Source organism: Bidens hawaiensis, unplaced genomic scaffold (assembly GCF_021521415.1).
Source record: "Bidens hawaiensis isolate Kalapana, Puna unplaced genomic scaffold, B.hawaiensis_p1.1 tig00004020_1, whole genome shotgun sequence".
NCBI classification, from domain to species: Eukaryota; Viridiplantae; Streptophyta; class Magnoliopsida; order Asterales; family Asteraceae; genus Bidens; species Bidens hawaiensis.
The window spans coordinates 1,420,307-1,492,395 of NW_027491236.1; the positions used below are offsets into that span (position 1 = coordinate 1,420,307).

A 72,089-nucleotide genomic window follows, 5' to 3' on the forward strand; every position below is an offset into this window, starting at 1 on the left:
AGCTATTATTTATATAAGTCCTATTCAATATATTTATATAATAAGTACTAATTATAAAATTATGATAAGAATAAATAAATAAATAAATAATATATACTATGTTATTTATGATTATAAATGTGAGAAACTCACTATAAATTGAGAGTATTAAGATTTCTTTTTTTTAGAACTAGTTCTAACTCTACTCATAAGTTATTAGATCTCTTTTTACAACGAGACTTGAACACTCACAAGTAACAACTAAAAAGACAGCCAATAGTGTGAAAGAACGTTTGCGTAGGTTCTTAAGATATACTTTTGTAGAAAGCGGTTTTTGTAATATCGATGAGACTAAAACCTGAGGTTGCTAATCTTCATTATAGTAGTACTGAAAACACAAGAAAAGTAGTACAAAACCATTTATTTTAATAACAATTATAATATAATATTCAAAAGCCATTTTTTTTGAAAAAAATAGTCTAGGTTCCATTATTACGACAACATTGACGACCTTGACTTCCCTAAATACTTTTAACTATCGATCAATTCTTTTCTGCCAAAAGTAATTAAATATGTTGCTATTGTTATGATGATGTAAATATAAGAAAAGTTGGAAATTTTGAACTAACAAAATAAAAATATTTAAAACCCAATATTAGAAAAGTTTTGTAATACATATGTAAATAGGTATGATTTCAATTGAAAACCCTTGGTTTTGAAAACTTTAGAACCATTTGAGTGGAACCATACATATGTACATCATCTATTTTTTATTGGATTCACATATTTTCCTTTTTAAACATCTTTAATTACATATATCTCCAATCATAAAAATCAATTACATATTCCTCTCTTTAAAACATATATATTACATATTTATCCATTTTATAAAAAATAAACTTTTGATTTACTATTTTACCCTTTATATTATATATATATATATATAAAAACGAAAATACTAAAATTTTACGTGTCGTGATGTGGTCGCTCCTTCCTTTTATGGAAGCCACCAGATTGCTTGATTTTTAAATTGAGACCTCTCATTGATTTAACCCAAACTCATGGGTATGGGTCTTACCAAAACCAGATAGCTCTTAAACGGGTTATAACATCTCATTAAATTAAAAATTAATCTTACCAATTATTTGAAATAAAAATCCTATAAAATAGGGATATACTAAAAGTTAATATCAATTTAAAAAGAAAAAGATATTATTTATAATTAATAAACAATTTTATAGTAAAAAAACATAAGCGGGTCATAGGTCACCAAATTCATATAGCTTTTAAACGGGTTATAACATATTATTTATTTATGAAATCCTTTCATCATCAAACCCTAAGTATATTATTAACTTTCTTACAATAAAGAAAATTAAAATCCAAAAAATAAATATTAAAAAACAAAAAATGTAAAACAACCATTCTCTCAAACCATCAGATTGCTTTATTTGTAAATTAAGGTTTCTCATGCATTTGACCCGAATTCACAGGTAAAGGTCTCATCAAATCCAAATAGCTCTTAAACTGGTTATAACATCTCATTATATTAAAAAATAATCTGATAAAATATTTGATATGAAAATCCTATAGAATAGGGATATACTAAAAATTAATTTCCTATTTTATTTAAAAAAAAGATATTATTTATAATTAATAAATAATTTTATAATAAAGAAAATAAACGGGTAATGGGTATCACCAAACCCGATTATAACATATTATCTATTTATGAACCATTTTATCATAAAAAATCAAGTATATTAATTATTAACTTTCTTACAATAAATAAAATTAAAATCCAAATAGACATTTATAAATATTAAAAACGAATAATGTAAAGCAACCCCCGTAAAATCTAGTATATATATAAATTACAAATATATAAAATTAACCATCTTCTGCAAGTATTTTGTCTTCAAAGAGACGAAACAAAGAAACAAGTGTAAACGGAGTCCTCATCATTTCCGACTAGGAACCACCGCACCACCACCTCTTCATCCACTCCCTCTGCCACTCTCCTTAATACCCAATTTGTCACCGTAAACAACGACCCACCACACATAGACCACCACCATCAACATCTCGTTTTGCCGATCAACCCGTTTGACAACCTGATTCCTACCCGTCACATTCCGATAAAAGTAAATATGTTGTTTTTCACATAAACTGATTATAACCACATGATCACTAACTTACGACCAAAGACATTTACCTGTAGAATATCATGAAGAGTACCATCTGAACCATACTCACAAGCCCACGCTCTTAACCAGCCATTAACGCAAACTGTGTCATCAAGACAACTTAAGAGTCTTGAAAATGAGAAAGTGTCAGAAAGGGCAGGAGGCGAAATCACTAAGACAACTTAGAGTCTTCATATTTTATATTTTTTAAAACTATTTGCTCCTACCCCTGGCATTGATCAAACCAGACTGTAAAAACAAACCCAGACCGAAAAAGTGTGGACCGCTCTGACAGAACTTGTAAACTCTGATGAAATGTGTCGTCTGGAGATAAGTTGTTGACCATGTTTGACTGATAACCCTGATGAAATGTATCGTTGGACAGTTCAGGTTCCTTTTCCTGATGATAATCCTAAAGAAGCCAAGCTTGCCAGTGGTTAAGGAAAGCCAGGTTTGTCGGGTCGGTGAAGAGACAGGTGGCGGAAGGGTTTTGGGCTTGACTTTAAGTCATCATGTGGGCCCCCACTATAATCAACTTGCAGCACCTCCTCCCCACCAATATTGTACTCATTTTGAGAAGAAAACAATGTCGAATCCAACAGCATCTGCGTAGTGTTTTGCCAGCATATGAGAGTCCTGTTCTAGCTGAGCAGTTAACAATTTCATGGCTGCAGGGTCAATATCACAAAAGTTAAAGACGTTAGTAACAAGTAATCGTTCCTTTCCAAAATGTTAATTTTGTTTTGGTAATCATAAATATTGCATGATTATTTATAAAGACAATGAAACCGAAATAACCAAACCCAACCCAAAACCAGCAGTTTGGTTTTATGTTTTTTCAAAAACCGGTTTGGTTTCAGTTCTGCATGTACAGAAAAAAATGACTTTTGTTATTGATTTATGAATTGTAATTTTTTTAAAATGTTAACTTATAAAAAACTTAAGAAATGGTAAACACAAAATTTTAGGTAGGCCTGTAAATGAACCAAACTTTCAGTTAATCATTCGGGGGAAGTTCATTTACGTTTGTAATATATTCAATTAAATTTTCTAGGCCCGTTACAATTTAGTTTCAACAACTTTTTAGACCACCCCATTCATTGTTTTAGATCAGGTTCACGAACACGGACATGAACAAGAAAAATTGTACCAAGAGAGACCAAAAAGAATATGTTTTGATGAACAAGAGAAATTGTGAAATAAACAAAATGAGATCGTACCTACTAGCGTCAGGTAGTTTTGCAGTTGAAATGAAATTTTATACCAACTAATATACTTGCAGACCATGCTAATAAAAAATTTAAACTTGGTCCGTCTAACCCTTTGGTTATGGCTCCCACCTAGTATTGTAGTTTTGGTTGGAGCCTTGTTATCATGGTCTTCCAAGATTTAAGACCTTCATTTCTTTTCTCCCCCTTTCTCTCTATCTGGAGACCAATTGAAAACACTGAACAAAAAACATACATTTTTAACTCCCCATCTCCAATCACCCCTTAAATACATACGTCACATTATTCAAATTTCAAGATACATAATTCCTGCCAAACAACATGTTACAAGTCATTTCTTCTGCAGACTGTTGATTTTCTGAAAAATTAACGCTCTGCATCATCTGTTTTTTCTCTTTCTTATAATACTCAAACTCAACACGTCTCCCACTTTTTTCAAGACCACCCAACAACACATTATAAGTTCCAACAACCACCGCAATCCCAGCATCCTTCATTTCCTTAAGAACCTGTAATCCTTTAGAAGTGTTTCTCGAAGCAAAGTTGGCTGCCATCAAAGCAGTGTAGGTTGTCGTATTCTTCTCATTATCAGGCAAAAAGTCAAATACTTTTGCAGCTAAAACAGGCTTGTTAGCACACCCAAGCTTGTATATCAATAATGCACTTTGATGAACTCCAAGAAATATTCCATTGTTAACCATTTCGTCAACAATATCCACAATCTTTGGGAAATAATTCGTCCTGATAAACAAACCAACCAAAGAAACATACAAAGCTTTCTCATATTTGATCCCCATTTTCTTACCAAACTCATATGCCAAAACAGCTCCCTGAGGTCTCTCGTGAGCAGTGTACGCGTCAATAACTGACGAAACAATATCGGGAGTCAAAAAGACGTTTTTGTCAATCATATCTTTCAGTAAAAAGTCAACACCAATAAAGTGTTTTCTGGTCAAAAGATATAGCATGAGTCGCTCATCGGCGGATATCGTGTCGGAAACTGTATCCTTTACTAGTGGTTCAGGCTTCTTGTAACATATAGATAAATGACGATTTGACTCCTTAAGAAGAACATCACTTTCCCCTGCGTTTCTTAAAGTTTCAAGAGCTTTTGCATATACCGGTTGGCGAAGGACAAGCAAGTTTTCTTTCATATATTCAAGAATTATCATCATAGCCCGTGTTTCACCTGCTTCGCAACAGCTTTCAACTAAGATGTTACACGCAGCTTTATCAGGTTCTACTCCTGCTTCTTGCATCTTTACAAATATGTCTAGAACTTGATTAAATTTTCCTAAAATCATTCACCAAAAACTAAAATCATTGTAAGATAATGCGGCCTTAAACGGTGAAACGAACGTATGTAAAAACTAAAAACAACACTGACCAGAACGCGCAAGATGCTCCATTAAGACCGTGTAGGTGAAACAATTGGGCGGGCAACCAGCCCGAACCATCTCCTTATAAACCTTAGCAGCCTCTTTAACCCGACCATGGCTAAACAAAACCTTCATAAAAGCGGTGTACGAGACGACAGTGGGAACAAGACCTTTATGTTTCATCTGCTCCCATAACTCGACTGCCCCGTGAACTTCACCGTGGTTTGAGAGCCAATGCAGCATTGAAGTATAAGTGACGACATCAACCTTGGCCCCCTTTTGGTGCATTTGATTAAAGAGGAACTTCACGGAGGAAAGGCGGCCGGCCTCTCCGAAAATATCGAGCATTGTGGTGTAAGTGAATTGGTCATGCTTAAAGTTTGGGAGGCGGGAAGCCCAGTTGAAGAAAAGCCAGGCCTTTTGCATTGGGGGGTGGGTTTTGAGGACTTGGGTGACGGTGTAAGAGTCCCATTTGATGGTTAGGGTTTGTAGCTGCTGTTGGGCGGAGTCCCAGGGTGAGTAACGAAGGATGTTAGAGATGCTTCTGACTGTGTGCTTGGTGTATACTTTAGCACTGCCTTTGATTCTTGATTTGGGGGTTTTCTTGAAATGTTTGAATTGGGTTTGTGAAGAATGGAAACCATTAATAATAATAAAGCTGGAGGATTTTGAACACAAGAAGAAAAGGGGTTTGAGAAATCCAAATCCAAATCCAAATGGGGGATTCATGAATGAATGTGTTCAGATCAAGAAGAAACCAGTGCTATTGTTGCCCCTGTATTAAGCCTTGTGCTCATGTCCAATGACCACGATACTAGTCTTTGAACAAGAGGGTAACAAACAACTCAGATGGATAAGTTTAGAAGCAAACGTGAACAAGGAGGAACATAAATGAATATAGATAGAACAAGGGTGATCATGTTAGTTCGTTTAAAGCACAAACATGTTCGTATTCGTTCATTTAAAATCTAAACGAACAATTCATGAACGTAATTGAACAAGGGTTAACGAACATAAATGGACAAATGTAAACGAATAAAAAAAATTAAAAGGGTATAAATAAACAAAAACAAACAAATATAAAACATTAAGTAGATGATTATCTAATGTTTCATTCTAAAATGAACATAAACGAACATAATGATCGAACATAAACAAGCATAAATGCATCAAAATAGGTTCAAATAAATATATAAATTCTGAATGAATATAACAAACTTTTTATGATTAATTAAATTAAAATAATTAATTACAAAAATATAACTGTAAAATGATTAAAAACAAAAATCTTAATAAACCCGCATGCCATGCGGGCTAAAAGCTAGCAACTATATATATTAACTAGATTTTATCCCCCGTATTACGGTGGTTGTTTTGCATTAATCGTTTTTAATATTTATATATGTATATTTGGATTTTAATTTTATTTATTATAAGAAAGTTAATAATTAATATACTTGAGGTTTGATGATGAAATGCTTTCACAAATAAATTATATGTTATAATACGGTTTAAAAGCTATCTGGGTTTGGTGATACTCATTACCCGTTTATTTTCTTTATTATAAAATTATATCTTAACTTTAAATAATAGCTTTTTTTAAAATAAAATAGGATATTAATTTTTAGTATATTCCTATTTTATAGGATTTTCATATCAAATATTTGATGAGATTATTTTTTTAATATAATGAGATGTTATAACCCGTTTAAGAGCTATCTGGGTTTGGTAAGACCTTTACCCGTGAATTCGGGTCAAATGCGTGAGAAACCTTCATTTACAAATAAAGTAATCTGATGGCTTGAGAGAATGGTTGTTTTACATTTTTCGTTTTTTAATATTTATTTTTTGGATTTTAATTTTCTTTATTGTAAGAAAGTTAATAATATACTTAGGGTTTGATGATGAAAGGCTTTCATAAATAAATGATATGTTATAACTCGTTTAAAAGTTATCTGGATTTGATGACCCATGTCTCGCTTATGTTTTTTACTATAAATTTGTTTATTAATTATAAATAATATCTTTTTCTTTTTAAATTGGATATTAAATTTTAGTATATTCTTATTTTGTAGAATTTTCATATCAAATAATTGGTAAGATTAATTTTTAATTTAATGAGATGTTATAATCCGTTTAAGAGCTATCTAGTTTTGGTAAGACTCATATCCATGAATTTGGGTTAAATCAATGAGAGGCATCCATTTAAAAATCAAGAAATCTGGTGGCTTCTATAAAAGGGGGAAGCGACCACATCACGACACATAGGATTTTTAGGTTTTCGTTTATATATATTATAAATTAGAAATTTCAGATATTTTGAATAAATTTTTGACATCAAGTATAACTTTTAACAAAATTACTAAACTAAATACTTTTATCCAACATTCGGATATCTTTGGATATCATAATCCGAATTCAAATTTTTGAATATCTTAAATTTGGATTCGGATATTAAAACTCATTATCCGAAATTTTTATAGATCCGAAACTTTTCAAATAACAAAATTTGAACACCTCTGCCATAAAATTCAGACACAAGTCCAAACAAAACCCACTAAACCTAAAATATGCTGCCATGCCCCGTTGTTTGGTGCTGCATTTGGATGTAAAAATCAAGATTACTTTGCAACTCAAAAAAAAAACTTTTTAGTCATTAATTGTTTTATTTATCTATTTATAATAATATTATTTAAGGATATTTTATCACATGTGTCTCTTAAATTACGTGGCATAGATGAGTTTTTAGGGTTTTCTTAACTCATAAGAGTTTTCAAATTACACACTAGCTTTAGAGCCCGTATACCATACAAAACGGTCCAAATAATAAAGTTATAAATAAAGCAAATAAGTACATATTGTATATGAAAAAATGATTATATCTATGCTTATATCTATACTATGTGTACATATATTGATTTTATTTATATCAGAAAATGATTTTTTTTTTCAAAAAAAATGAACTTAATAAAAAATAATAATAATAGTAACGCAAGTGCAAAAACATACCTGAGAACGTCCATCTATTGGAAATTTGATTCTTAGTATCATATATATATATGGGAAAGTTAACGTACAATAATCGCTTAACGTACATGACATACGCGACAACGTTCAGCTAAAACGTTCAAAACCTTTAAAAGTTCAGGTAAAAACTTAAACATTCAGCTAAATATGTTCAGCTAATACGTTCAAACCTTTATAAGTTTAAGCAAAAACTTTAACGTTCAGCTAATACGTTCAAATCTTAAACGTTTAATGTCAAAAACCCATCATCCAGAACTCGAAATTGATCGATTGAAGCTTCAAATTGATGATTAATTGAATCGATTTCAAAGATTAACCGATCAATTGGCTTCAATTTCAATTTCAATTTCAATTCAACCAAACAAACCTGTGACGAGTTTTGCATTTTTCCGATGAGTTTGTTGTCGACGGCGATGATGGTGATGAAGAGCGTTGATGGCGCCGGCGAGCGGAGGTGAAGGAGGTGTGCTGATGTCGGTAAGGGGTGGTGGAGATGGATTGAGGGAGAGGGACGAACATATTAGTGTAATTGTGATTTTGGGAATCAACGGTTAGAAGTGTCGCATACTTAATATACGATAAAGGATTTTTGTATTTTATCCTTTATATATATATATATATATATATATATATTTGAAAGAATTTTGGTTGTGAACCAATTTAAAAAAAAACTTTTCATATAATAATAGTTCTGAGCTACACCTTGAAAATGATTTTTATAATTTTGAGAGGGCTTCTCAACTTTGCCATAATGACAACACATGAAAATAACACGTTAACCTGCTCAATTTTGTGAATGTTTTGCTTCACTTGAGCATAATTTTGTATGACATGTTCCACACATTACATTTTAGAAGCATTGATAGGCCTAGAGGTAGCATGTTGAAAGTGTTCACCGTCTTTTCTTAAATTTAACAGTTGTGGGAAAAATAGTCAATTAGCCAAATCTCGAATCTTTTCATTATTTCCAAAAATGTCATTGAAAATAAATTCAAAACACGTTTATAATTCTAACTTTATTTTGTTTGACATTTTCAAGTCAAAACTTTGAACCCGTAACAAATTTAATGATAAATCTACTTGCATTCTTAAACTTTTAAAATACCCTGGTATATATTATTACATTTTAACATATATATAGTTTAGTAAATTAACTGAAAAATAAATGGATAGATTTAAAGCATATATTTATAATTTATAAGAATATTTATTTTTATAAAAATGTATATATAATATAATAGAGTTTAAAGAAAAGTGAATAATTTAATCATGCTATAGATATAATATAAATGGAGTATAAAATAAAAGTAAATAATTATTGATCTATGTCATAGTTATTACTTGGAAGAGAAAAAAATCAGGAGTTTTAACCACAAACTAACAATTGTCTGCATTTATTTTAATTTAATAAAATAGATATGTATGTATGTATAAGTGTAAATTTCCAATGATCATTATTTATTATTGTTACTTGGGTACTTTGAAGGTGTAGGGCGATACCCGTTTCCATTAATACGGTTTTCGTCTATGTGGATTATACAAATTTACTTTGAAAGTAGAGGGTGATACTTGTTTCTAGTGATGTGGTTTTCGTCTATGTGGGTTATTCAAATTTGCTATTTCAATTTAAAAGTTTGAAATTTGTCTTTTTCGTCTCTAATGTTTCATTTCCGTTACAATTTTTGTTCTTTTGGTTTGTTAAAATATGCTATTTTAGTCCAAAATTTGTTAACGAGATGGATGGAAATTGCAATAAAAATGGAACCTAAGAAACGGAAAAGACAAATTTTAAAAATCTGGATTGAATTATCAAATTTGAACAAATCCGGGGGATGAAAACTGCACTAATATGATGTGAATCTCATATACAAAACAAAAGAAAAAGACGTATACAAAGCCAGAGTAATTTTAGACTTTTATTCACTCATATAGACTTTTACTCACTAATATATTCACTCATATAGGTTACAAACGAATATTTTTAGATTTATATTCACTCGTGCACGAAACAAAAGAATAACTTTAAAACTTTTACTCATTTCAATGAAAAATTTGCGTCTCTATGACTATCTTAATAATTATATAAATCTCAGTCGTTCTCTCTTTTAATTCCTTTTATGATTTAAATTTAAAGGTCTATTTATTTAAATTTTAATTATTTAAAGCTAATACTTAATTGCTTATACGTTAGTTCATTATAATCTAATCTTATTATATACTCTATAATTAATGCATTGTAACATTTTTCAATAAAAATATATATTGCTTAAAATTTATTCTATTTTTTCACAACCCACAAATGTTATCATGTTATAATTTGATTAGGGTGTAAATAAATCCTTGAAACCGATCAAACCTTTTAAATGAAGCCACTCGATCGGTTCACTCGGTTTGAAATTTGAACAATTTGAAAACCAGGTTAGAAGTTCGGCTAGCGATTTGAATTTTGAAACGCTTATGAAAACTGAACCATCCGTCACAGTTTTTCAAAACTATAGGTAGTAATTCAGCTCAAAGTTTATATTAAAACCACCCAAAAAAAATATATGTATATATATATAGTTGACTTAACCAGCTTGTGACTGAAAACCTCATGGAGAAATTAATCAGTGCTTGTTAAAGTTTCTTGTTGGTTGGTGGGCAAGTGGCATAATTATTAATTTGTTATCTTTTTATATTGGTTGGTTTATCAATAATAATAATAATAATAATAATAATAATAATAATAATAATAATAATAATAATAATAAGGGAATATGTTCTAAATTTCGTCACGATAGAAAAATCTTCTGACTTTCCAAGAAGTGCTCCAAAGCCCAATAATAATAACCAAAAGTCTCTGAATTTTAGGTCAGATTTCATACACAATTTTCATTCAAAACTTATTATATAATAATAATAATAATAATAATAATATTCACCATTGTCATTTTCACACACAAATCCGCAATCAACTGCATACATACTCTAAAGACAACTGTACACACATACCAACCAACCTATGTATCTATACTTTCACGCAGCTTGTACTTGATCAGTTGTTAAGGTTGTAGTGACAAAATGGTGAAGCTGGTTTTTTGTTTAGTGGTGGTGTTGTATGTGAGTTTATGTTATGCCGGGAAGAAAGTTGAGGTTTTAAAGTATTTGAGTCGCTTAAATAAACCTCCGATAAAATCGATCAAGGTGTGTAACATATTCTTTCATTTCTTAATGTCACTAACATATTTTATGAGTTGTTGAATTGTATATGTGTTTCATGGTTAGCAGAGTCCAGACGGTGATATAATAGATTGCGTTCATATCTCACGTCAACGGGCGTTTGATCATCCATTTCTTAAAAACCATACCATTAAGGTTTGATTATGAACTTATATTTTTTAAGTGTATGTTGATGAATTAATGATTAAAGGTAGATGAGTTTTGATTGAATACTGATTGATGAATTAATGATTATAGATGGAACCAAATTATCATCCAACTTGGATAAATAATAATGACATCAAAGTGTCATCCGTGATGAATGAAGATGGACCATCTTCATCATCAAAGCCATCAAAGCATGGAACAATAACTCAATTATGGAACTCAATCGGGCAATGCCCGAAAGAGACAATCCCCGTTAGAAGAACGAAGAAAGAAGATGTACTTAGAGCGAGTTCTGTCAAAAGATACGGAAAAAAAGGTTATTCTACTTTTGCTAAACCGAACTCCATTGACCCCGACCTTATTAATCAAAACGGGCATCAGGTATACCCGTTTATATTTTTGTGTAATATGAAATAATCAAATACTCAAGGGGAGTTTTTTTAGCATGCAATTGCGTATGCTCAAGGGGAGTTTTACGGAGCAAAAGCAACGATGAATGTTTGGAACCCGAAGATTCACCAGCCTAATGAATTTAGTTTGTCTCAAATTTGGATATTGAAAGGCTCTTTTGCTTCGGATCTCAATAGCATTGAAGCAGGTTGGCAGGCAAGTTAACAACCCATAAAGTTAGATTAGAGTAGTAAAATGATTAAACCGCGTTACATATCTAATAATTTAACATATGCAACCTTATTGAAACAGGTGAGTCCGGATTTGTATGGAGATAATAACACCAGACTCTTCATCTACTGGACTGTAAGTTTTAATGTATTCGACAAGGACTCACATAGGATTCTAGTGAGTTGCATCTTGTAAAATGTTTTATGACTTGGAATATTTTGTGCAGAGTGATGCATATCAAGCAACAGGGTGTTACAATCTTCTATGCTCCGGGTTTATTCAAACCAACAATGAGATTGCAATGGGAGCTAGCATATCTCCTATTTCACAGTTACATGGCTCTCAATTTGATATTACCATACTTATCTGGAAGGTATCTTCTTCAAATTATTTATTTTGTTGTATGCAGAGCAACGCCTTGTGTATATTATTAACGTGTATCACGCCCCGGCTTCTGAGACGTAATATTTTAGCTCAAATAATTTATAATACATCATCATGGTGCATAAAAGTTGAAGAAAATGCCAGATTTACATATAAGTTATTTTAAATATGCTCTAAGATATTGATTTTAAAAGAAAGATGCAATGAGAATATCTGTCATTTATTCCTCTTGTCAGGATTTTATGTTTTAATAACCATATTAATATTTATCTTTTTTAAGTAGATGATTCTAGAGAATTTGTACAAGACAAAGATCTCCTCTTTGTGCATCTACTGAGGCACAAGTTGCAACTACACCTGTAAATGAATTGAACGAATAGAACATGCTTGTTCGTGTTCACTTGTTTAACCTTAACCGAGCAGACGAACATATACTTAAACTGATGAAATTTCTTGCTCATGTTCGTTTGTTAAGAAATGTATGTGATCTTGTTTGTGTTCATTCGTTAATCGAGTACCCAAGGGTTAGTTTTAAAATCTGATTTGGTTGAGGCATAACGGGCCTATTAGTATTACAGTAAATGTGTAAACGGACACAAATAAAATGAATGTTCATTCGGAAGTGAACGAATATTCACAAACGTAAATGAATGATCAGACACGTTTTCATGTTCGTTTGTTTAATGAAAAATAAGTCAGCATAAGTAAGCTCTCCACCAAAAAAGTTCACTAATGTTTGGTTCGCTTACATGTATTTTACCAAATTTTGGTAGGACCCGGACGAAGGGAACTGGTGGATGCAATTTGGGAATGGAAAAGTGTTGGGATACTGGCCAGCTACACTCTTTTCGTACTTAACCGAGAGTGCATCAATGATACAATGGGGTGGAGAAGTGGTGAACACAGCCTCGGACGGGCAGCACACGACTACCCAAATGGGTAGCGGTCAGTTCCCTCAAGAAGGATTTGGTAAAGCAAGCTACTTCAAAAATATACAAATAGTCGACGAGTCTAACAGTCTAAGAGCTCCTAAAGACATTAACACCTTCTCGGAGCAGCCCAACTGTTATGATGTTCAGACGCGCAACAATGGTAATTGGGGCACCCACTTTTACTACAGTGGACCGGGTAGAAACCCGAACTGCCCATAAAAAGATTGGAAATGAAATGAAATGTTGGTAAGTTCATTCTTGATTTTGTGGTAGGAAATTTTTGTGCTTGTTATTCATGGGCAACTTCCATAAATATTAGTTGATATGATTTGATTTTCTGGATCACAAAACTATAGCAATAATGTTGATCAAATTTTGATAGAATTGACGTATATTAATGACTATAGAAACAAGTTACTACATTATACATATATGGATGGATACCACTCAAAGGTCATATATGTAATTGGGGGGGTATTTACACTATTTTGACGAAAATTCTAGGCCGAATTGCTAGCTACGTTTTCAGGAAACCACTATTCAAAGCGGTCAGATTGGATATGCAACCCGGACCCGGCAATACCACATTTAACAGTTCGGTATTAGTTTAACGTTTTGAACCGGTTTTTTTTTCTCAAAACATTAGTCCATAATAAGTTAATAAAAATGATAAAATTGCTTTATTTACATACACATAATTAAATATTCTAAGTATGAAGAAGTATATGAAAAACAAAATTAAATGGTTCAGTCGGTTCATGTAACCGGTCACGAGTTCCATGATGGATCAAACCATAAGCAGAGGCGGACCTATTACCAAAGGATGGGGGAAACTACCCTCCATAAAGAACATTTAGTGTTACTTGCGCTCGAAAATCTCGAGTGCCTATTTTGGTTAAATGCCCCAATCGCCTCCATAAAAAGAATCTTGAGTCCGCCACTAATCTAGTAATCCTTAAGTCAATAACCTCTCAAACCGAACTGTGGAATTGGATCATTTAGATGTCATACTAGTCAAACCGTCCGATTTGTCTCAGTTTAGATGGTTTAAACTATTTAAACGGTTTCTGTACATAGTACACCATATCTGCAATTGTGTTGAACATTGCCACAATATTACAATGGAGATTGTTTAGATGAGAAACTTTGAAGGGTTAAAGGTCTTTTTTAAACAAGGACTGTTAAATAAAAGATTCATACTTAGGTCTGTTTTTTACAATCTTCACAAAATATTTAAATCAGTTAGGTAAATTTTGTTATTTTCCTTTTTAACAAATTATCATTCATCTAATCAAGCACATATAAAAACAACATAAACAAACAGACATTGTTCCAACCCTCACTCATCATTCCAATCTAAACAACAAAACCTTCTAAAGAATCTTGATGTTCTTTACTTCATTTCTACAAAGAATTGACTGTAGAACACTTGTATCTATATGTAATTATACAAAGTTCACGCTTTTGTCTTCCTTCGATCATCCAATGCCTAAAGAAAACAGATGGTCGCGCATTAATAACTTACTTTTTTAGAAATTCAGTATAAATGTATAAAACCATTTTAGAAAGAGTCAAAAGTCGAAAAAGATATCAACTTGAAAGATACCTTGCTTTGGAACATTCTCATGGTCAACACGAATGTGTCACGCATCCTACACACACACACACAAAAAATAATAATAATAAGAATTACTACGATTTCTTATAGTAAGTTCAATCTTAAAGTTAAATGAAAAGATGCATACTTTGACTATTTAGGTCAAAATTGCTACTTTCAAATTCAAAATTTTTAGTCATCATTTCAAATTTATATTAAAGATTTGTTTTATGTAGTAGGTTGTCATGCGTATGTAAAAGAATGTGAAGAAAGTCAAAACACCAGGTTACCTAACATCGTTGAAAGTAAATGGATGTGAAGAACCATCAGGACGGGTCAACACGAATTGTGTAGTAAGCCCTGCAGGGATTTTGATCTGCAACAGCATTACAACAAAGTCAAACACCGAGTCAACGTATTATCTAAAATATTGTCATCGTCAAACATGGTAGTTAATGCATTTAACTAATATTCAAGAAAGAGTGATCCTCAAAACCATTATACTTGACCACCATTTGACCCTTCAGCCAAATTGAAGAAATTACCCATTTGACCCCTTCAGCCAAAATAAAGAATTTACCCATTTGACACGTTTCAGCCAAAATTAAAGAATTTACCCATTTGACCCGTTTCAGCCAAAATTAAAGAATTTACCCATTTGACCCACTTCAGCCAAAATTATAGAATTACCCATTTTACTCATTTAAGCCAAAGTCAAAAGAATTCGCCCATTTGACCCGTTTGACCCATTTCAGCCAAAGTCATGAAATTCACCCATGAAAACTATATTTTGCATACCAAAGATTCACTGGAATATTTCTCCTCGATAAAAATTTCTTGCGTGCGATGGATCTTTATCTGGTAGTTGAATCGTCTCAAAGAAAAAGTTGTTTGTTCCCATCTCTCAGAAGGATCCATCTGCAATAGCAGCCAAAAGTAAATAACTTGTTCTACAAGTAAAAATGCAGTAAAATATTAAGAAACACGTTTATATATATCGCACCAGCATGAAAACATTAAATGATGCTTGACCCTCTGACATAAATCTGTCAATTTCCTGTTGCATTTCTGAATCTGCAAAATACCATTTTCAATATGAGGTTGAAAGCACCAAACTTTTTAACAGTTGAACTATTATGAATTTGAAAACTGTTAAAAAAACAACTTACCACATGATATTTTGTTTTGTTCATTGGCAAAGAGTCGCACTATTTGCCCCTGAAAACAAAACAATTTTGTATTGTTTTTTGTGATAATAACAACAAAAGTTATTGTAAATAACGAATAGAAGATGCTTAAAGAGTACCTGTCGACCTTGGTCATCCATTGGTATGCACTCAACAGCGATAAGTTTGTCGACATCATCGGCTGTAACTACATATTCTGGATTTGTGGCTCCTGCCATACAGAAAATTCTGGATCAAGATTAGGGGTATAAACAGAAAAAGCAGCTCGTGAGCTGCTCAAGATCGGCTCGCTTAAAGCTCGAACAAGCCTGAGCCTAAAGGTAAGCTCATTTAACAAACAAGCTCAGGCCCGAGTTTCACTAGTGAAGCTCAAGTAGGCTGGCTCACGAGCCTAAACGAGCAATTATTTATATAGTTTAATGTAACATATTAAATATAAATTTACATAATAATAATAATGAGTATATAAAAATAACTATACAATATATGTTTAGTTGCATATAAAATTATAATTATAAATACATATAAATTTAATACCTATAAAATTAATAGTTACAATGAGCTCAGGCCAAGTTTCAGCCCTTTTAAACACAACTATTTCAATAGGGGAAGTGTAAACATAGCAAGACTGCGGGTTGAGTAACAGGTCAAAACCAGGTCGGTGAACTCGAAAACACATTTTTGTCCATTTCTTTTATAAGATAATTAATGTGTTGAATAAGATTACAAAAAACAATAAAGTACAACAATTATTTAAATTTTGGCACATTTAAGGTAATCAATTAGTAGTCGTAAAAGTTTTGGCAAAGATTAGTTTTCAAATACTCACCCTCGATGTACTCCCTAGTGCCATCTTGAAGGTGACGGACCCACTGATAGAGAAGCAAAAGGAATACATGATATATCAATCGTTACATAATGTGATAATGTAACTGAATAATAAATAATTAAATATTTCATCAAGAAGCTTCTGTACCTGAAACATGCATAGTGACGTCCCGCGCACGGGAAACCCACAACCTAAAAGTTTGCCTCCTGGTTTTGCGTCTCCAATTATTTGAAAGTTTTCTACTCCAGGGCCATCTTGTAATTGAAAATAATACATGTCAGCGTTTACAGCATGTTATAAGAGCTATATTGTTAAAATAATGAGCTAAGCTTCTAAAAAAAACATTTAGGGGGTTTTAAGCATTTGGGATGACATTTGAGAACTTTTGACTTATAAAATTTAACTCATTTGACATAAGCTAGAACCGAATTTTAAGTAAATAGACCGTACCGGCCATCTCTACTCATAATAATTACATCAAAAGAGAATTATGAGACTAATAAATAACTTCCAGTAATTATGTTTGCTACCTATAGCATAAGAATCTTCCCCATCATTGGACTGTGGCTGAAAATTATCATCATCGGTTCCGTCTTGAAACCCATTGTTCACCCTATTATAGTCATAAGCACTATCCGCGTTTTGACTGATAATAGAAAGTAACAAAAATTCAGTAAAGTATTTAAATAAAGAAAGACAGAAATTTAGGGTAAATTTGAGATTTATTATGCCAACCTAACGAGCCTTGATTCAAATTTGGTGCGATAATCATTGTCTGCTGATTGACTCATTTGACCATTGAGCATCAAGCTAGTCCTTTCTCTATTGTTGTCATCAGGTGCGAATTTAGAAACCTCGTAATTTTGTTCCAAATGCCTGCCACCTGTCGTATTGTTATAGGGTGAAGGCGAAAACCATTGCTGATCCTGAAATTTAATAAGAAAAATACAAAAATTAATAAAAATATTTGCAAAAATTAAAACATACAAACATTGTTAAGATAGTGATCATACTTGAGATGCTCTGATTTTCTGCTGCATTTGGTCGTGCAAATGCTGCGAATTAAAACAATGTAAACATTGTTAAGATGCGGATAAACATCACATATATAACTGATCATATGGTTAATAAAAGTTCTTAAGTCTTGGTTTAGTAGAAAAAGGAGATTAGCTTATCATCTTAATAGCAGACTTTTATATTTATATTAAATTACATTAATTGTATGGAAATTATGAAAAAGGAGAAAATATTGTTGGTGCCTGGGTCAATCTAACTCAACCAACCTGCATGTAGGCTGTAAATGCACTGTACGTTCAGCTAATCGTTCTCAGGAGTTTGTTTATGTCCGTTTATTTAATAAGCAAACAAACATGAACAGATTTTTTTTTTTTTGTTCATTTATTTAGAAGAACAAACATGAAGTCATGAATGCATCTTTTATTCGTTCATTATGTTCATGAATGTTTGTTTTAAGTTCATTAGTTTGCGTTTCTTTAAGTTGGTTTGTTTGCAATATTAATATATTCATTTAAATTATTTAGCCCATTACAATTTTCTCTTGTTTCAATAACTTTTTGGGCCTGGCACATTGTTGTTCACACTTTTAATTGGTTTTAGCTCAGTTATGTCAGTTCATCTATATTCAGTTATGTTCGTTCTTTTACATTTGTGATCTGTTTATTTATAATGTTAACGAATGAACATAAATAAACACAAAAAGCCTTTTTCATGTAATTGTTCATGTTTGATTGTTTGTTTGGTTAAGAGTTAAACGAATGAACACAACATGCTGCGCTTGCATTCGGTCGCTTCGTTCACAGGCCTGCCTCTATATGGCGTAGGGGTGTGTGTGTGTGTTGGTGCAACACATGTGAGGCTGTGGGCAAAGGAAAAAAGGTCATTTTAAACCTTTATGCTATCTGAAAGAGCTGCAGCATTTGTGGCAAGAGGCAGAACGCCATATTCAGCCAATAGTCCAACCAAGGATGACATGAAGATATACCTCTCGTCCTCAGCAACCTGTAACATTACAAATGTAAAATAAAAAAATGGCAATTAATACGAAACATAGAAAATGGAAAACATCACGCGACCTGTGACTTACCTTCAAATCATGGGCTAATTTTAGATTTTCATCAAGAACATCTTTTCTATGCGCCAGTTCATTGGAAGCCGACATGATAGCTTCATTTTGCCTCTCATCTAGAGCCTGTCACTCATTCAAAATATTCCATATTATAAAAAGTAATTTAAAAAAATACGAGCTAAAAGATAAGGTTGTTAGATATAAAAGAAATAGAACAAACCAGTCGTAGCTCGGAAAACTTCTTTTCCAATGTATATTTTTCATTCAACAATTGTCGCTCCTAATATCACCAAATGCAAAGTTACAAAATAATATTCTATGCGTGAGATCAAATAAGAGATAAACCATACCTTGACACTTGCCAAGGTAATTTGTTCTCTAAGATCCCGGATTTCCTCCTTTTGAGCTTTCACGCGTGCAAGACGTTCCTCTTCAGAAGAATAATCAGCAGTATCATTTACTGTGTGCGGATTATGCCTGTAAAAAGAATATTAATCTTTAAAAAGTCAATGAAAAGGATAAGAAAATACTTCACTTATGCTATTATTACCGGCTTGTAGAATCCGAAGCTCGTGTCTGAATACCACTGGCGTTGTTGTTATTCATCAGGATTCTATCAGAAGACCACATTTACTATTAGCAGAATTCGGCATTTTACCCAAATCTACTCTCGCAATCCATTGAGAGTGGACCGATTCAAACTGTAATCCATTGAGAGTGCAAATTAGCCACTTGCTTCATTCCAACTAAAATATAATATATGTAGCTAAAAGTCAACCTAATGAATGATTCCACCATAAAAAGTTTCAAGATTCAAGGCCTCGAAACCTCATTTTTTTGTAAAAGTCAACTCATAATCAGTATTCAATAGAGAGATAAAGGTCTTGTTAATTTGCATTTTATAAATTCTATGCTCAAATGTCAAAAACTATTGCTTTTCAACTGATTTATTACTAACTTAAAACCTAACACAATTCTACTCCTAAATCTATAAAAAGTTATCAAATTTGACACCAATAAGCACAAATCATTCAAGATAAATGTAACCCATTAAAATTGGTAGGTAAATAAACATACCCAGAAAACAAAAATCAAAATAACCAGTCAAATCTGCATAATTGAAGATTACAAAGTACGCAAATTGGGTTTAATTACCTGGGTATTTGTAGGAAAACTCTAACGCGAGAATGGAAATCAATCAGTTATTGAGCGATGGATATTGAAAATTGGGTGGAGATTGAATTGAATGTTTAGGGGTTGGAGTCAAGAGGGGTTTGAAGTTTGAACAAAGAAAGTGAAAAATGGGATGCAAGAAAGAAAGCATCAGGAAACAAAGAGAGACGTGTTTCGAATTTCTTTTTCAAATTATTATTTTTTTTTCTATTTTATTTGGATATTTTTTAAAGAATATCAAATTTATATTTATATTAATTATTTTATTTTAAAAAGACGATGTTATAATCATTTTCAATTTGGCGCAGTGGTAAAAAGTTTGTGTTTTTTAATGGAGACCCAGGTTCTCAAACTCCACTGACAATAATTAGGAGTGGGCGTGGCCGCATGGGTGGCTCAATTAAGAAACATTGAGATCTTTATGATCTCCGGTTCAATCCTAAGGGCGTCCGGGTTCTACCGCCAATGGCCTTCGGGCGGGTGGGTTTTTTCCGGAATTGGAGATAACTTTGAGGCGCTTAAGGGCTCCGTAAGACTGGGTGGGGGCAAGCTGACGGTGGCCTTTTGCCGTTGTTCACCCGTACGAAGTACATAGCCAATTATTTGTTTGTTTGTCGTTGAAAAAAAATTTGGTTGCTATTATATGTAGACCGACCACTTCTCAATTATGTACTCTATTAGTTGGTGATTTTAATGTTATCAAGTGATTATTGGTATTTACTTGAAGATCGAGTGAGAAATAAGAATACAGATCGATAATAATGCACATCTTATTCATGACTATTGATGTGAAACTTGCATTGAAACGATACTTCAGATGACTTGATTTTTGTTAATTGGAAGTTTAAATACTGAAATCGGAGCACCGTTTCGTCGTTTGGAGTACCGTTTCAATGAAAGTTTTACATCAATCAACCCGTATCCTCCTTCTGATCAAAAGGCTTAAAATATCAGTTTAAAATTCGTAATAGAAAAAAAAACTTAACAGAGTTAAGCTTATTTTGACGGTGGTCTAACGAAAACAAATAGTGTGAAATGTGAGACATGTGACAACAATCTTTTAAGATGAAATTACCATTGATCAACCTACAAATTTGACATTAAAAAAATCCAATTTTCCTATTATTTATAATTGAAATAGTACACTCAAATGGCATTTTGTTTATAATCTAACTAATATATTAAATCAACACAATTTTGTCCACATGTTCTTCACCTAGGTTGTTCACATAGGCTTCCACGTCATCAACCTTCCACAAATCTAATTTCCCCATATCCACAATAAAATTTTAATCAATGATATTAACTTTTATATTTTTGTAACTTATTAATGTAATTATGATATTTAATTATTCTAATTATTGTTAGAATTAAAAAAAAAACTTATTAAATTTATTAAGTTTAAATTGTTTATCGTTTCTTCTTTAAAAGGCACATGCTTCGTTCAAAAATCATAACGCTCTCCATCATTTGTAACTAGATTCTTCGCCTTATCTATAACCGGTTATTCATGATTTGTCGGTTTCATAATCCAAACAAAATCAAATACGTTCATCGTTTGCAATTATCTGGCAATATTTATATTTTAGTGTTTAATAGATTTTTGTGAAGACAACATCAAATTGATTCACTGTTATTGGATTTAGAGTTTAACTGTATGATTTTTTATACTAACGGTTAATAGATTTGATATTTAATCTATTCCTATTAATCGATTTATATTTTAATCTATTTGGGGTTTAAAGGTATGATTTTTTTAAAATTATCTACACATGTTTCTTCTTCTCCTGTGACATTCGTCAAATTTCGATTCGTATTTGTATTTGTAAACCCGACCCGATGGGTCGTTTCGATGTATTAAATGTTTTAATAAAGTGATTCTCGACATTTAATGTTCATTATTCGTTGTTCATTGTTATAAATTCCCGAGCCTTAACGTACGAGTAAACGCATAAATAATCCAAAACCGAACACTATTTAATTCGATTATTTAGTTTAGGGTTAAAAGTGTAAAATTTGAAAACTTATTTTAACTTAAAAGAATTTAAAATTTCATTTAAAAGGTTATGAAACTTGAGGGACCAGAAATGAAAATAATTCAAATTATATTATTAAAATACCCAACCCTAGCCCCCCCCCCCTCTCTTCCTCGTTTTTCCGGCCCGGTTTTCCGGCCACCGGAAAAACGGCTCCGGCCGCCTCCAACCTTCCTTTAAGACTTTTTTTTATATAAAATAAATTATATAAAACTCAATTATCTTTGTAAATACACCCTAACAACCTATTTAATTATCGTATAACAACCTATAAATCGCGATTAATACCCGTGATCCTCGCCAGAAAATCTGGATAACCAAATCAACGAATTAATGCATATACGCTCCACCCCGTAGTATAAATAGAACCCAAACCTTCGTCACAACTTGCTCATCCTCTCCAACCCCCCGTCTAATACACAGATTTTCTGTAATTGGGAGATTCTTTAATTTATTTTCCGGCAACCGGGTTTCGACCAAAACGATACATTATAAGGCAATTGTTATATGCTTTTTAGTGTTGATGAACCAACAAACAAAACCCCTAAACTTAATTGAGCAAACATGGAATAGAATCACCAATTGAAATTCTAGGGTTCTTCTTGAAGAAGATGAACCTGAAGTATATTATATATATATATATATATTCTTATGTTTTCAATGAATGTAAACTCAGCTCAACTGGTTAACGCGTATGGATAACAAATAAGAGACCCGGGTTCGAAACCCGGGTCACGCATGCCTTCCTTCTTTTTTTTATATAACATGTTATTATTTAACCAAAATTATTAGAAACTGTTATTATATTTAAACAAGGGAAACCAAGCATAAACAAATGTTCACCCTAGCTCAACTGGTTACACACTGCACATGTAAACCTCAAGACCCGGGTTCGAAACCCGGGTCAGCCATATTCCTTTTATTTAACTTTTCACCTAATTAATAAATCATTTTTAATCATTAAAAATCAAAATAAATTTATAAAAAAACCTTTTTAAATTAAATAAAAATTATGTAAATTAACTATAAAATATAACTCACCATCTCACCCTTAAAAACCAAGTTTCTCGTTTTCATAAGCCGCTATTAAAAATCATTTAATAATTGCAAAGTAAACTTTAATTCTCTAAAAATCGTTTTGTTAAAGCAACAATTATATTTTCGACTTATAAACAATAGTTCAAGCTTTTTGAACATATAAATTTTGCTTTCTCGCCATTAAAGTGCTTAAATTGTATTAATAACCAAGTCGTCGTTAAAACATAAATAATAATATAATAATCTAAGAGCCATAAGATTCGTAATAAAATTATAAAATAATGACTAAATTCTAAAAATTATTCGTGAATTAATCAACTTTAGAATCCCGTTAGAATAGCCGTTAAAGTCGTGTTTATTCTTATTTATAGTTCGTACGGATTGACCGCTTCGGTTTCCTTTGACGCCTTCAAGTTATTCTTATTCCTTTTTCACTACAACTACTAAGGTGAGTTTTTCACCACCCCTTTTTAATTTTTAATGTTTTGGGGTAGCATATGTATCCTTATGAAAAATTCAAGCATTGTTTCTTCTATTACAAAACTACAATTCGTATATGGACTTGTGTGTTACTTGTATTACTTGCACGAATATTACTTGCACGATTGGGAAGCCTCATTAAGTATGATCATACGCCCCCCTTTGCACTCTGGTCCATTTGTACCGAGTGGAAAAGGGCCTCATTATCCAAGTATGTTGGTTGTTACCAATTGGAAAGGACCTTACTTGCGCGATTATCCAAGTACGTTGGTTGTACCTGTAACACCCCGACCGATGGCGGATTATACATCGGGGCGCCACGTATTGTTTCATTACTCGTGACACTATTTGGGTGTCAATATTTAATAAATACATTTTCATTGCACACGCGCAGGACACAATTCGTAAAGTAACATAAATCATATCATAACTTAAAATATCCAAATAACATAATTTGTCTTGTTACATTTTAATCTAGGTCCAAAGAAAAAGAAAACATCCTACGTGTCCTTGAGATTCCCAAAAGCAGCTACAGCAAACCTGAACATGTGTTAAAATAAAACGTCAACACTTGCGTGTCGGTGAGAAATCAAGTTTAATAGATATAAATAGATAATAACAAACACTGCGCGCAACATGTGCTTAACTGGGGTTTAACATAGGGTGTAATCAGATTGTGATCAAGCCTAAATAAATCATAGCTCATAGTTCAATCCGTGCTCCCAATCGAGCACAAAAACGAATAATCATACGTGCATGTGTAAACAAAACAAGAAAACCGTAAACGATAGGTCTCCCGTGTTCATCTAATGGATCCATGAAAACTTCGGAATAGGCCGAACAAAGCGGTTAATGATTCACACATACAAATAAACAGCCAAGTACACGTCCATAACACATGGGGTTTTGCGCACATAAATTTCATAAACAAGTTTAAGACTCAAGTTGTATGAACACATGAACATCCCAAAAAGTTAAAAATAAAAGGGGATTAAGTACGAGATTACTCACTTGTAAACGGTGCGTTGAAAGATAATGCAAGAACCAACTTTTAAACAAGCACAAGTTAACCTATAAATAAGAGGTTATTGGTTTAACGATTTGTTTTTATGTCTTGAATATATGCAGTAAGTATAGATTTTTGTTAGTTAAACAAATTAAAACAAAATATATATATTTATATTTACTGAGATTCTGGGCAGAACAGAAGAGAAGACGGATGCAAGGAGAAGAGTTGGAGGCGCTGCTGAGGAACTACGGCAGAGAGCAAAAGGGAGAGAGATTAAGTGTAGTGTGTGTAGTGTTAATAGACAAGAAATTAGTTTAATTTATAGGAAAACCCAAGGGAACACAATCCCTTAAAAAGGGGAAAAGATCTTATCAAATCAAGCAAAAGATATTAAAAAGCACAAGAAAACAAAAGCAAAAGATATCAAAAGATATGCCGGCAGCTGCAGGGGATGGGGAAAAGCTGACAGGTTACAGATCAAAGTATGGGAGGTGTCAGATAAAGCACTGTTCAAGACATGCAAAAGAAGATTTCAAAAGATTATGTCAGTCACTTTTTCTGTCAACCAATAGGATTGGTGCGCATGCTGCGCCGAAAGTGGCTTTTCGGACAGATGTCGAAACTGACCTGCAGTGCTCAAACCAAAGATAAGATATTTCAAAAGCATACAGGCTGACCTAAACTGGAGAAAAGACTTAAGGTCTAGCGTGAGAAAACTCGAGCGCGCGCGAGGGCGAAGGCAGACAGAGAACAATCCTTAGCGCGCCGCGGGAAGAACTACAATTCCTAGCGCGCCGCGGGAAGAACTAAAATCCTTAGCGCGCCGCGGGAAGAACTACAATCCTTAGCGCGTCGCGGGAAGAACTACAATTCTTAGCGCGCCGCGGGAAGAACTACAATCCTTAGCGCGCCGCGGGAACAGTTCGCCTCGCGTATCGCAGGAACAGTTGGTCTTCGCGCAGGCTTCCTTGTAAGGAGTCTGGCGCGTGGAGCTGCGCAGACATCCTTAGGCGGGAAGAACCAAAGGACAAGCAAAGAGTTAAGAGAAAAAGGGGTTCAAGGCGTAAGGGTTAAGCAGAGGGGCGGGACGGCGACAAGAGAGAAAAAGGGCGAGATGGCGACAAGAGAGAAAAAGAGGCGGGACGGCGACAAGAGAGGAAAAGAGGCGGGACGGCGGAAAGGAATTATTATTATTAGTAAGTAATATATATATATATATAATTGATTTATTTAATGTTAAATTTACAAAGATTAATAATCAAATTTTAAATCATAAAAAAGAATAGGATTCGAAAACGGGTACCTGGGTCGGGTCGGATTGGGCAGATGTCACAGTCTCCCCTACTTTAAGAAATTTCGTCCCGAAATTTATCTCGAAGTAGGTTGCGCAGAGAAAAGGTGCGGGTACTTGATCTTCATCTGATCTTCCCTTTCCCAAGTGAACTCGGCTCCGCGCTTGGACTGCCAACGAACTTTGACAATAGGGATGCGACTGCGCTTGGTTTGCTTTACCTCGCGATCCATAATTGTCACACCCGGCCCTGAGCGGCGGAAACAGCCGGGCGCGCACGAGTGGGGATTGATAATTAAGCACGGGCCATTGCAAAACATTCAAAGATTTTTATTGCGCATGAGAAGTTTAGTACAAACACATTACATTGTTCAAAGATTACAAAAAGAAACATCCAAGTATAACACTGAAGATTTCCTCGCCATATCCCCTTGCGCGGCGGGTAACCGTGCGCATCGAGGGGATAAAACCAAAATCTTCCAAAAAGCTTGTTTTAGATGTTCAGCGTGTGGTGCTCTAAGTGTGACTCCATGCGCTACCTAGTTATCTCCTGAAAGACACGTAAAAACATTTGAATCAGTATAAACTGAGTGAGTTCACAAGTTTTAGTAACTTGATAAAATCATTCTGAAACATTTCTGGCAACATCATTAACATCTGCTTGGTAAAATCGTATTAACACAATTCTGACAATATTCTGATAAAAATCGTTCCGCGGGTTACGCGTGAACAAATTCTGGATACGGTGCTCGTCTATGTAAGTGGCGCAGCCACTACGAGCTAAAATAACGTAAAACCGTCCCGCGAGTTACGCGCAGACGTTTCTGGAAAACTATGCTCGTCTATGCAAAGAGGCATTGCCCCTACGAGCTAAGGATACTGTCCCGCGGGTTACGCGCGAACAATTCTGAGAAACTGTGCTCGTCCATGCAGAGAGGCATTGCCCCTACGAGCTAAGGATACCGTCCCGCGGGTTACGCGCAGACGTTGTGCCGGAAAACAAGGCGCTCGTCCATGCAAAGAGGCGCGACCCCTACGAGCGGGCTCAACCCCATAGTACTGCCCCATGCCAGGCACTCGTCCATGCAAAGAGGTGCGACCCCTACGAGTGGGCGGATCAAACCAGCAGTCCCTACCCTTAGAGTTCCAATGGTAAAGTGATCACTTACTCGAGTTCTAGCGCACATACATTGAAAACCTTAGATAACCGTTTGCATTGCTCATCATGCAACATAACTTAAAACACATAATCGCTTGCATAGCTTGTAAGTATACCATGATAAAACATTATTTAAGTACGTGTCCCTCGCCCCGAAAGCAATTTAAAAAACAGTGAAAACAGTGAAAATAGGGGCTGTGAGACTCACCTGAGGTTCTTGTTAAGGGATTAATCGAGATTCGGGTTTCTTGGTGTTGGCCTTGGAATCGAAGGTCTAGAATACGATTAAATAACAAGTATATATATTAAGATCAAGAAATAGGAGAATATAAGGGTTGGATAGTAGGTCTCAAGGTTATATTCTCGGCTTACCTAGTAACAGGATCGGAGCTGGAAACAACGGATGCTTGGGAAAGGATTAGTGCAAGTTTGTAGTTCTTTGAAGTGTGTTTTGGGTGATAATTTAGGCTACAAATTTATAGGCAAACTCAAGGGAACACAATCCCTTGCTTTAGGGGATAAAAATCTTTTCATATCTAAATGTAATGATGATAAAGTATGGAAGTTATTATTATTTACTTAAGAGTGGAGTGGTGGATAAAAGATTTTGATTTGATTTGGACAGAACATGCAGGTCTGGGGTTGGTGAGAATAGGGTGGCTGACAGTTGACTTTTCATGTTACAGTGTGCTTTTTCAGGTACTTTTGTCAGTGTACAGTAAAAAGTGGAAAATCTCTGAAACACGCTACTGTTTCCTTTCGGGCGGGAGTAATCTCCTTAACTGGAGAATAGACCAAGTGTTCTGCGCGTATAACTTGGTGCGCATAGCTTTCTGCGTATAGGTGCGTAACCTTCTCGCAGTTAGGGACTTTTGAGTTTCATTTGTAGATTCTCCAGGTGGTCTTGGTATTTCAACATAGTGATCAGTCATGTTGAAGTCAATTCCATCTTGGAGCTTCAGACAAACTAGCTCTCAACGTTCCCGCCATGCGGGTAGGTTAGTTCCCTTCCGCACGCGTATAAACGATGTAGGATGCACCCGCCTTAGCATCATGCGGGATGGTCAACCCATAGACAACATAACTTTGAAGTTACATGAAAACATAAAGCCAAAATATTCACGCATGGCGCATATAACATATGCTCACGCTGGTTCTTAACATGGTGCGCTCGCGCAGGTTGCACATAACAACTGCACGCGCTGACTAACATGGCGCGCTCGCGCAGGGCGCACATAACAAATGCACGCGCTTATCATTTACAATCAACCTAATTATTAGGTTGATTACTTAGCTTATGGGTTTGGGAAATTACCGGTTGTCACATTCTCCCCTCGTTAAACGAATTTCGTCCCGAAATTTAGGAGACGTTGCTGGCAGAAGCCATGTTCTGAAAGAGGTGCGGGTATTTTGTGCGCATCTGGTCTTCTCTTTCCCAAGTGAATTCAGGCCCACGCCTCGAGTTCCATTGAACCTTTACTAACTTGATTTTGCTTCTGCGTAACTTTTGTTCTTTCCAATCGGTTACTGCTATGGGTTCTTCTACGAAGTGCAGCTGTTTGTCAATATGAATTTCTTCCAACGGTAAAATCAACGTTTCGTCAGATAAACACTTCTTGAGGTTGGATACGTGAAACGTATCATGAACTCCACTGAGTTCGGCGGGTAGACGGAGTCTATAAGCAACTGGACCGATCCTCTCCAGGATCTCAAATGGTCCAATGTAGCGCGGATTTAGCTTTCCTCGCTTACCGAAACGTGGGACTCCCTTCCATGGAGAGACTTTCAAAAGTACTTTATCCCCTACTTGAAACTCCAACGGCTTCCTTCGCACATCTGCGTAACTCTTCTGTCTGTCGCGCGCTGCCTTAAGGCGATCCCTTATCTGAAAAATCTTGTCTGTTGTTTCTTGGATCACTTCTGGACCAGTCATTTGCTTGTCGCCCACTTCAGCCCAACACAGTGGGGATCTACACTTGCGCCCATACAAAGCTTCGAACGGCGCAGCCTTGATACTTGTGTGATAGCTATTGTTGTAAGAAAATTCAACCAATGGGAGATGAGTATCCCAGCTACCTTCGAAATCGATTGCGCACGCGCGCAGCATATCTTCCAATGTCTGGATTGTTCGCTCGCTTTGCCCATCCGTTTGAGGATGATAAGCTGTACTCATATCAAGGCGAGTACCTAGAGCTCCTTGTAACGATCTCCAAAACCTTGATGTAAACCGACTATCTCGATCAGAAATGATGGACACTGGGACTCCATGTTTTGAAACTACTTCTCGAATATACAATCGGGCTAACTTTTCCATCTTATCGGTTTCCTTGATCGGCAGGAAGTGCGCTGACTTAGTTAGCCGATCCACAATAACCCATATTGTGTCATAACCCCCAGGTGTCCTTGGCAGTTTGGTGATGAAGTCCATAGAGATTTGTTCCCACTTCCACATGGGAATTTCTGGCTGTTGAAGCAACCCTGATGGTTTCTGATATTCAGCCTTTACCTTCGAACACGTTAGGCACTTACTGACATACGTCGCGATGGCGCCTTTAAGATTGGGCCACCAATACAGTGTTTTAACATCTTGGTACATCTTGTCTGCGCCAGGATGTACGGAATACCGCGTCTTGTGAGCTTCGTTCAATACTTGCTCGCGCAATCCTCCCTTGAGAGGGACCCATATGCGGTTAGCGAAATATAGATTGCCGTTCTCTTTCAGTTCCAAACTCTTAATCATTCCCCCAAGGGCTTCGTTTTTAACAAACTCTGGTTTCAAGGCTTCTTGCTGAGCGTCTCGGATGCGGGTAGAGAGATCTGCGTGAATGGTCAACCTTAGAGCCTTGACTCGTAGCGTTTTTATTCGCTCCTTCCTACTTAGCGCGTCTGCCACCACATTCGCCTTTCCAGGGTGGTATTTTATTTCACAATCATAATCGTTCAACAATTCAACCCATCTTCGTTGCCTCATGTTTAAATCCTTTTGATCAAATATATGTTGAAGGCTCTTGTGATCCGTAAAGATTATACACTTTGTACCATAGAGGTAATGGCGCCAAATTTTTAGCGCGAAGACAACCGCTCCAAGTTCCAGATCATGCGTTGTGTAGTTCTTTTCATTGGTCTTAAGTTGGCGCGAGGCATACGCTATGACTTTGTCTCGCTGCATAAGGACACATCCGAGTCCTTGATGTGAAGCGTCGCAGTAAACGACGATGTCATCTGTCCCCTCGGGCAGAGATAGAATTGGCGCACTACATAACTTCTGCTTCAACATTTGAAATGCCGCTTCCTGATTCTCGCCCCAAATAAACACCTTGTCTTTCTGAGTTAGCGCGGTCAGAGGTAGAGCTATCTTGGAGAAGTTCTCAATGAAGCGTCGATAGTAGCCAGCTAGTCCTAGGAATTGCCTCACCTCAGTTGGGGTTTTTGGCGCTTCCCAGTTTTCGATGGCCTTGACTTTGGAAGGATCAACGTGAATTCCTTTCTCGTTTACAACGTGACCGAGGAAGTGAACTTCTCTAAGCCAAAATTCGCACTTGGAAAACTTCGCATACAACTTTTCTTTCCTTAACAATTCCAAAATCAATCTCAGGTGTTGCTCATGCTCGGCCTTGGTCCGAGAGTAAATCAGAATATCATCTATAAACACAATCACAAACTTGTCCAAGTATGGTTTGCACACACGGTTCATCAGATCCATGAATATAGCCGGCGCATTAGTTAGCCCGAAAGGCATCACTAAGAACTCATAATGGCCATATCTAGTTCGGAAGGCTGTCTTTGGCGCGTCTTCCTCATGGACCCTAAGTTGGTGGTATCCTGACCGTAGATCTATCTTCGAATAATAACTGGATCCCTGCAACTGGTCAAATAAGTCGTCAATCCTCGGTAAAGGGTACCGATTCTTGACTGTCAGCTTGTTCAGCTCCCTGTAGTCAATACACATTCTGAACGAACCATCCTTCTTCTTTACAAACAGTACTGGAGCTCCCCAAGGTGAAAAGCTTGGGCGTATGAAACCCTTATCCAAAAGTTCCTGTAACTGATTGGATAGCTCTTGCATCTCAGATGGAGCTAATCGATAAGGCGCTCGGGCTACTGGCGCAGCTCCTGGGACCAAATCAATTCGAAACTCGATTTGTCGCGGTGGCGGCAATCCGGGCAGATCTTTAGGAAAAACTTCTGGAAATTCGCGCACTACAGGTAAGTCTTCAATTCTTCGCTCATCTCCCTTCTCTATTACATGCGCCAGGAAGGCGTAGTACCCTTTCCTTAGGCACTTGCGCGCCTTTAGGCACGAAATCAGTTTCGTCGCAACTCCCTTTCTTTCCCCTTGAATCATCAAAGTTTCTCCGTTCAACAGTGGAATCCGAACCTGCTTCTCATGACAAACAATCTCCGCGAGATTCTCGACCAACCAATCCATACCTACCACAATATCGAAACTTCCCAAATCTATTGGCAACAAGTTTATATTGAACTCATGACCTCCCATGACTAATACACATTGCTCAGTCCTTTCATTCGCGCATAACTGCCTACCATTGGCTAGTTCTATAGTATAAGGTTTGTCTAGCCTACTGGTCGCTAAGCCCAGGGAGTTTTTAAACTCATGGGATATAAAACTTAGGTCAGCGCCAGTATCAAATAAGACAGATGCATAATGACCGTTAAGCAAAAACGTACCGGTTACCACATTCGGCTCTTCCTTTGCTTCACCCGCGCCGATCACAAAAGCTCTCCCGCGAGCTTGGTTTCCTTTCTCTGGGCAATCCCGACTGAAGTGTCCAGGCTTCCCGCATGCGTAGCAGCTGTCGCTCGATCCAGCTTCTCTGATGCGACAATTCATCGCCTTGTGTCCTGGTCTGCCACATTTGGCGCATTCGATTTTTGCGCATTCACCCTCGTGGTGATACTTGCATTTGCTGCACCATGGGCGAGGCCCGCTGTATCCTTTTCTTGATGGTTCCGCGGCTTGAATCGCGTAAACCCTTGTGCTTTCCTGCTTCTTGGGCGGTGGCTGCTTGAAGTCTGACCCTCGGTGGGAGTTCCATTTCCTCTTGGAGTCGGAGGTTCGCTGCTCGTTCAAGCGGGTGGTCAACATACCCGCACGAACCGTATCCCTTGTAAGGGTGATGGCTCGCGCAACCGCCTCGTCAAAGGTCGGAGGTGCGGCGGCGTTGAGCGGGACTCTAACGACAGGAGGTAACCCAAAGATGTACCTCTCGATTTTCTTTTCTTCTGTGTTTGCCATGTCTGGCACCAGCTGGCAAAGCTCGTTGAAACGATTGGTGTAGGCATCGATATCCGTTCCTACCATGGTGTGGTTCCAGAATTCTTGTTGCAAGCTCTGAATTTCTGCGCGAGAGCAGAACTTTCTCATCATCATTTCTTTCAATTCTTCCCAGGTCTTGTGAAGAGCAACTTCTCGCCCCAAAGTCTTTACTTGGAGCTTCCACCAAGACGAAGCTGCTTCTTGGAACATGCAGGTCGCGTAAAGGACCTTCTGGTTTTCACTACATCCGCTGATGGAGAGAACGGTCTCCATCTTGTCAATCCAATTGTAGAGCCCAATGGCTCCTTCGGTGCCTTTGAACGGCCAAGGCCTACAGGCCATGAATGTTTTATAGGAGCATCCTTTGTTCAAGGCTCCTGATTCGGGTTCTGGGGTCTCGTTCTCTTGGCGACCCTGACTAGATTCGGCCTTGCTGGCCTCATGCGTTGCAATCGCCTGCGCGATTATTTCTGCGAGCTCCTCGGGTGTCATGGTAATTCCCTTGGCTCTGGTTGGAGGCATTCTTTTCATAAAAAGAAAATATAACAAACTTAGCGCATGTACTCAGAGCACATAATGTTCTTATCTCTAGACAGTGACCCGTGTTCCTAAGTGCGTGTGTGATTTTTCTTTTGAAAATATTCTTTTGAAAATATTCTTTGAAAAATATTTCATGCGATTCCCCAAAGGTTATAGTCTAGGTTAAAAACTTCTTTTCCTAGTTCGCTATAACCTGGCTCTGATACCAATCTGTCACACCCGGCCCTGAGCGGCGGAAACAGCCGGGCGCGCACGAGTGGGGATTGATAATTAAGCACGGGCCATTGCAAAACATTCAAAGATTTTTATTGCGCATGAGAAGTTTAGTACAAACACATTACATTGTTCAAAGATTACAAAAAGAAACATCCAAGTATAACACTGAAGATTTCCTCGCCATATCCCCTTGCGCGGCGGGTAACCGTGCGCATCGAGGGGATAAAACCAAAATCTTCCAAAAAGCTTGTTTTAGATGTTCAGCGTGTGGTGCTCTAAGTGTGACTCCATGCGCTACCTAGTTATCTCCTGAAAGACACGTAAAAACATTTGAATCAGTATAAACTGAGTGAGTTCACAAGTTTTAGTAACTTGATAAAATCATTCTGAAACATTTCTGGCAACATCATTAACATCTGCTTGGTAAAATCGTATTAACACAATTCTGACAATATTCTGATAAAAATCGTTCCGCGGGTTACGCGTGAACAAATTCTGGATACGGTGCTCGTCTATGTAAGTGGCGCAGCCACTACGAGCTAAAATAACGTAAAACCGTCCCGCGAGTTACGCGCAGACGTTTCTGGAAAACTATGCTCGTCTATGCAAAGAGGCATTGCCCCTACGAGCTAAGGATACTGTCCCGCGGGTTACGCGCGAACAATTCTGAGAAACTGTGCTCGTCCATGCAGAGAGGCATTGCCCCTACGAGCTAAGGATACCGTCCCGCGGGTTACGCGCAGACGTTGTGCCGGAAAACAAGGCGCTCGTCCATGCAAAGAGGCGCGACCCCTACGAGCGGGCTCAACCCCATAGTACTGCCCCATGCCAGGCACTCGTCCATGCAAAGAGGTGCGACCCCTACGAGTGGGCGGATCAAACCAGCAGTCCCTACCCTTAGAGTTCCAATGGTAAAGTGATCACTTACTCGAGTTCTAGCGCACATACATTGAAAACCTTAGATAACCGTTTGCATTGCTCATCATGCAACATAACTTAAAACACATAATCGCTTGCATAGCTTGTAAGTATACCATGATAAAACATTATTTAAGTACGTGTCCCTCGCCCCGAAAGCAATTTAAAAAACAGTGAAAACAGTGAAAATAGGGGCTGTGAGACTCACCTGAGGTTCTTGTTAAGGGATTAATCGAGATTCGGGTTTCTTGGTGTTGGCCTTGGAATCGAAGGTCTAGAATACGATTAAATAACAAGTATATATATTAAGATCAAGAAATAGGAGAATATAAGGGTTGGATAGTAGGTCTCAAGGTTATATTCTCGGCTTACCTAGTAACAGGATCGGAGCTGGAAACAACGGATGCTTGGGAAAGGATTAGTGCAAGTTTGTAGTTCTTTGAAGTGTGTTTTGGGTGATAATTTAGGCTACAAATTTATAGGCAAACTCAAGGGAACACAATCCCTTGCTTTAGGGGATAAAAATCTTTTCATATCTAAATGTAATGATGATAAAGTATGGAAGTTATTATTATTTACTTAAGAGTGGAGTGGTGGATAAAAGATTTTGATTTGATTTGGACAGAACATGCAGGTCTGGGGTTGGTGAGAATAGGGTGGCTGACAGTTGACTTTTCATGTTACAGTGTGCTTTTTCAGGTACTTTTGTCAGTGTACAGTAAAAAGTGGAAAATCTCTGAAACACGCTACTGTTTCCTTTCGGGCGGGAGTAATCTCCTTAACTGGAGAATAGACCAAGTGTTCTGCGCGTATAACTTGGTGCGCATAGCTTTCTGCGTATAGGTGCGTAACCTTCTCGCAGTTAGGGACTTTTGAGTTTCATTTGTAGATTCTCCAGGTGGTCTTGGTATTTCAACATAGTGATCAGTCATGTTGAAGTCAATTCCATCTTGGAGCTTCAGACAAACTAGCTCTCAACGTTCCCGCCATGCGGGTAGGTTAGTTCCCTTCCGCACGCGTATAAACGATGTAGGATGCACCCGCCTTAGCATCATGCGGGATGGTCAACCCATAGACAACATAACTTTGAAGTTACATGAAAACATAAAGCCAAAATATTCACGCATGGCGCATATAACATATGCTCACGCTGGTTCTTAACATGGTGCGCTCGCGCAGGTTGCACATAACAACTGCACGCGCTGACTAACATGGCGCGCTCGCGCAGGGTGCACATAACAAATGCACGCGCTTATCATTTACAATCAAGCTAATTATTAGGTTGATTACTTAGCTTATGGGTTTGGGAAATTACCGGTTGTCACAATAATCTCAACAGGCTTCTCAACGAAATGCATAGACTCATCAACTTGAACTTCATCAAGTGGTATGTGGAGGTTCTCGTCAGCTAAACATTTCTTGAGATTGGATACATGGAAAGTTGGATGCACATTGCTGAGCGCGGGCGGCAGGTCCAGTTTGTAGGCAACTTTTCCCACCCTCGCAAGAATCTTGAACGGACCAACATAACGAGGTGCAAGCTTACCTTTCTTCCCAAAGCGGACAACACCCTTCCAGGGCGACACTTTGAGGAGAACAAGATCACCAACTAGAAATTCGAGAGGCTTCCGCCTGCGATCTGCGTAACTCTTCTGTCGGCTTCTGGCAGTCAGCAGATGATCACGGATCTTGGCGATTTTATCGGTTGTCTCTTGAACTAGTTCGGGTCCTGTGATTTGAACTTCACCCACTTCGTTCCAACAAATCGGCGAGCGGCACTTTCGACCGTAAAGTGCTTCAAATGGGGCCATACCGATGCTGGAATGATAGCTGTTATTATAAGAGAACTCGATCAGAGGTAGGTGTGAATCCCAATTGCCTCCAAAATCAAGAACACAAGATCGAAGCATATCCTCAAGGGTTTGGATGGTTCGCTCAGACTGTCCGTCAGTCTGAGGATGATATGCAGTACTCATGTCCAAGCGAGTTCCTAACGCAGATTGGAGAGATTTCCAAAAGCGAGATATAAAACGGCCATCGCGATCGGATATGATGCTCAAGGGAGTACCATGACGGCAGACAATTTCCTTGACATAAAGATGCGCAAGTTGTTCAACACGGTAGGTTTCACGAATGGGCAGAAAGTGGGCAGACTTGGTCAATCGATCCACTATAACCCAAATGCTATCATGTTTGCTTGCGGTCAAGGGTAACTTGGTGATAAAGTCCATTGCTATACTTTCCCATTTCCACGTAGGAATTTCAGGTTGTTCGAGCAAACCAGATGGGCGTTGATGTTCAGCTTTTACCTTAGAACAAGTTAGGCATTTAGCTACGAACACAGCAATATCCTTTTTCATACCAGGCCACCAATAAGAAAGGCGCAAATCTTTGTACATTTTGTCAGCACCAGGATGAACGGAATACCGAGATTTGTGCGCTTCACTCAGTATGACAGGGCGAAGATTCTCATCATTGGGGATCCAGATGCGATTGAGATAACAGAGAATTCCATTCAGGTTAGGGACTAGATGCGCTTCTGCACCACACGCTAACTCGGCGCGTAGGTTGCCTTTGCTGATCGATGCGCGCTGCGCGTCGCGAATGCGCGATTCAAGATCATTTTGGATCGGCGCGAAATGAAGCTGCGTACGTGGCAAAACACAGTTGAGTTGACTGGGTTTGCGGCTGAGCGCATCGGCTACCACATTAGCCTTTCCAGGGTGATATCGGATCTCACAATCGTAATCGTTGATGAGTTCGTTCCATCGGCGTTGTCTCATGTTAAGTTCCTTTTGATCAAAAATGTGCTGAAGGCTTTTATGGTCTGTGTAAATGATGCACTTAGTGCCATAGAGGTAGTGTCTCCAGATTTTTAAGGCAAATACAACTGCACCAAGTTCAAGGTCGTGAGTCGTATAATTCTTTTCATGAATTTTGAGTTGCCTAGACGCATAAGCGATAACCTTGCCTCGTTGCATAAGTACACAACCGAGACCTTGGTTGGAGGCATCACAATAAACGACAAAGTCGTCAGTACCCTCTGGTAACGCTAGAACAGGAGCTTCGCACAACAATTGCTTGAGCGTTTGAAAGGCTTCTTCTTGCTTAGAGCCCCAAATATACGGTTTGCCTTTGTGAGTTAATGCTGTTAAAGGCAAGGCGATTTTTGAGAAGTTCGAAATGAATCGCCGGTAGTAACCAGCTAAGCCCAAAAAGGAACGGATTTCGGTAGGAGTGGACGGTGGAATCCAGTTCTTGATTGCTTCAATTTTGGATGGGTCGACATGAATACCCATCTTGTTTACAACATGACCAAGAAACTGTACTTCATCAGTCCAAAACTCACACTTGGAGAGTTTGGCATAGAGTTGTTCAGTTCGAAGCTTTTGCAACACCAACTGAAGATGTTGTTCATGCTCGGTCTTGGTTTTGGAATACACCAGAACGTCATCGATAAACACGATCACGAATCGGTCCAAGAAAGATCTACACACCCGGTTCATTAGATCCATGAAAACAGCGGGTGCGTTGGTTAAACCGAAGGGCATGACCAAGAATTCAAAATGACCGTAGCGGGTTCGAAAGGCAGTCTTGGGAATATCCTCTTCACGGATACGCAACTGGTGATAGCCAGAACGGAGATCGATTTTGGAGAAACAAGAGGCACCTTGGAGTTGATCAAAGAGGTCGTCAATACGCGGTAAGGGATACCGGTTCTTAATGGTGAGCTTGTTCAGCTCGCGGTAATCGATACACATGCGAAACGATCCGTCTTTCTTTTTAACGAACAACACCGGAGCACCCCATGGCGAAGAGCTAGGGCGAATGAATCCTTTATCGGTCAACTCTTGAAGTTGACTTGTTAATTCTTGCATTTCAGCGGGTGCAAGTCGATAAGGAGATTTGGCTACGGGGGATGCACCAGGGACAAGATCAACACGAAACTCGACTTCCCGAGCGGGAGGTAAACCAGAAAGATCATCGGGGAAGACTTCAGGAAAGTTACGCACGATGGGGATTTCAGAAAGTTTCTTCTTTCCTTCATCGGGTTTGACCACATGAGCTAAGAACGCGACACATTTCTTCCGCAAAAGTCTTCGGGCTTCGGAGCATGACATAAGTTTAAGACCGTTAGATGGTTTCTCGCCGTAGATATGAAGATCTTGACCATTTTCCCGAGGAATGCGAATCAACTTCTTGGCGCAGATTACTTCGGCGCGATTTTGCGAGAGCCAGTCCATTCCAATAATCACATCAAAACTTCCGAGAGGCATGGGAATGAGGTTCGATTAGAAAATCAAGTTCATTAAGGTTAAGCGTGCAATCTTTGATCACGGAGTTTATTAAAATAGTTTCACCATTAGCCAATTCAACTGAAAAGTTTTCGTTTAAGTTTACTCGCGGTCGCGCAAGTTTTTGTTCAAATGCGCGAGAAATAAAACTTCTATCGGCGCCAGTATCAAAAAGTATAGATGCATATTGTCCGTTAAGTAAAAATGTACCATTAACCACGTCATTATTCGCTTGCGCTTGGTGCGCGGTTATATTAAAAGCTCGTCCGCGCGTCACTTGGTTTGAAATTTGGTTAACCGGATTAGCTTGCGTAATTTGTACTTGCAGTCTCGGGCACGCGTTCCGGAAATGACTGGGGTCACCGCAGTTATAGCACGACCTGGGTCGTGGATTAGGGTATGTTGGTTGTGGGTTTAGCGGGTAAGTTGGTGGTGTTTGCGCGATTGGGTTGGCGGGAAGGACTCTACGGTTCTCAGCAGTGTGACCAGTACGGCCACATCGGTTACATTGTCGACACGGGACTTGAGTTGGATGGTGAAGTCTACAGGTTGGGCAAAATGGTTGGTTTCCTGTGTAAGGTTTCTTAGTTGACGGGGCAGGGAGTGCGGGATTGGTTAAGGCATAGTTATGGACTACAGGGAGTGTTGGGTAGGTTGTCAGTGGGTTAGGAGCATATACTAGAGGTTGGTAGGCGGGTTGCTGGACAACGAGCGGGTTGGTAAGCGCGTAGGTTTGATGGTTGGGTTTGCGCTTACGCTTGAGGTTGTTACGGTTTGAAGGTTCTGGCTTGGTTTCTGTTGGTTCTGGGACAGTCTTGGTGAGTTTGGTCTTCTCGGTTCCCCGCAGGAACAGTGTTCCTGCCCTGACGTGGTTGTCGCTGAGCACAGCGGCCAACTCGATGGCGTCAGAGAGGGTTGCTGGGTTCCTGGCCCATACAGAATCTTGAATTTCCATGGGGAGACCCCCAAGAAACTTCTCGATGGCTCGGCGGGAAGGGGTAACTAGGTGCGGGACAAGCAAACTTAGTTCGTGGAAGCGCGTAGCATACTCGCGCGCTTCGCCACTGTACTGCTTCAAGTTCCAAAATTCCTCCTCAAGGCGCTTTATTTCGTTGGGAGGGCAGAATTCTCTAGTCAAAAGTTCCTTGAATTCCTCCCAGAGCATGCTAGAAGCAGCCTCTGCGCCACGCGCATGAGCTACTCCGTTCCACCAAGTAAGCGCCCTTGATCCTAGGACACTTGAGGCGTATAAAGTTCGTCGGTCTGGAGGGCATTGGGTATGGAGGAAGGTGTTCTCAATTTTCTCGAGCCATTGGAGCATTACGGTGGCTCCCTCAAGCCCTGTGAATTTCGGAGGGTTACCCGCATTAAAGGATTTAATATTGTATCCGGAGGGGTTGGTATTATTTTGGTTTAAGGCTTGGGCTATTGCGGCGGCCATTTCCTGGGAACGACGCTGCATTCGTCTGCGCGAGGCTTCTCTCCTCTGATGACGACGAGCTGATAGCGGAGGCATTCTATAAAAGTTTTAATTTTTGTTAATATCTTGGTATGGGAAATCGTTTTAGCGCAAGGTATATCGTCATAAAGCTTGTTTCGCGGAGTTAAATGCTATCAAATTTTGAAGTAAAATATGAATTTAAATGCAAACTTAATACAGGTAATGAATTCGAATTGAAAATCGACAATTCATGCATCACCATGACTTTCCGAATTCTCAATTAAAATATCGAGTAAATGAATATTGGAGATTGACAATTCATGTATCACCATGACTTTTCAAATCTTCAATTTAAAATATCGAGTAAACGAATATTGGAGATTGACAATTCATGTATCACCATGACTTTTCAAATCTTCAGTTTAAAACATAAAGTTAATGGGGATTGAAAATCAACTATTCATGTATCACCATGACTTTTCGGATTTTCAATGCTAAATCCCAACAACAAACGAATATGTAAGTAAAGAAATAAATTGGAATTTAACAATAAAAATCGAAAGATCGCGGATAAAACACGAAATCATGTGCTGCGTATGCGCAAGCATATTTTATAAATATCGAGTAAATAACAATTAGCGCGCAAACATGAGATATTTCTCATGCGCGAGAAGGGACTCTTAGGTATTCTAGGTCGTTACGTCTAACCACCTATCCTAAAGTCACGGAGCTCTGATACCAATCTGTAACACCCCGACCGATGGCGGATTATACATCGGGGCGCCACGTATTGTTTCATTACTCGTGACACTATTTGGGTGTCAATATTTAATAAATACATTTTCATTGCGCACGCGCAGGACACAATTCGTAAAGTAACATAAATCATATCATAACTTAAAATATCCAAATAACATAATTTGTCTTGTTACATTTTAATCTAGGTCCAAAGAAAAAGAAAACATCCTACGTGTCATTGAGATTCCCAAAAGCAGCTACAGCAAACCTGAACATGTGTTAAAATAAAACGTCAACACTTGCGTGTCGGTGAGAAATCAAGTTTAATAGATATAAATAGATAATAACAAACACTGCGCGCAACATGTGCTTAACTGGGGTTTAACATAGGGTGTAATCAGATTGTGATCAAGCCTAAATAGATCATAGCTCATAGTTCAATCCGTGCTCCCAATCGAGCACAAAAACGAATAATCATACGTGCATGTGTAAACAAAACAAGAAAACCGTAAACGATAGGTCTCCCGTGTTCATCTAATGGATCCATGAAAACTTCGGAATAGGCCGAACAAAGCGGTTAATGATTCACACATACAAATAAACAGCCAAGTACACGTCCATAACACATGGGGTTTTGCGCACATAAATTTCATAAACAAGTTTAAGACTCAAGTTGTATGAACACATGAACATCCCAAAAAGTTAAAAATAAAAGGGGATTAAGTACGAGATTACTCACTTGTAAACGGTGCGTTGAAAGATAATGCAAGAACCAACTTTTAAACAAGCACAAGTTAACCTATAAATAAGAGGTTATTGGTTTAACGATTTGTTTTTATGTCTTGAATATATGCAGTAAGTATAGATTTTTGTTAGTTAAACAAATTAAAACAAAATATATATATTTATATTTACCGAGATTCTGGGCAGAACAGAAGAGAAGACGGATGCAAGGAGAAGAGTTGGAGGCGCTGCTGAGGAACTACGACAGAGAGCAAAAGGGAGAGAGATTAAGTGTAGTGTGTGTAGTGTTAATAGACAAGAAATTAGTTTAATTTATAGGAAAACCCAAGGGAACACAATCCCTTAAAAAGGGGAAAAGATCTTATCAAATCAAGCAAAAGATATTAAAAAGCACAAGAAAACAAAAGCAAAAGATATCAAAAGATATGCCGGCAGCTGCAGGGGATGGGGAAAAGCTGACAGGTTACAGATCAAAGTATGGGAGGTGTCAGATAAAGCACTGTTCAAGACATGCAAAAGAAGATTTCAAAAGATTATGTCAGTCACTTTTTCTGTCAACCAATAGGATTGGTGCGCATGCTGCGCCGAAAGTGGCTTTTCGGACAGATGTCGAAACTGACCTGCAGTGCTCAAACCAAAGATAAGATATTTCAAAAGCATACAGGCTGACCTAAACTGGAGAAAAGACTTAAGGTCTAGCGCGAGAAGACTCGAGCGCGCGCGAGGGCGAAGGCAGACAGAGAACAATCCTTAGCGCGCCGCGGGAAGAACTACAATCCTTAGCTCGTCGCGGGAAGAACTACAATTCCTAGCGCGCCGCGGGAAGAACTAAAATCCTTAGCGCGCCGCGGGAAGAACTAAAATCCTTAGCGCGCCGCGGGAAGAACTACGATCCTTAGCGCGTCGCGGGAAGAACTACAATTCTTAGCGCGCCGCGGGAATAACTACAATCCTTAGCGCGCCGCGGGAAGAACTACCATTCTTAGCGCGCTGCGGGAACAGTTCGCCTCGCGTATCGCAGGAACAGTTGGTCTTCGCGCAGGCTTCCTTGTAAGGAGTCTGGCGCGTGGAGCTGCGCAGACATCCTTAGGCGGGAAGAACCAAAGGACAAGCAAAGAGTTAAGAGAAAAAGGGGTTCAAGGCGTAAGGGTTAAGCAGAGGGGCGGGACGGCGACAAGAGAGAAAAAGGGCGAGATGGCGACAAGAGAGAAAAGAGGCGGGACGGCGACAAGAGAGGAAAAGAGGCGGGACGGGGGAAAGGAATTATTATTATTAGTAAGTAATATATATATATATATATATATATATATATATATATAATTGATTTATTTAATGTTAAATTTACAAAGATTAATAATCAAATTTTAAATCATAAAAAAGAATCGGATTCGAAAACGGGTACCTGGGTCGGGTCGGATTGGGCAGATGTCACAGTACCAACTGGAAAGGACTTGCTCGTTTATCACATGTCTATGAATTGTATGGTTTTTATGTACGTATTTAAACTGTGGAAACTCACCAGCTATATTTATAGCTGACCATATTTTATACATATGTTACAGGTACCGTGATTAGAGGTTGAAGTTTTGAAGACACTTAGATTACTTAGGGTATTTCAATAAAAGAACTATTGTGATGGTTATGTTTTTGTTTAAACTTGTATTGTTACTTTCGAACCTGTGTTACTTGACTTATTAAATGAATTAATGTTATTATGGTCACTTAATAGTGCCACGTGTGTTTGAGCAATCTGTACGTCACACTCGGGCGTTTCCGCTTAAGCCGGGGTGTTACATCTCCTCCTCATTATTTCATGATAGGAGAATCGAATGCAAGCTACGGTTTAAACCCGACATTTTTCGTTCAAAAGGTTTTTGTACGAAAACTCTACACAGGTGAAAATATATGTTTAAACCTGGTATGTATTTGTAAGCTTAGTTTTCAAATAATATTACAAAATCTGTTACTAATGTATTTTTTCTATTTTTTCAGGTATAATGGTTCATTTATGTTATATTATTTCTTATTTACTGAATTATTTATTTATAAAGTATTTTCTTTTTATGTTATAGGCATAGTTTAACATCTTTTGTAATATCTGCTGGTAAAAAACTTATGTCAAATATTTGTATTGATTGAATATATTTTTTACATTTTATATTGTTTCTTGATATGTTTTTCACCCGTGTTACACACGGGTTATTATCCAAGTTGAAATAGTATTAGACTATTACTTGTTATTTTAAGTCATAGATAATTTAAAGGTTTGAATTTTTTGTTTCAAGTGTAGAAGATGATACGGTCAAAATTCACACTATCAAAGTTTTCTTTAAAAAAAAAGGGATATATGGATTTTAATATATTTAGAACCAGAAAAAATATCGAACCTTGACTTGGGATTTACTTTAAAAGTCTATAAGCTTGCTGTTTACTTTCATTTATGTATTTACCAACTTAAAAACTTGTGTGATACAAAAAAACTCAAAAGAAACATATTTAACTAAAAATATTAAATAATTAAATTAAAAAAAAATTATATTTATCAAATTAAATAGTTTAATAAGTTCAAATTATATTTTCTAATGAAATATTCATACGAATATTTGGTGCATTCTCATGCAATTTTCTTAACAATCAGGAAAAAGATGCATCTAGTGATTTTATAAGTTGTAATTATATTTTCTGATTGAACAGAGAATTATAACAAAAGATGATAAAATGCTTCATTATAAATGACATAAAAAGAGAACATCAAATATAAAATTAACATGATCAAAACACGCTTTTGTATTACTGATTTGAAAGAAATGAATGAGAACTTCATGGATCCATGGAGGTTGATGAATACGTGAAATATAATTGCCATTCATTCATAATGCTTTCTTGTTTTATCTTCTTAAACATATAAATATCGTTCATTAATTTTTACTACATTCATCTCCTACACTAAAAAGTTTTTTTAAATTGATTTAATAAATAAAAAGGTAGATATGATATTATTAAAGATATGAATATTTTTGTTATACTGACATAAATATCTGCATATTTTTAATCACTATAATTTAGACAATTAGTTATTTGATTAAATGATAGATTGATTATTTGCGTCTGCAAGGTAATTTGTAACTTCTTCTAATAAATTGGATGCGGCTCAATGGTAGAGCACTCACTTTAGTAGTGAGAGATAGGGGGTTCAAACCTCACTATCACCAACTTATATGAAAGATATTAGGGATGACCCTGGCTTGCCAGGGTTCGAGACCCGGTTTTACCGGCTCCTCGCTGTCGTGCCGTTTGGCGGGAGTGGAGGTTGGGTTTTATCCGGGGAATCCCTCAATAGGTGGACCGCTAGGGGCTCCGTCCGTCCGGACTCGTGGCCGGCTCGGGCTACCTTTAGCCAATGAGGGCCGCGTACGGAGTACCCGACGTTACTTAGTTGGTCGTTCAAAAAAAAATTTGTAACTTCTCCTAAGTACCTCCTATAAGTTATTTCAATCTTGATTTTTAATTTTTTATTTGATGTAAATATATGGTTAAATTTTAACCTTTTCCTAAGTAATCTTCTATCTACCAGCTAACTTCTTTTATATATTGTTAATTATGTGTTTATATATAGAAGTATTTCTACAATCAAATCATATAAATAAAAACTTCTAGATGTATTTAGGATAGTTAGAACTTGATGCTCACTTGTCATCAGACTAATTAGTAACATATTTGTCATCAAAAGCTTCATAAAACTGGATCATTGGTTTGTGATGACTGAATGAGTGTTATCTTAAAAGTGAATGTTTCATATGTTTATTTAATTAGAACTAGATGAACAATTGTCATCAGACTGATTAGTAACATAGTTGTTTCTCTGGAAATCATATAAGCATGATGTTTGTCGATAGAATATGTCAAAACATATTTTAACTTATTAATAAGCAGGTCATGATTCCTTTAAAATGTTTGCGTATTGAAAGGTCTTTATTATTTTAATAGGTAACTGCTAGTATCATTGCTGAGAAAGAGTTAACATGAGGACCGTTTTACTCGCTTAAAGATTGTGAAAAAGGTTTATGAATGCAATGAAGTTTCGAGTTTTTATTCAAACATTTGTTAGTTGTATTTTTTATATGTTCTATATATAAATTTAACTAGTTTTTTTTACCCGGCGCGTTGCGCCGGGGCATTTGGCAAAGCTCAAGGTAAATCCCGAGCGTTACGACAATGAGTCAACACGAATTTGGTCAGTATCGGTTGCGCTCGTCACGATATAGACACCATTGGTAAAATTTGAGCATATATTAAAACCTAAAAGTTAATTCCTCAAATTAACATATAAAAACATTAACATATAAGATAACATAATATTAAAGACAATGTTTATTTGGTTGGCAAACCCGGGCGGTAGTAAAAACCAAGCTTTGTCCCGACTCCCTTAACATGAATTCAGTCGGTTTTGATTACGTACGTTACGGTACCAGAACAAAAAAGCGAAAAAAAAAATTATAAAAATTGAGGTGGACCAACAACCATTTGGGGGGAGGGGGGCGTCGGTAAACTTGTGCATTAATAAAACCCGAGCGTTGTCGGTCATGTGCTTTTAATATGGCCGCGAGTCTATACGAACTCGGTCAGTTTCTTTTAGGTTTGTTATGATACATAAACTAAAACAAAAAAAATTGACGTTTGGTCGGTTTCTATTACGTTTATTATGGTAACTGAACTAAAAAAGAAAAACGAAATTCGTCGACCAATACGGTGCTGCCAAGCCAAATAGGCCACTTGTGACACCAAAGTTGTTCTTTATATGCATAGTATTTGACACTTATTAGACATTTATCTTTGTAAGACAATCAAACATTTAGTTAAAAGTCTTGGTTCATATTACCGTTGTTTTGTTTTGATTTAATATCCTTTAGTGGCTTCATCAATGTAGGACATGATCATTTGTTCAACTACCCATCAAGCACCTTGAATTTGTTTTAAGATGAATTTTGGTATTGGTTATAATGAAACTTTGTATTAAGATGTATTTTGGTTGGCTATAATGAAATTTGGTCATTCAATATAGTTATTAAGAGCTGCGACTAAACAAATATATTTCATTCAACACTAAATGGTTCAGATGAGTAAAATAGTCATTCTGCATAGTCATTAGAGGTCCAACCAAACAACAGTTATTGATTCAGCACTTACTAGCTCATATTCTCTTAATTATTCGGACTTCTTAGTGGTTCAGCACTTGCCAAACGGCCTCTTAGCAAAGTTGTTTCTAATAAGCAGTTAATATTGTTTACGCAAGTCGTCTTTGTATGAACCGTTTTGAGGCTATGATGATGACGACTTTAAATTTGAACATAAGTGAGATTTTGCCTTTGCTTCACAACCGAGATGGATACCTCATGTATAACTGTGTTTGCAAAAGAACGTTCTAATTAATATCGATAAGGCTATTACACACTACGGATGACCCATGAATATGTCTTAACACAAACAAAACATGACATCAGCTCGACCCGCAGCAACGTAAGGGTACGGTTACTAGTTTGTACTATTAGCATGTCATTAGTTATACCCTATGCAATTGACTCATCCATTTGCTCATAGTTGGGCAAGGTCGGCTCCAAGAAAGCAAAAAAAAAAAAAATTCGGGCTGAAGGAGAAATTTTTTTTGAGCCTTAAATAAAAGGAGTATTTTGTTAAGTTAAAAAAAATTAATTTTAATATGAGCTTACTTGGTTATAAGTTAGGTTATGTAAAAAACTTTTGTGTAAAAATAAAATTAAACATGTCTCAAATGAGAATAGAACCCATAACTTTTGGTTGGGAGTAATACCCATTTGCCACTGGATCAAGCTAGTGGTTGTGTAATTGAGTTTAAACACTAAATACACATATTTTTTTAATAAAAAATACATATAAATTTCTTTAAAAAAAATCGGGTCTAGTGGGGTATCGGGCTTGTATCCGTCGACCACCCAGTCCCCCCTTAGGGCTGGCCCTGTGGTTGGGGTTAGGGTTGGAAGGCATGCTGTGTTCGGGAGACACCTTTCTAAATATAATAGTGATGATTAGAGATAATCTATCACTTAAGAAGAAAGACAAAATAAAACGTAAGTAATAAAGAATAGATAAATAAAGTATAGTCAAGCACAATCAAGCATGGTAGTCAAATAAGGACTTGAATCTTACAAGTAAGAATAAAAGGTATGTTGGCATTAAATATCACACATTTTAGAATACTAAGCTTGGCACTAGTGTGATCCCTTTGTGTCTAATACAAGATTAGAAGGATATGAAGGAAATAAAAGAACAGCTAGATGTTAAAAAATCCCTAGACCAGCCTTCCAAAAGATTAATAGGTCTTAACGCTCATCATTTGCTCTCCATCAATGTCATTTTAGGTTCCATGCCTTTGTAAAGCTGACAGTATGTGTTAGCGGACTCCTTAACCACACGCTCTATATAAATCTTTTAATATTTTGTTTTTAAATAACGGTTATTTGCAAATTCTAACCTCCATTCATTTTAGGAACCAAAAATATTACATTCGTGCAAAGTATTGGACTAGGAATGTAACTTTTCAAACTTGGGTACGAAAACCATAAAATTCGTGCATACCACAGGGACTATCAGTGTAATTAATTCTATAAAAAATAAAACAACATCATAACAAATATTAACAAAACGTATGGCTCATGAAAGGAGGGGGTGAGTTGTTAATATTAAATAAAGTAACATGACGTCAACAAATAATATACAAAAAAGTTATGAAAAGAAATGCCTGTTGCGACTTTCAAATCTTAATATCTCGCTTGATGTAATTAACTCTATAAAAATAAAACAACATCATAACAAATATTAACAAAACGTATGGCTCATGAAAGGAGGGGGGTGAGTTGTTAATATTAAATAAAGTAACATGACGTCAACAAATAATATACAAAAAAGTTATGAAAAGAAATGCCTGTTGCGACTTTCAAATCTTAATATCTCGCTTGATGGAAGGTCATTAATTCTACTAATTGTACTTTTTTTAGAATGGCGACTTTCTTATATTTGGCTACCACACCCTTCAAATTTGAAGAGCCCCGATGCTTCACTTTGGCCAGACTATGTTGTCTTAACCGGGACCACGCTGGCTTCAGAGTTTGGCTTAGGCGTTCCCCCGGAAACCATACCGCCGACTGCCACTTGACAGCCGTTGTGCCACTGACTTCCATTTATTGATTTACATGGGTTTGTTTATTATATAGTTAATAAATGTGGATATTTTTACTTGCGTAAAAATGTTGGGTCTTGGGCTGTCGCCTTTCCTGCCCGCTAAATGGGTCGAGTCTGTCGAATTCAAAAAGTGTATGCCATTAAAAGGGGGAGAACACTGTCGTTTTATGATTGAACTTAGATAAGAAGAGGTAAGTGCCCTTTGAAAAAGAGACACCGCTACCATCAAATTAAAGCAGTTCGAAAAAGAATTATCAAAAAGACTTTTCCTCATAATGCTACTGTTCAAATGAATTTACGTGTGTATAGTTTGTATATTGTTCGGCATTAATAGATTTGTATACTGTACTATTACGTTTCTACATCACCCTTTCTCATTTCACTTTTCTTTCCTAAGACTTATTAAATTTTCGCTCTCATTCCTTATAGCATTCTCAGGTTTACATTTTCCCTTTAAATGTATTAATAAAAATACAATATAATTCTTATGGCTTAATTTGAATTCTAATCAACCCTATACTTTATACCTTTAAATTTTAATAAACTTTGCACTTTATAAACTTATTATTATTATTATTATTATTATTATTATTATTATTATTATTACTACATAGTATATTAATTTGAACCCGCCAGAATAATGTCTTTTACCGTTTCGACCTAGTTATTTTTGTGTGTTTTACGTTCTTTATAATTTTGACTTTGCTATTATTTTCTATATTTTACGTTTCGGTTCAGTTTTTGCAAGTTAATACGCGTGTGTGATTCAATGTCATGCTGCAATGCGTAAGCCCTAAAAACTTGTTTAAAAAGTAACTTAATATTTTTGATATTCATGAATTGTATCCGCATCATTATTAATAGTTAAAGTTATGATACAAGTAAAACAACATTCAATTTATTTATTTATAAGGTCTTTACATATGTACCATTTTTAACCAAACATTTCTCTATTTGTACTTCGCAAGCGTTTTCTTGTAAAGGAGAAAATGACGAAGATTGTCATATCTTATTGGTTTTAATAATGACAAGCACTTCCATATTTATTATAATTATTGAAGAGGTATGTACCCGCCTCAACACCGAGCAAGGCGGGTCAACCCACAAGATAAAGACATTATGAAGGCACAAAGCCAAAACCTATGCGCATGGCGCATACAAAACATGCTCAGGCATCATATGCCCAGGCACACATATGCTCGCGCATCACATATGCGCGCGGCGCATCAGCGCGCGGCGCATATCACATGCTCGTGCATATCACATCTGCCCAGGCACACATATGCTCGCGCATCACATATGCGCGCAGCGCATCAGCGCGCGGCGCATATCACATGCTCGTGCATATCACATCTGCGCATGAAATATCTGCGCGTGAGAATAAAGAGAAGACCTCGCGCATCCTCAGGATGGGCGCATATCACACGTGCACATAATCAACCTCGTCCTTATCCAAATCAGGATTAGGGCAACCTTGATTGTGCACGTCAGACAACCTTCCAGAAGGCATCTTTTTAAGGAATAAGGATATGCTGATGTTGACAGCTGCTAAATGAAAGGTGGACAGCTCAGCATGACTCATGGGTTACCACGTGATTATAACCAATGAAAAAGCACCAGGTGTCTCCGAGGACACGTGGCGCAAATCGATTGGAGGAGGCCAACAAAACCCTAATCTGATCTCAGCTCAATTAGTGGAAACCCTAGCACTATAAATACAACATCAACTCCACTTTGATGGACACATTCATACTCAATCATTGACAATTACAGGCAGTGATATCACATTCAGTCATATTGAATTACATTCACTCACAGTCAGTTACATACAAACACACAGTCTCACAATCATAGAGTATTCAGCTACTAAGCAATACTCTTGAGATTCCCTTACACACATTATTATCTTCTCCACCATATACTTATTCTCACGCCGGAGGGTTACCCCAAAGAGGACCCCTCTGTCCCTTTCTGAGGGGTAAGTTAACGGCGTTATTCATTTTGTAGGTGGAAGAACACAGATCCAGAAGAACCATCGGTGAAATAGTACAATCAAAACCCGAGGAAAGTAGATCTGCTACCAGCGAGTAGATCCACGTTTCTTCAATTATTTCATAACAATTTTATACACATAGCCATTATATACGCCACCTATAACTTGTGGGTATTTTGTCCGGGCCGTCTCACATAATTTTAATACATCGGCCGAACTGAAACAAAAAGGCATGTAATCTCTAACGAGTAATGAAATATATAAACTAATTTTTTTAAACGACATTAATGTTATAACAATAAAAATAACAAATATATAGTAATAAATTTAATTATAATAGTAGCTAACCGCTAACCGGTAGCTCGTGAAACTCTCATAGCATTATTCACAAAAAATTGTTTGATCAACACTTCGCAGTTTATATTATCTAAATATCCAATTGTTCGACCGAACAACGGAACAACCATAAAATAAAATAGTCAAATAATTAAAACTTAAAAATCATACCCTGGTGATTCACTGAGTTGATATGACAGTGGCTGATGTTCTTTTTTGGTGGCGCCGGCAGTGGCAGACCACTGGATATGGTGGTGAGTGGTGACAGGGAACTTAAAAAAGGAAGGTTGGAACTTGGAAGGAGGAATGAGAACGACAAAGTGTCGCAAGAGGTCTTATTTTGATCGGCGTTTTCTTTTTTTTTTTAACTGATTATTAATTTTTTTATTATCATTGATTTTTTCATTTTGGTTTGGGCCCAATAACCTATAACCATTGGATTTAGAATAAAAATTTGTTTGGACCCAATAATTTTAAGAGTGGTCAAAATCAATTTATTATACATAAGAATTATTTTTTTAAATACATATAAAAAAACTATATATAAACCCTCCCCCCCCCCCCCCCGAAAAAAAGTGCCCCGGTCGAAGGTGAGACTCGCACACCTTCAAGGTCGGGCCTGATTTTATCACGTATTTACTTGTCAAGTATCATATATGTACAAACACATTAATTAGTTTGTTAAAGTTATCCGTTGAGATTTCCATATGCTTTTCTGACCATTTTAATTTATATATAACAACGGAAATTATAAAAATAACAACTAAAAAGTTAGTGACCTAGTAAATTAGTTTATTAAATAAGAACAAAAGAAAATAAAAATAAAAGGTAATCTTATGAGTATGTTCCAATAAACATATAAATGTCTCGGGTAATGAACTGGGTATCATCTAATATCATATATATATCTCATACTATCAAAATTTAAAAAATTAATCTCATAGTCGCTCCCATACTCTAATACTCATTTCATTACCTGTCCTAAATGTGGGTTACGGGTTCGTCTACCATCCTTCAACTTAAACGTAATTCACCTATCATATTTTATAAGCATTTGAGAAAAAAAAACACTATCTATGAGTATGTGACATGAATCTAGCTAAGAGAATGTTTGGGATTGAGTTTGGAAAATGCTTATTGGCTTATTGGTGTTTTCAAAAAGCCAATAAGTTAAAAGGTGTTTGGCAATCACAAAAATCTTTTTTAGTTTAGTTTTTTGAAAGGGTTAAAAAGCAGTTTTCCAAAAGCCCTAAATTCTGGCTTTTCAAAATGACTTTTTGAAAAAGTCAATAAGCATTTTTCAAACTTAATCCCAAACATGCTCTAAATACCATATATACCCTAATAAGATTTGTGTATTATAGTTATGTTACATTTTGTGTACTATTATCAAATGTAATTTCTGATACAGAGTATAAACACATATACGACCAAAAGTGTTATACATGATAATATTTATGAAAAATAATTTGATATTCCCATTTATACAACCACTAGTCTGGTCTAGTGACAAAGGTGTATGGTCTTCAACATCACCGGATCTAAGGGAGGGTCGAGTAGTTGACGGACCCCGACACGACACCTAGCTAGGCCCGAGTTTTTTTTAAATTTATATATATTTTTATGAAAAACAATATTTATATTTAATGTTTAAATTTAATTACACAACCACTAGCTTCATTTAGTGGCAAATGGTATGATTTCCAATAAAAATGTTGTTGGTTCTAGTCTCGCTTGAAGCATTTTAAGCCTATTTCTATACTAAAAGTTTTTTACACAACTCAAATAATAACAAATAAACTCATTAAAAATTAAATTGTTTAAACTCAACAAATTAAATACCCCTTTTACCTAAGGCTTAAATTTTTTTTTTCGCATTCGGCCTAAAATTTTTTAATAATTCTCAAAGACGATCCTGGCCTTTAACCAAAAGATTTGGGTTCTAGTCTAAATTGAAAAATGATGGAAATATTCTCTGTAAAAAAAAAAAAGATATTCCCATATATATATACCTTTTCACATTTCCATAAGTTTACTAGTAAAGTTTAGTTTGAGTACAACCCTAATGCTTACTTCACATTGGCATGTTTAAGAAGACATCAGTCATGTTCTGGCAGCATTAGGTAGAAGATGGTCGAAGGTAAGGGGGGTCTGCTAATCGATCAGAACACCAATCAGAAAAGAATTGAGATAAATCAGAACTGGTCTGAACACTATAGCTAGAAGCTAGGAGTAAGATGAGGGGAGCCCCCACAAAGTTAGGAACCAGCCAATGAAGAGATGACACAAAGCAGTTTAGTAACCTTGATTAAAACACCCACATCAATAAGTCAGGAAGATGTGAGAGACAGTACTGAAGTTAAGCTAATCCAGTGATTTAATATTGTAGCCTAGAGATCTTGGATCCCCTTTAAGTTCTTGTCACATCAAACTTTAGCAACTTGGCGTAACCTAGGCAATCAAATATTCAAAATTAATGCTAGTGTAAAAAAACACAAATATATATATATATATATATATATATATATATATATATAATGAGGAGCCTATAAAAAAATATATCACAGCGATTGTAACGAATTAGTATCAAGATATCTACATAAAGATGTTTCTTTTTCCTCAGTTTTATAATAAACAAAAACGTAAAGATCTAGAGTCGGTATAAGTGGTTGTAGGAGCTAGCTCCATCTAAGATAAAATAAAAAGTATAATCAATGTAAGAATTAGTTAAGTATACTGTTTGTATCTTTGTGATAAGTTGAAGTTAAATACTTTTTAATGTATTTTGAAAACTTTGCATTAGCATATTTAGCGAATTCTTTTCCTCCCCTCTCGTTCCAAACTCTCTAAAATCATAATTCTCATCAAAAGAAAAGACAAAATTTTATTATTATTATTATTAGTTATATTATTAGAGGGCCATGAGTTCAAACTCTATAGAGTGCCAGAAAAAAAAAATTTAGTCGTTCGATAAAATTATTATTGTTATTATTTTTATTATATTCATGCTTCTTTTCTTGACATTGAAATTCCTAAAAGTTTCTTTCTTGCTCTTAATTTTTTATGCAACAACACACTCCTCAAGACAACCATAAGTCTCCCCTGCACCGAGACTTTGTGAATATTTAAACGGACTCGTGAATATTAAATAAAGGACTTGTGAATATTACAAACATTAATGCATTATAATATATGTGTACCTTTTACTTTTAAGCATTACAAAACCAAATGGATTATAAGTATGGTCAATACTAATGATTAAAAATAAACTTTATGATATTTAAGCATATAATATTTAACCGTCTAAATGGATTCCATAATGAAACATTTAGTGAAGGAGATTAGCTTTGTGATAGTATCAAAGTTATAATAACTTTATAAAACAACGAGTCAACGTACAACAAATGGTTAAGCCTTGGTGCCTTGGTGGGATGGTGTTTGTAATATTTAGAGGTTATGAGTTATGTTAAAAAAAAATGGTTAATTTAGAAAATTTCTCACTTTTAGAGTAATTTAAGATAGGTCATTTTACAATACTATTTGTGAATAATAAGTGTATTCATCCCAATTCACTAATTCAGAATATCAACAAGGACATATCGGGTTACAAAACATTTGTTAACATAGTATTTCATGTTGTGAAAACCGGCCAGTTGCTACCGATGAACGCATGACTATAGTTTGTTGCATCGAAGAAAGTGTGGAAAATAGATCACAGAAATTAAGAAAACAAAAGTGGTGGGGAAAACATAGGAAACCAAACAGTATGGAAGGTTGTAATCTGAAGCCACTTTTTCTGGGATGGGAACTTGGACATGTTTTGTTGGTACTCGTCCCATGTCATTAATAACAGATGTTTCTATCTGGGGTATAAACACAAAGTTTTCAGATAATTGCACGTGGATACGTACCATATTGATTATTTCTACCAACAACTATGAAGTTCTTACACGTACATGAGATTTTGGGAAAGCCGTATGGTGATGGGTTAATTGATTTCAAGAATTTTGAACAATTTATGGAATTTTACAAGACTTTCAAGAAGTTAGCAATCTGGAACACTTTGAACAATTTATGGAACATATAAACTTTCAAAACTTTCAGCATGTTTACAATCTCCTTAGCATTTTTTTTATTAGGTTAGCCACCAATATAAATTGGATTAGCCAACATTATATTTACCAAAAACGCTCATTTAATCCCAATCGATCGCGATACATGGAAAGTGTTAGAAATCCCCTAGAGCAATGATTTTGAAAGGGCCGATGAAACGTGAACTTAGTTTGCCTCATTTACGGAAACAAATAATGTCTTTCATCGAGTGGCTTTCAATAAAACAAAATCTACAACATGAAATTCAATTGGTCTCTTATATTCGGATATGACTTTTGTCAGTCTTGTTGATCAATCTAGCCCCCCTCCCCCCCCCCCCCCCCCCCCCCCCCAAAAAAAAAAACAAAAAAACAAAAAAAAAACAAATTGGTGTTTACACTATGCACCACACAACATTCAAAAGGTGTTGAACTATCCTAACTCCCTCAAACATCTACCATTTTCACTTCTGTTACATCCATAAGAGTTTGAATTATTCTCTCTCACTACCGTTTGTCTGAACTAGTATGTCGTACTAATCAAAAGCCTGGTATACCCGATTCATCTTGAAGTTTCCTCAAATAACAAGATGTGAAATGTGGGTCACAATCCAATAAAATAGGTACATTGGCAACCTTGATTGAGGTGACACTGTTTCAAGCCATGTGTGTCGTGCGTTCTAATTAATGAATAAGTCTCACGGTGTTGTGGCAATTTTAAAGTTGCGTATCTATGTACTAATCGGTACAACACTAACACACCATGATCACCGTTTATTTATTTTTCGTTCCAGTTTGAATATTCTACTTCTTTTATGTTTACACCAGTCATGTGCGTCATGCATGCGTTATGATGAATAAGTTTCACCGTGAATATGTTGTGACAACTTTATAGTCTATATGTACTAATCGGTACAACTACACCAACGCACCATAATAATTGTTTGTCGACTTCCGTTCCAGTTTGAATATTTATCTTTCCTTTGTTCAAGCCGCTAGGTGTAATCAATGTTAACAAGTGTTAAGCCTGTTCAGTTTAGAAAATTTTGGTTAGCCAATAACTTTGCACATATGCATGCATTGATTGTTTTATCGAGAGATTTAATATAAGTATCTATAAGATTGGCAACGTCTAGCAAGACCGTAACAGCACACACGAATGGCCTCCCTTCTTCAGTTTTCCTCGCAGTCTTCATTCGATGGTGACTCTCTAAGTCCTACTTTTAACTATGATATTCTAAAACAATATATATATACATATACATTCTCATGGCAAATTAACAAAAATAGTGGGCATGTCCACTCCAATTCAATATGTAAGAGTCATAATATATCAATTTAGGGTTAGTTTAGAATATATATTTAAATAAATCTCTAGAATTATCTTCAAATAAAGATCGGTCAATAAAACAAAATTACAGGACAAGCCTTTCTTTTTTCCTTTCTTTACAATAAATAGTTTCAACCCTAAAAACAAAAGATCGGTCAGGTGTTACTATTACATCTCTGTTCACCCCAAAGTACCACTCAACCCTTTTTCTTAACTCACATGCTTACTTAGGCTGAGGGGTGTGGAGCGCTAGAGGGGGCGCGTGAGCCCATCCGCTCGCGCCCCGGGGCGCGAGCACCACACCACCGAGGCGCGAGAGGGGCGCGAGAGGGGCGCGAGCACGGAAAAAGAGGCGGGCGCAAGGGTGATCGCGGCTGGGAATGGGCGTAAAGTGGGCATCGGGGCACGTGCATGACCGTTGGGGCTTTATAAATTGAGCCGTTGGCTCTTAAAGTTTATTAAAAAAATTTTTTTTTAATAAACTAGTTATATATATATATATATAGAGAGAGAGAGAGAGAGAGATAGAGTTATATATATATACTTTTGGTAGAGGAAGAAGATGTGATTTCAGAGGAAAAAAGAGGTAGAGCAAGTGATGGAGACTGTCTAGAAGAAGAAGAATGGTGATGATGGAAGTCCATTGAAGGAAGACTGGAGACAGACAGAAGAGATATTTGTTCAAAGGTAGAGACAGGAAGTGAGTGAGATATATAGCAGGATGTGATTTTGGACTATGTGTTATGTTAAGACTTTGTTTGTATAATGTGTGTTTTTTTAGATATTAATGTGTTTTTTTAATTAATGTGTGTTTTTTTAAATATTTTATGAGTTTTTTTAATAATACGTTTTTTTAATACATTTACAAAAAAATAAAAAAAAAACCGCTCGCGCCCCCCCCTCGCGCCCCTCCACACCATGTCCCGGGGCGCGAGCACCACAACCAACACCCATCTTATCAAGTTTCTCTCTCTGCCACACGTCACAATATTATTGGCTGGAGCCCCCTCTCGCGCCCCCTCTCGCGCCCCCCACACCCCTCAGCCTTGCCACTCTCTCTCTCTCGAAATCATAAAATACTAAAATACCACCTTCTTGTTGTTTACTTTATTATTCTTTCTTCATCATCTCTTTCTTCTTGTTCATTTCTCCCCCTTTAGATCTCTCTCTTCTTCATCTATATCTATAATATCATATCATCATGTCAAGCAATCTAGACTTGACCAGTTCCACTTCTCCTTTCTCCCTTCAAAACCTCCAAAACCGTCCACCCCTCCACCTCCAAATCCCGGCGGATCACTCCGAAGAAGACGACAACCAACACACTCCCGGCTCCGGCAGCGGAGATGTCCTTGGCCGCCGCCCACGTGGACGTCCACCTGGCTCAAAGAACAAACCCAAACCACCTGTCATCATCACTAGAGAAAGCGCCAACACTCTCAGAGCTCATATCCTTGAAATCAGCAACGGATGTGATGTTTTTGAATCCATTGCTGACTACGCTAGAAAACGTCAACGTGGGATATGTATAGTTAGCGGCTCCGGTACTGTCAACAACGTCAGTCTACGGCAGCCTGCGGCTGCCGGATCTGTGTTGACTTTACAAGGCCGGTTTGAGATATTATCATTATCAGGCTCGTTCTTACCGCCACCAGCACCACCGGGTGCCACTAGTTTGACTATATATTTAGCTGGTGGACAAGGACAAGTTGTCGGTGGGAATGTTGTCGGAGCTTTGATTGCCTCTGGACCGGTTATTGTGATTGCTGCTTCGTTCACTAACGTGGCGTATGAGAGGCTGCCGTTGGATGAAGACGAGGCAGTTAACGGCGGAGATAACGGGAAGGCGACGGCGAGTAATAATAATAATATTAATAACCCTTTTCCGGACCCGTCGTCTATGGGTTTACCGTTTTTTAATTTGCCGCTTAATATGACGAATGTTCAGTTGCCGGAGGACGGTGGTGGTTGGCCTGGAAACATGGGGAGCCGGCCACAGTTCTGAACAAATTCAAGTGTGTTAACTGTTTGATCAAGTCATCAAAAGGTCAGATGGTGTTCTATGTGTGGGTTTATGATCATTAGCATTATTGTTTGTTATATATGTTATGTAGTCTTTGGGTATTAATCATGAACAAGAAATTAAGAACCAATCTTTGCTTAGTTTAGGATGGAACAAGATTTATGATCTCTAAATTCAAATGTTCATGTGTGTGACCACCTACTGCTGTTTGATCTTTATTTCATTTTAGGGTTCCTTTGAGCTAGAGTGGTTCATAAGTTTGTGGATTTGTTCTTGTCAATATTGTTTGTTATGTTGTTTAGTCTTTCGGATAATTAATAAGATCGGCAAAACAACCTATTGCGAAGACCGGAATATTGCGATTAATTGCTTGAACCATGGAATCGTGTTAATTTATATGTAGAGACGGGTGTTTGTGATTATAAAATCGATAAAAGGATTAAAGAAGCTCATTAGAATGCAGCAAATAATTATTTATTTTAACTTACTCTTTATTATTCATTATCACAAACAATGAATGAAGAACGATTGAGATCTAAGAGCACTTGTCATAGATCGAGTTACAATCATCAATTAGCAGAAACCAGGGTTATGATGTGTATATTTAGGACGGTTTTTAAGGTTTCACGTACAAGACACGCGTTACTACACACAAAACACAACTCATGTTTCACACAGGCGCAATCCTATTCTTTCAAATATTAGTATTAGAGCCAACAATTTCTCCATATTTGATTGATTTAAATTGAGAGACTATGCAACATTCTTATAAATATAAAACAAATATTTCACAAATAAACTCTTAAAATGCTTTTTTTAATCTATAAAGATCTTTCTTTGTTCTTCTAACAAACTTTCATTGTCCATAAAATCTATAGACCAAATTCAAAAGATTTACATGGGTGATAAAAGTGTTTCAGGTAATTAGTCATCTCTTGATTCTAGGGTAAGTGAATCATTAGTTAGTTGATTTATATTATATGCCACTCTAGATTGAATTTATTATTGCTTTATTACCATAAACAAAAATATTTACAGTTCATTTACATTATATTCAATTAATTTACAGCATCTCTCTATGTTAATATTAAAATATATGAATTTTAATTTAAACTATGATATCAATAATAATCCATACGATAAGTCTCCTAAGTTTTAGTTTTGTTGTTAAAGCAATAATATTCACATAATCATTATAGATTTACACTCGGTTTATACTTGATATTCACTAAGTTTGTTTTTAAGTAAGCTATGTAATCGAAATCCAGTGAAAACATGTGTAAATTTATGATGATTACACAAATTAATGTGATTTCTTTTGACAAAGAAAGTGAAAGTTATAAGCATCATCGGTTAAAATGGTGATGTTAATTATCATATATTTGAATAACTAAAGTTTGAATTATTAAAACTAATTAATAATTTTAGTATTTTATTATTTCAAGTTTACAAGTATCTCATGTTCTAAAGGAATAAGCCTCTTCTTTAATGGCAGATGCCCAATTGTTCTATATTTAAATGAGAAAAATAATATTATTTAGTTATTGATCAGAACAACATGATTAAAGTCTATATTAATTAGCTAACTTGGATGGTCCTATCTGTAATTTACGAGTTTTGTACATTTAAAATAATCATGAGCCCCATCACGATTACCTCCGAATCATTCTCTTTAAGCTCATTCTGCAAGAACTCCGAATCATTCTCTTGAAGCTCATCCTCTTCATCATAACGCTTGCCCCGAAATGACCTGGACCAATAGGGAAATCCCAATTCATTGGGCCTTTCGATACAATCAAATAGAAAGCCCCAAGGGCGCCATATTCTAGGAGCCCAAACTATGTGATTAAATAAATCCTCCTCTATATGTTGCCGGTCGAGGGCTCCTTCTCCTTCCCCCTCTTCAAACTCCGATTCGTCTTTTTCATAGAGAAATCTCTGATCAAGGATAGAACAAGATCCTTTTTGCATCATATCTAAGGGATTCTTTGGTTCGGGTCGAAGAAGCAATGTCACTCGATCCTTATCAAACTGAGCTCTTTGCTTTTAGTGCTGTATTTAATATGTACTTTTGAATAGTAAATCAATATTACTTTTGCTTTTTAGCACATGAACGAATTAGATAATCTTTTAACCACGACGGAGGAATTTTTACTAAAGTCTAAGCAGTAAGCATACAACAAGAAAGCTGTTGGCCGAGAATAAAATGCTACAATGGAAACTTTAACAAATTTGTAGTACAAAATTTTGACCACTTTAAGAACGAAAGGTTTGCTCTAGCTATAGGCTTATCCAAAGAAACGGGCTAGCTTTTTGTTTCTTATAGTTTCTTGGTTGTTGATGACCTTTTGGAGTCAATCTTAAATCGTTTCTGGATCGCCTGAACCAAAAAGTGGCCATGAACATCGCCTAACTACTCGTGAACAGGAAAAACTTAACATGAATTTTGAGTTTTGACACCGGGCAAACGAGTGATGCAATATCGAGTCTAGTGTTGTTCTAGTTAACAAAATAGTGTATGTGTTTTGACTTCGAACAATGCTTGTAATTTCAAGGCATCATTATTATTTGTGCATAAATGACGATAAAGATTTCTTTACAGATCGAGTAGTGTTTTAATCGACATAGAAGTAGTGTATAAAATACGTATAATATTGTCTAAACTATTGTCTAGACTCTTCGCTACTAAAAGTTCAATTTTGGTGACTGTAAAACAGTTGCTAAGCCCCTTGTAATAGATTTTGCAATGTAAGAAAGAAATTCCTCGCTAATCACTTTGCGACGAATTTGTGAGAGAAATGAACTTAATGTGTTTGAAGCGACAAAACAGTTCGTCACTAATTGACTAGCATTTGCTATAAATTGTTTGTGTCAGAATTAACGACTTGTGGTTTCTTGTTTGCAACGGGTATTTGGTCGTATTATGGTTGCTAAAAATTCTTGTTGAATTTTATTTTGTGTTCATTTTCTGTGTGCTCTTTTATTTTCCAGTCTTTTCCTATTTACAAATAGATCTATAATCACACATATCACATTATAATTAATGATCAACTAATCACATTTATTTATACGTATTTCTTTTCAGTAGCAACTAGTGACAATCTTCTATTTATTTTACTTTTTAGGGCAGATTAATTTAGTGATTTTTTTCTTTTATTATTATTATTATTATTATTTAAAGTTTATGGACTTCAATTCGGATTAAGTTACGGTTTCTTGAGTTTTTATGTCTTTTTAATTTCAAATACTTTTCGATCAATGGATACAAACATGTGGAAACGGTATGTGCTATATCTATTGAGCAGAGGGGTGAGCACCGTCACGTAAGTAGCAAGAAAACTCACTCTCTCTCACTTACATATACCATGCGTTATAGCTAACCATTGAGTTTTTATTTAAATAATTTAATACATTTAGTTAGTACGTATCGTTAGTTAGACAATTATTTTAAATTATTTTTAAATAATAAATAAAAAAAAACCAGTTGGATATCATCTTCGCACACCAAAACTGTGAAAACCCATAACTATACTAAAAAATATTTATTTTAAAAGAATAAGATTTCAATAAAAAAATTTTCAGAATATTAAATATAAATGGTAAACAATTCCATGTGCTTCATTGTCTTAAACCAACATGTAAAAACTAATCTGACAAAAATAAATTATATGTTAAAACGAATATTATAAAAACTTTTAAAAAAGAAAACAAATGCTCACGTCCATAAGCATACTTACCAGAGCCGGTCGGGGAATAAGGCAATCGGGGCATTTAATTTTTAGAGGCACAAAATTTTATATATATATATATACATATATATATATATATATATATGAAAACAAATGTATATTTAATCTTTTACCCTTATTATACAATAACTAGTTTAGTATAATGACAAAGGGGTATGACTCTCAACCAAATGGTTGTAGGTTATAGTCTCACTTGAGACATTTTTAAGCTTATTTTTATACAAAAAGTTTTTTTACACAACCTAAAAAGTAAGCCCACTAAAAAATTTAATTGTTTAACTAAACAAAAAACCATTTACATAAGGCCTAAATTTGTATTTTTTTTTCTTATATTATTTCGTTACTCGTTATGATCTACGGGCCTTTTTATTTTAGCTCAGCCGAGACATATAAGTTCTCTTACGCTCTTACCACTCACACTTGAGTGATATTTTGTTGAGCGTGAGTCCCATGTAGCAAGCCCCACTAAGCTCACTAATTATAACACAACCTAAAACGAAAATCCTTTACACGTAGGAAGGTGATGATGACATTAGATCTTGATGGGAAATTTCTTTTATCATTTATAACAAGAAATCTCCAAATAATGACTCCTTGTACAAGATATTATAGTTTTTACCAAACGTGTATCTAAACGACAAGACCAACATAGATGAAGAAACATCTTCCTATGCCACTTAAAGCTAACACCCCTAGTGGATAACCTACCTTTGATTATTCAAATGAGTGTATGACCATAACCTATGATTGAAATTTAATCTTTATTTGTATCTCCTAATTTAAAATAGAATACGAATAAATTTCATATATTTTTAGAACATACACATGTACAAATCATTTGTAATTAGCTATACATTACATAAATGTGGGTAAACATTTGAAAAAACATATTTAATTAATTGATTTTTTTGGTATATAACAAAGAATTTTTTTTACAAATAATTTTTTTTAGAAAAAAATGTACCAGTGATAGAAAAACTAATTATCGATTTAGGTAAGTTCTTTTTGTTCTCATAAAAATTGGATATTTTGAAATATATAAATAGAAAGATGTTTATTACAAAAATTCAATTATTCATGTGAAAGGGTAAACTGCTAATTAGGGATGAGCATTTGGTACTTGGTACCAAAGTTTTGAGTTTGGGGATCGGTACGGTACCGATACCGGTACGGTACAGTACCGGTATTTCCTGAATTTTTACCTTCAATACCGGTACCAAGATTTGACGATTTTCGGGATCGGTACTTTCGGTACCGGTACGGTACCGAGCTCATCCCTACTGCTAATGATTGAAGAAGTGAAGGAGAAAAGAAGAGCCCGTATGTCTTGTCACATGAGATGTCATTGATGTCTTTGATGTGGATGGTACTAGTGATGACGATGATGCTAGCGATGAGGAAGAAGAATTTGAGGGGCCTATACGAAGATACGTCGAAAAACGAAGATAACTCGATTTTGTTTGATCATTCTAACGATGTCTAGCATTTTTTGTAAGAAAATTAACCAAATTTGACGATATACTTGTTGCCTTTTGTGTTTGTAATCATATATATTTTTAACTAATTTATGGTTTTAATTGGAGCTCCAAAAATGTGCTTAAAAGTCACTTTGGGTTACGACTATATTTTATTGGAATGTTTAGATTAGATGTGATGTTACTTTGGGTTACGACTTAACCATGTATAACTTGGGATAGCTATTTAAATATACATATGGGTTCACATTGTATTCATAAAACTATAATGAAAATATTTTATTTATAGCCGTTTCATTAAGAGTTCAGGCCAAAGCTTAAGCTAGATATATCCATGTGTACTTAATAACTTATATGGTCTAGTTGTACTAAGTTATTGGATAAATGTATTCTTTCTTAAAGTGACGCATGTTTAAATCTTACAGTAAAAAAAGTTACGAGACTAAGAAGCTTTTAAAAAATAACCCATGTGTCCTTGTTGTTAGAATTCAATACTTATTCTATATTTAACTGATACTTGTGGCTTAAGTTGTACTTATTTTATCTTATCTAAATTGTCCTCATTAAGTTGTACTTATTTTATCTTATCTAAATTGTCCTCATTTGATCTAAAATAAGAAATACGTTAATGAAGTGTATGCATTTAAACTATTCTTGAACCTGTAATTGCTTCTTGTTATTTAAGATGAATCAGACAATATCTTCTTTCTTGCATCCGATACATGTGAAAAGTCAAGAATTCCTTTAAAGGTAAACAGAAATCCCACAAATGAAAAAAATATTCTGTATATTACAATAAGTTTAGAGTATTCTTATTCAGTTCTCTATCCCTATATCTATATATATCATATAATTATACTAAAAAACAATACATTTTTTTCTCCTGTTCAATTAAATAATATTTTTTATACCGTTTTCATTACAGTTTTCTCTCTCCACCCTATAATTTACAAAAAAATCACTACATTTTTCCCAAATTTACAAAAAATCACTACCTTTTCTCTCTCTACCATATAATTTACACTCACAACCCCACCCTATAATTTACAAACCCTACTCACATAATTTTAGGGAATGGGTTGAGAATGCTCTTACATCGGTAGGTGGTTTAAGATTCCGTACATTAGGTGTTTTTTGAACTGTATAGCATGTAACACCCCGACCGATGGCGGATTATACATCGGGGCGCCACGTATTGTTTCATTACTCGTGACACTATTTGGGTGTCAATATTTAATAAATACATTTTCATTGCGCACGCGCAGGACACAAATCGTAAAGTAACATAAATCATATCATAACTTAAAATAATCAAATAACATAATTTGTCTTGTTACATTTTAATCTAGGTCCAAAGAAAAAGAAAAACATCCTACGTGTCCTTGAGATTCCCAAAAGCAGCTACAGCAAACCTGAACATGTGTTAAAATAAAACGTCAACACTTGCGTGTCGGTGAGAAATCAAGTTTAATAGATATAAATAGATAATAATAAACACTGCGCGCAACATGTGCTTAACTGGGGTTTAACATAGGGTGTAATCAGATTGTGATCAAGCCTAAATAGATCATAGCTCATAGTTCAATCCGTGCTCCCAATTGAGCACAAAAACAATAAATACGTGCATGTGTAAACAAAACAAGAAAACCGTAAACGATAGGTCTCCCGTGTTCATCCAATGGATCCATGAAAACTTCGGAATAGGCCGAACAAAGCGGTTAATGATTCACACATACAAATAAACAGCCAAGTAAACGTCCATAACACATGGGGTTTTGCGCACATAAATTTCATAAACAAGTTTAAGACTCAAGTTGTATGAACACATGAACATCCCAAAAATTTAAAAATAAAAGGGGATTAAGTACGAGATTACTCACTTGTAAACGGTGCGATGAAAGATAATGCAAGAACCAACTTTTAAACAAGCACAAGTTAACCTATAAATAAGAGGTAATTGGTTTAACGATTGGTTTTTATGTCTTGAATATATGCAGTAAGTATCGATTAGTTAAACAAAACAAACTATATATATTTATAATTACCGAGATCTGGGCAGAACAGAAGAGAAAACGGAGGCAAAGAGAGAAGTTGGAGCTGCTGAGGAACTAGGGCAGAAAGCAAAAGGGAGAGAGATTTGGTGTAGTGTGTGTAGTGTTAAGAAACAAGAAAATAGCTTAATTTATAGGGAAAACCCAAGGGAACACAATCCCTTAAAAAAAGGGAAAGGATCTTATCAAATCAAGCAAAAGATATTTAAAAGCATAAGAAAACAAAAGCAAAAGATATCAAAAGATATGCCGGCAGCTGCAGGGGATGGGGAAAAGATGACAGGTTACAGGTAAAGCATGGGAGGTGTCAGATAAAGCACTGTTCAAGGCATGCAAAAGAAGATTTCAAAAGATTATGTCAATCACTTTTTCTGTCAACCAATAGGATTGGTGCGCATGCTGCGCCGAAAGTGGTTTTTCGGACAGATGTCGGGACTGATCTACAGTGCTTATACAAAAGATAAGATATTTCAAAAGAATACAGGCTGACCTAAACTGAAGAAAAGACTTAAGGTCTAGCGCGAGAAGACTCGAGCGCGCGCGAGGGCGAAGGCAGACAGAACAATCCTTAGCGCGCCGCGGGAAGAACTACAATCCTTAGCGCGTCGCGAGAAGAACTATAATCCTTAGCGCGCCGCGGGAAAAACTATAATCCTTAGTGCGCCGCGGGAAGAACTACAATCCTTAGCGCGTCGCGGGAAGAACTACAATCCTTAGCGCGTCGCGGGAAGAACTACAATTCTTAGCGCGCTGCGGGAACAGTTCGCCTCGCGTATCGCAGGAACAGCTGGTCTTCACGCAGACTTCCTTGTAAGGAGTCTGGCGCGTGGAGCTGCGCAGACATCCTTAGGCGGGAAGAACCAAAGGACAAGCAAAGAGTTAAGAGAAAAAAGGGGTTTCAGGCTTAAGGGTTAAACAGAGGGGCGGGACGGCAACAAGAGAGAGAAAGAGGCGGGACGGCGACAAGAAAGAGAAAGAGGCGGGACGGCGACAAGAAAGAGAAAGAGGCGGGACGGCGACAAGAAAGAGAAAGAGGTGGGACGGCGACAAGAAGGAGAAAGAGATGGGACGGCGACAAGAAGGAGAAAGAGGCGGGACGGCGACAAGAAATTATTATTATTTAGTAAGTAAAATAATATATATATATATATATATATATATATATATATATAATTTATTAAATGTTAAATTTACAAAGATTAATAATCAAATTTTAAATCATAAAAAGAATCGGATTCGAAAACGGGTACCTGGGTCGGGTCGGATTGGGCAGTTGTCACAGTCTCCCCTACTTTAAGAAATTTCGTCCCGAAATTTATCTCGAAGTAGGTTGCGCAGAGAAAAGGTGCGGGTACTTGATCTTCATCTGATCTTCCCTTTCCCAAGTGAACTCGGCACCGCGCTTGGACTGCCAACGGACTTTGACAATAGGGATGCGACTGCGCTTGGTTTGCTTTACCTCGCGATCCATAATCTCAACAGGCTTCTCAACGTAATGCATAGACTCATCAACTTGAACTTCATCAAGTGGTATGTGGAGGTTCTCGTCAGCTAAACATTACTTGAGATTGGATACATGGAAAGTTGGATGCACATTGCTGAGCGCGGGCGGCAGGTCCAGTTTGTAAGCAACTTTTCCCACCCTCGCAAGAATCTTGAACGGACCAACATAACGAGGTGCAAGCTTACCTTTCTTCCCAAAGCGGACAACACCCTTCCAGGGCGACACTTTGAGGAGAACAAGATCACCAACTAGAAATTCGAGAGGCTTCCGCCTGCGATCTGCGTAACTCTTCTGTCGGCTTCTGGCAGTCAGCAGATGATCACGGATCTTGGCGATTTTATCGGTTGTCTCTTGAACTAGTTCGGGTCCTGTGATTTGAACTTCACCCACTTCGTTCCAACAAATCGGCGAGCGGCACTTTCGACCGTAAAGTGCTTCAAATGGGGCCATACCGATGCTGGAATGATAGCTGTTATTATAAGAAAACTCGATCAGAGGTAGGTGTGAATCCCAATTACCTCCAAAATCAAGAACACAAGATCGAAGCGTATCCTCAAGGGTTTGGATGGTTCGCTCAGACTGTCCGTCAGTCTGAGGATGATATGCAGTACTCATGTCCAAATGAGTTCCTAACGCAGTTTGGAGAGATTTCCAAAAGCGAGATATAAAACGGCCATCGCGATCGGATATGATGCTCAATGGAGTACCATGACGGCAGACAATTTCTTTGACATAAAGATGCGCAAGTTGTTCAACACGGTAGGTTTCCCGAATGGGCAGAAAGTGGGCAGACTTGGTCAATCGATCCACTATTACCCAAATGCTATCATGTTTGCTTGCGGTCAAGGGTAACTTGGTGATAAAGTCCATTGCTATACTTTCTCATTTCCACGTAGGAATTTCAGGTTGTTCGAGCAAACCAGATGGGCGTTGACGTTCAGCTTTTACCTTAGAACAAGTTAGGCATTTAGCTACGAACACAGCAATATCCTTTTTCATACCAGGCCACCAATAAGAAGGGCGCAAATCTTTGTACATTTTGTCAGCACCAGGATGAACGGAATACCGAGTTTTGTGTGCTTCACTCAGTATGACAGAGCGAAGATTCTCATCATTGGGGATCCAGATGCGATTGAGATAACAGAGAATTCCATTCAGGTTAGGGACTAGATGCGCTTCTGCACCACACGCTAACTCGGCGCGTAGGTTGCCTTTGCTGATCGATGCGCGCTGCGCGTCGCGAATGCGCGATTCAAGATCGTTTTGGATCGGCGCAAAATGAAGCTGCGTGCGCGGCAAGATACAGTTGAGTTGACTGGGTTTGCGGCTGAGCGCATCGGCTACCACATTAGCCTTTCCAGGGTGATATCGGATCTCACAATCGTAATCGCTGATGAGTTCGTTCCATCGGCGTTGTCTCATGTTAAGTTCCTTTTGATCAAAAATGTGCTGAAGGCTTTTATGGTCTGTGTAAATGATACACTTAGTCCCATAGAGGTAGTGTCTCCAGATTTTTAAGGCAAATACAACTGCACCAAGTTCGAGGTCGTGAGTCGTATAATTCTTTTCATGAATTTTGAGTTGCCTTGACGCGTAAGCGATAACCTTGCCTCGTTGCATAAGTACACAACCGAGACCTTGGTTGGAGGCATCACAATAAACGACAAAGTCGTCAGTACCCTCAGGTAACGCTAGAACAGGAGCTTCGCACAACAATTGCTTGAGCGCTTGAAAGGCTTCTTCTTGCTTCGAGCCCCAAATATACGGTTTGCCTTTGTGCGTTAATGCTGTTAAAGGCAAGGCAATTTTTGAGAAGTTCGAGATGAATCGCCGGTAGTAACCAGCTAAGCCCAAAAAGGAACGGATTTCGGTAGGAGTGGATGGTGCAATCCAGTTCTTGATTGCTTCAATTTTGGATGGGTCGACATGAATACCCATCTTGTTTACAACATGACCAAGAAACTGTACTTCATCAGACCAAAATTCACACTTGGAGAGTTTGGCATAGAGTTGTTCAGTTCGAAGCTTTTGCAACACCAACTGAAGATGTTGTTCATGCTCGGCCTTGGTTTTGGAATACACCAGAACGTCATCGATAAACACGATCACGAATCGGTCCAATAAAGATCTACACACCCGGTTCATTAGATCCATGAAAACAGCGGGTGCGTTGGTTAAACCGAAGGGCATGACCAAGAATTCAAAATGACCGTAGCGGGTTCGGAAAGCAGTCTTGGGAATATCCTCTTCGCGGATACGCAACTGGTGATAGCCAGAACGGAGATCGATTTTGGAGAAACAAGAGGCACCTTGAAGTTGATCAAAGAGGTCGTCAATACGCGGTAAGGGATACCGGTTCTTAATGGTGAGCTTGTTCATCTCGCGGTAATCGATACACATGCGAAACGATCCGTCTTTCTTTTTAACGAACAACACCGGGGCACCCCAAGGCGAAGAGCTAGGGCGAATGAATCCTTTACCGGTCAACTCTTGAAGTTGACTTGCTAATTCTTGCATTTCAGCGGGTGCAAGTCGATAAGGAGATTTGGCTACGGGGGATGCACCAGGGACAAGATCAACACGAAACTCGACTTCCCGAGCGGGAGGTAAACCAGAAAGATCATCGGGGAAGACTTCAGGAAAGTCAAGCACGATGGGGATTTCAGAAAGTTTCTTCTTTCCTTCATCGGGTTTGACCACATGAGCTAGGAATGCGATACATTTCTTCCGCAAAAGTCTTCGGGCTTCAGAGCATGACATAAGTTTAAGACCGTTAGATGGTTTCTCGCCGTAGATATGAAGATCTTGACCATTTTCCCGAGGAATGCGAATCAACTTCTTGGCGCAGATTACTTCGGCGCGATTTTGCGAGAGCCAGTCAATTCCAATAATCACATCAAAACTTCCAAGAGGCATGGGAATGAGGTCGATTAGAAAATCATGTTCATTAAGGTTAAGCGTGCAATCTTTGATCACGGAGTTTATTAAAATAGTTTCGCCATTAGCCAATTCAACTGAAAAGTTTTCGTTTAAGTTTACTCGCGGTCGCGCAAGTTTTTGTTCAAATGCGCGAGAAATAAAACTTCTATCGGCGCCAGTATCAAAAAGTATAGATGCATATTGTCCGTTAAGTAAAAATGTACCATTAACCACATCATTATTCGCTTGCGCTTGGTGCGCGGTTATATTAAAAGCTCGTCCGCGCGTCACTTGGTTTGAAATTTGGTTAACCGGATTAGCTTGCGTAATTTGTACTTGCAGTCTCGGGCACGCGTTCCGGAAATGACTGGGGTCACCGCAGTTATAGCACGACCTGGGTCGTGGATTAGGGTATGTTGGTTGTGGGTTTAGCGGGTAAGTTGGTGGTGTTTGCGCGATTGGGTTGGCGGGAAGGACTCTACAGTTCTCAGCAGTGTGACCAGTACGGCCACATCGGTTACATTGTCGACACGGGACTTGAGTTGGATGGTGAAGTCTACAGGTTGGGCAAAAGGGTTGGTTTCCTGTGTAAGGTTTCTTAGTTGACGGGGCAGGGAGTGCGGGATTGGTTAAGGCATAGTTATGGACTACAGGGGGTGTTGGGTAGGTTGGCAGTGGGTTAGGAGTGTATACTAGAGGTTGGTAGGCGGGTTGCTGGACAACGAGCGGGTTGGTAAGCGCGTAGGCTTTGCGCCGGCGCTTGAGGTTGTTACGGTTTGAGAGTTCTGGCTTGGTTTCTGTTGGTTCTGGGACAGTCTTGATGAGTTTGGTCTTTTCGGCTCCCCGCAGGAACAGGGTTCCTGCCCTGACATGGTTGTCGCTGAGCACAGCGGCCAACTCGATGGCGTCAGAGAGGGTTGCTGGGTTCCTGGCCCATACAGAATCTTGAATTTCCATGGGGAGACCCCCAAGAAACTTCTCGATGGCTCGGCGGGAAGGGGTAACTAGGTGCGGGACAAGCAAACTTAGTTCGTGGAAACGCGTAGCGTACTCGCGCGCTTCGCCACTGTACTGCTTCAAGTTCCAAAATTCCTCCTCAAGGCGCTTTATTTCGTTGGGAGGGCAGAATTCTCTAGTCAAAAGTTCCTTGAATTCCTTCCAGAGCATGCTAGAAGCAGCCTCTGCGCCACGCACGTGAGCTACTCCGTTCCACCAAGTAAGCGCCCTTGATTCTAGGACACTTGAGGCGTATAAGGTTCGTCGGTCTGGAGGGCATTGGGTATGGAGGAAGGTGTTCTCAATTTTCTCGAGCCATTGGAGCATTACGGTGGCTCCTTCAAGCCCTGTGAATTTCGGAGGGTTACCCGCATTAAAGGATTTAATATTGTATCCGGGGGGGTTGGTATTATTTTGGTTTAAGGCTTGGGCTATTGCGGCGGCCATTTCCTGGGAACGACGCTGCATACGTCTGCGCGCGGCTTCTCTCCTCTGATGACGGCGAGCTGATAGCGGAGGCATTCTATAAAAGTTTTAATTTTTGTTAATATCTTGGTATGGGAAATCGTTTTAGCGCAAAGTATATCGTCGTAAAGCTTGTTTCGCGGAGTTAAATGCTATTAAATTTGAAGTAAAATATGAATTTAAATGCAAGCTTAATACAGGTAATGAATTTGAATTGAAAATCGACAATTCATGCATCACCATGACTTTCCGAATTCTCAATTTAAAATATCGAGTAAATGAATATTGGAGATTGACAATTCATGTATCACCATGACTTTTCAAATCTTCAATTTAAAACATAAAGTTAATGGTAATTGAAAATCAACTATTCATGTACCACCATGACCTCTCGGATTTTCAATCCCCACAACAAACGAATATGTAAGTAAAGAAATAAATTGGAATTTAATAAAAATCGAAAGATCGCGAATAAAACATGAAATCAAGTGCTGCGTATGCGCAAGCATATTTTATAAATATCGAGTAATTAACAATTAGCGCGCAAACATGAGATATTTCTCATGCGCGAGAAGGGACTCTTAGGTATTATAGGTCGTTACGTCTAACCACCTAATCCTAAAGTCACGGAGCTCTGATACCAATCTGTAACACCCCGACCGATGGCGGATTATACATCGGGGCGCCACGTATTGTTTCATTACCCGTGACACTATTTGGGTGTCAATATTTAATAAATACATTTTCATTGCGCACGCGCAGGACACAAATCGTAAAGTAACAT

The 72,089-nt window shown here is 37.0% G+C and overlaps 2 protein-coding genes and 2 pseudogenes across 3 annotated transcripts; 2 read left to right on the forward strand and 2 right to left on the reverse strand.

Moving 5' to 3' along the window:
* Positions 1-3,320: 3,320 nt before the first annotated feature.
* Positions 3,321-5,320, reverse strand: LOC143625112 (pentatricopeptide repeat-containing protein At2g01390-like; annotated as a pseudogene). Its single transcript, XR_013152217.1, has 2 exons — positions 4,782-5,320; positions 3,321-4,688 (listed from the first exon to the last, which is right to left on the reverse strand). The product of XR_013152217.1 is annotated as a pentatricopeptide repeat-containing protein At2g01390-like (transcript).
* A 5,540-nt stretch (positions 5,321-10,860) lies between these two features.
* On the forward strand, positions 10,861-13,406 carry LOC143625035 (protein neprosin-like). The gene is made up of 7 exons (XM_077095500.1): positions 10,861-10,983; positions 11,068-11,154; positions 11,257-11,547; positions 11,611-11,772; positions 11,869-11,922; positions 12,014-12,160; positions 12,945-13,406. The coding sequence occupies exons 1-7, from the start codon at positions 10,861-10,863 to the stop codon at positions 13,320-13,322; spliced, it is 1,242 nt and encodes a 413-aa protein (XP_076951615.1). The 3' UTR covers positions 13,323-13,406.
* A 968-nt stretch (positions 13,407-14,374) lies between these two features.
* Positions 14,375-19,527, reverse strand: LOC143625113 (uncharacterized). Its single transcript, XM_077095561.1, has 17 exons — positions 19,353-19,527; positions 19,153-19,279; positions 19,023-19,082; positions 18,821-18,925; positions 18,625-18,735; positions 17,730-17,771; positions 17,452-17,642; positions 17,247-17,362; positions 16,864-16,970; positions 16,717-16,759; positions 16,007-16,098; positions 15,870-15,918; positions 15,704-15,774; positions 15,499-15,618; positions 14,991-15,076; positions 14,710-14,755; positions 14,375-14,592 (listed from the first exon to the last, which is right to left on the reverse strand). The coding sequence occupies exons 1-17, from the start codon at positions 19,430-19,432 to the stop codon at positions 14,560-14,562; spliced, it is 1,479 nt and encodes a 492-aa protein (XP_076951676.1). The 5' UTR covers positions 19,433-19,527; the 3' UTR covers positions 14,375-14,559.
* Positions 19,528-57,246: 37,719 nt separating this feature from the next.
* LOC143625114 (AT-hook motif nuclear-localized protein 23 pseudogene) lies at positions 57,247-58,221 on the forward strand (annotated as a pseudogene).
* The last annotated feature ends 13,868 nt before the right edge of the window (positions 58,222-72,089 follow it).

Coding starts and splice junctions, on each gene's coding strand:
- LOC143625035 (XM_077095500.1), top strand. CDS start 10,861: ATGGTGAAGCTGGTTTTTTGTTTAGTGGTGGTGTTGTATGTGAGTTTA. Junction 11,548..11,610: donor TTAATCAAAACGGGCATCAG/GTATACCCGTTT, acceptor GAGTTTTTTTAG/CATGCAATTGCGTATGCTCA. Junction 11,773..11,868: donor GCATTGAAGCAGGTTGGCAG/GCAAGTTAACAA, acceptor TTATTGAAACAG/GTGAGTCCGGATTTGTATGG.
- LOC143625113 (XM_077095561.1), bottom strand. CDS start 19,432: ATGTGGTCTTCTGATAGAATCCTGATGAATAACAACAACGCCAGTGGT. Junction 15,775..15,869: donor ACAAAACAAAATATCATGTG/GTAAGTTGTTTT, acceptor GGTATTTTGCAG/ATTCAGAAATGCAACAGGAA. Junction 15,077..15,498: donor AATATTCCAGTGAATCTTTG/GTATGCAAAATA, acceptor ATGCTGTTGCAG/ATCAAAATCCCTGCAGGGCT.